Here is a 72,089-nt window from a genome sequence, read left to right on the forward strand (position 1 = left end):
GGGGGATGGGAGGATAGAGAGAGAGGGAAGCTGGCAAAATTGTTACGAAAGGAGAGACTGAAAGGGCTGACTCAAGAGGGGGAGAGCAAGTGGGAGTAGGGAGTGAGATGTATGTAAACTTATATGTGACAGACTGATTGGATTTGTAAATGTTCACTTGAAGCTTAATAAAAGTTAATAAAAAAAAAAGTTAATGGCCAAAATATTCTAAAGGAACCAAGGAATGCAGTGCTCTCAGAATAAGTTTGTACATGACAGTGAGAAGTCAAGCCACAAAATACCTCATGGAAATCTGATCTTTTCAAAGCTTCATTTTCATCAAAACCCACAGTTCATGAAAAAAAAAAGTTTTCAAAAGCACATTACACGATGAAACCTGTCTAATATTCTGGTTAGTATAACAATCAAATACATTGATAAAAATGAGAAAAGCACCTAGCAAAAGGGATAGCAGAACTTTTTCCTCGTAAGCTTACCTTAGCACTTATCTATCTTCTCAGAGTTTCATTAATTGGAATGTATACCCTGATGGAATCGGGCCACTATCCAGCCCCATCTCTCCTTGAGAGGGGAGGATTCTTTTCTTGTTGAGGGAACGACATTGATACTGTTTGTCTGCATTTCGAGCGTGCCTGTTGTCTGTCTGAACATTACCCAGCATATGAAATGGGGGGATGTTAGAAGTTTTTTTTTTTTAAACCCTAGTGAAAACAAAATTCAGCACAATAAACTCTGTTTTTCTCTGCATTTATTTCCCAAGAAGTAACGATCTTGGAGTATTGGTAAGTTTTCTGAAAATGAGGCAGTAAGGATTCCTGGCTGACATCTTCAGGCATGAAGGAAGCAAGCCACAAAGGGAATGTTTTCTTGAAGTGGGGGACATTTTTCTGGTGAAGGGGATTAGAGGGTTAAGTTATTGCTAAAAAAAATCCAAAACACACAAAAAATGTGTACCAATTCTGATATTGAAAGGAAGAGCAGTAGCGGTCTGCATAATTTTGAACTATAAATTATTTTGAAGGAAAAGCATTAAAAAAAAGTTTTGTTACTTTCAGGTACTATAACTGCCCACAAGGTAGGCTGTTTTGGGGCCTTTTTAATGAATAGCTAACTTGTATTTACTTAATAACATTTGAATATATGCAAGCAACATGGCCTGGATGGAATGATTCAGTACTTTTTGTTTGCACTTGTAAATCTTTTTGTCAGAGATGGGGTGAGAATACCAAGAAAAAACACATCAGATTTGAGATGAATAGTTTTTGAATCCTGAGTAGGCATGCTAGGGTAATTGGCTATTAGGTTACACCATTTTGCATCACTAGGCTAGCGTTCATAATCACTTGAATCATTTTCTAGGTGGTTCTTATCTTGTTAGCATTAATTTTCTTGCCCCTCAATAATATGATGACTGTTGAATAGTCACGACTACTTTTTTTTAAAAAAACCAGTTTAAATTAGGACATAATGCAACTGAGGCCGAGAAAAACCTCAATGTGGCATTTGGAGAGGGTGTTGCTAACCAGCGAACAATATAGTGGTGGTTTCAGAAATTTAGTTATGGAGACGAGAGCTTTCAAGATGAGCCTCAAGAAAAACTAAAATCTGTCAAATGAAGACCAGTTGAAAGAATTGGTAGGAAGCAACCCTCAAACACTAGTTTGAAATCTTGCAGCAGACTTGGGAATATGTCCTGTTACTGTTTCCTGTCATCTGAGTGCCACTGGAAAAGTGAAAAAGTTGGACAGATGGGTTCCGCACGAATTGACGGAAAATCTGAAATCGTGATGTCTAGAGGTGTGCTCAGCGCTGCTAGCCTGCAACAAAAATGAGCTTTTTTGCAACGTATTATTTGTGATGAGAAGTGGATACTTTTTGACCATTACTTGTGATGAGAAATGGTTAGATGCAGAGCAATCTCTAAGACATTATCCAAAACAACCACGGCACCCAAAATGGTTATGGTGACTGTATGATGGTTTACAAAAGACATAATCCACTGTCCTTTTTTTGCAACAAGGGCGGTCAATCAGTGCAAACTCATTCTGTCAGAAAATTGACTGTATGCATGAAAAATTGAGATAAAAACAGCCAAGACCGGTCAACAGAGATGGACTAATTCCGCTGCATGACAATGTGGGACCACACGCTTCTCAAACCATTTTTTGAAAATTAACAGAGCTAGGTTATGAGATTTTGCTGCACTCACCTTACTCACCTGACATCTTCCCAAGGGATTACCACCTTTTCAAACACTTGGAACTCTTCATATGTAATAAAAGATTCACAAAACAATAGGCTGTAGTTGAAGCATTTGAGCAGTTTATAGTCCTCAAAAGATGAAGAGTTTTTTAAAAGAGGAGTATATAACTTAACATCATGTTGGCACAAGATAATTGAACATAATGGAGCATATTTTGATTAAATAAATTTGTTTCATCTCAATTTATAATGTTTTTACTTTTCCTTCAAAACAACTGACATTTCATGTGGTATACCCTAATATAACAATATGTTTATCTCATTATGAGTTGTTGGTGGATAAATAACCCCAATTCCTCACCACTCAGCTGGGTTAACTCTGAGATGTGTTCTACATAGTCTCCTGGAGTTCCCCAGAGGGATTGTGCTTCAGTTGCCCCAAGTGGAAAATTGATTGACAATGCACCTTTATTAGGTACTTTCCCTAACCTGCCGCATTTCCTCATTCCCTTACTGAGATTTCCTGGGATCACCTCTCAAAGGAGCCACTTGTACTTGAATCTTCATTTCAGAGTCTGCTTCTTGGAGAACCCAACCAAGATACATTTAAAGGAAAAATAAATTGCACTGGGAAGGAGAGTGAGGAATATTGTTTAGGATGAAAGACCTGGAGGTTTTATTTTACCATAAACTCAATATAAATCAAGACTGTGATGTGGGAGAGGAAATTACTCCCATCTCAGATCCCAAAAATGGAAAACTAATGTCCAGATCAAGTGAGGCTTTGGATCCATTATCATTTGGACTGTATGTTTGAGTGAGTAAGACCAGACTCCTCACTTTAAAAAAAAAAGGCATCACCAAGGGAGATGAAAAGATATGGACACCATGTCACCTGAGGAAGCCTTAAAGGAATTGGGGCATTCACTTTGTAAACTAAAAGAAAATGTAATGAAGACATCAGAGCTATCCTTAAATTGTAAAAGAGAGGGAGGTGGGCTCACTTTTGAATTGTTTAGCCCAAATAGGACTGATTGAGAGGGCCAGAGAAGGGAATTTGCACTCACAGTATAGTTGGAATGAGACAAACTTGACTTGGAATCTCACATAGATAATTTACTATGTAAACTTTCTGAGCCTGGGTTTCCTCATCTGGAAAAATGAAATAACACTTCTTTCTCAGGCTAGACATATATGTACAGAGCCTTATTTTTCTCCTCAAATTATGTAACAACTAAAGTTTGTAAACAATGGCATTGGGAGCCTTGTGAAGGGGGGGAGATGATGAGTGTTTAAATAGGGGCTAAATGTGTAATGTATATTGCATATCAGACTCCTTTGATCAAGAGAATCCACTTCCAGGATAGGACTCTCTTAGCCTTAGGAGCTGGATATACTAAAAAGAGTTCGTATATTCACATTAGGATGTAGCAATCATTTCATGGTGTCTTTATTCCCTGTTTGACCAGGTAGATGCTGCTCCATCTTTCCTTCAGTAAGACTTTCTGTGGGATTATCACTCCCCCTGGTCAGATCACTCTAGCTTAGAATCTGGAAAAGAGGACAGTATAAATAAATCACTTTTTTAGCATTGCCCCTCCCCTAGCTTCTCTCATTCCTCCAGTTGCTCAGGCCAGCAGCTTTGGAGTCTTCCATGACTGCTCTCTTCCTCTCACACTCTACATATGATCAATCAACAAATCCTGTTAGCAACCCCTTTAATTATATCCCTGATTCAAGATATTGGACTGTGATGCTAGCCTCCAGCAGGTCTCCCTACTTCTGCCCTCACCTGCTTCCTCTATTTTCCATAAAGCAGTATAAATAAGATCATATTGTTCATCCACAGAAAAACCTCCAGTGGCTTTGTTTATCATTCCAAGTAAAAGCCAGAATGCTAAGAAGGAAAGTAAAGCCCAGTGAGGGGGTTAGGAAGAGGTGGAGGTAGGTGGCACTATTTTAGATAAGAGAGTTGGGAAGACCTATCTGTGGACCTAGTATTTCCTCTGGCCTCCAGGTACCTCTTAACTATGTCTCCTGCCTCTGTCCCTGTAGCTCACTTCACTCCAGTCTCATTGGCCTTCTTGTGTCCTCAACCAGGCATGCTGATGCCTCAGGCCTTTGTACTCACTGTTCCCTCTACTCAGAAGGCTCTTCTATCAGATAGTCTCATGAATGAAGATAACTTCATGAATGAAGCTCAGTGTGTCTTTCTGGCCTTGGTCCTATGTCTGTCGTATCTGGTATTTTGCCAGTAGTTTGAGGAGGAAGGGAGGGAAGGAAACTGGGTTCTCACCTTTCTGGCTCATCTTTCTCCAGGCCAAGTCACACGAACCAGTTTAAGGTGGAGAGCTAGACCCTACCCCTTGATGGTCAAAGCTGTAAAGGCACATTGATTGCAAAGATGTGGTGACAGGGTTGGGCCATTTTTGCAATGTAACCAAGCCATTTGTTCTTCCTTGCCTAACTGGCTGGTCTTGCCTTTATTGAGTCATATACTTATTTCTAAAACAGCCAGTAAACTGTCTTCATCTGAATATTATCTAGTTAAAACTTTTTATATTATCCTCTGAAAGTTCATGTCTCTTTATAAAACTGCTGGACACCCCCAATTGCTCTGATATCGTTTTATCCTGCCCCCCCTTTTTTAAAGATTTTGAAACACGTAAGATATTTTAAATCTAGATAATTGTCACTTCTAGGTGACTCTGGCATGTGTTTTTCTTCATAATTTTCACGGTTGGAATGAACTAATGCTATTTCTGTCGACTGGAGAAGCATTTTATCATTGTGGCATTTTTAAGCCAACATCTGGCGTACATTCTGTACAGTTTAGTCACTCTGTTTTTCTTTTCAATAGATTTTTTCCCTTGCCATTTGGAGAGTCTTTTTCATTTTACTGTTGGCCTTCTCCTTTTTCTGTAGTACAGACTGTCATGTGCTACATTTATACAAGCATTTCTCCCACATAACTTCATACTAAAATGCTCATGCTAAAACATACTAAAATACATACAGAAGCAAACACCTGCCACAGCAGATACCATTTGTGTTCCTTACCCTCAGATCTTACTGCTTCATGTACTCTGCCTGACTGCTAATGGCCAGCACCTGCATTGATTGGTCGGGGTTGGGGGGAGAGTCTCTCTAGCTTCCAGAATCTTCTTTGCCCACCTGCAACAGGTCCTAAAGAACAACATGGAATTACCCAGTCCTCACCCCCACCCTTAATGAACTACTGAAGGACTTTGGTGTATAAATACCCCTTCTCCTTCACACCTGGGTTAAAGAGGACAATTCTGAGTTTCGGGTCCTACACAAAGTCCCAGATTTCCCCAGCGGCTTAAGCTCCAATTTCTCACAGCTCCAGTTTCTCACTCATGCACCCTTTATTGACTGCCTTCTCTTCCTGTCTCATTTCCTGTTCTCTCCCAAATATACTGCCTGCTCTCAAATCCTTGTCTCAGGTTCTGCCCAACCTAAAACATATGCACATATCTAATTTTTACAGTAAAATTTTCTTAACTCGAAATATTCCTTTACTTACTATTAGATCATATTTTCTTTCTGATACTCCTTAGAACTCAAATCTTAGAAAGGCCAGATTCTGTCAGGTGAAATGCTGCTTCTCTGAAAGTTTCTATCTCTGCCTCCAAGTGTGTGTGTGTGTGTGTGTGTGTGTTTCGGGGGTAGGTGTAAGTTTATGTGTGGCTGTGAGTTTGTGTGTTTGTGTGTGTGCTCAAGGGGACTGGGAAGGGTGAGTATATGTGTGTGTGTGTATGTGTTTACATGTGTCAGATGTCAATAATACAGTAAAGGGAAAATGATGACAAAGTCATATTTTAGAAAAGATTTGAAAATTTTAAATGTATATTGTATTCACTGTTAACAGTTTTAAAATTCTGAGAGATGTGAGTACTGCTTTTAATGCTTTTAAGTTGCCTGATGCTAAAGATGATGAGTAGTGAAAAGGAAAGCACAGTAGCAAGTAATCTTGTTTGTATTATTACATTATACATGGAAGCATCCATAGGAATGGAGTTGAAGCTTTGGCCCTATAATATCTCTAAGTGTTGCTGTCAGTGCAGCTAGGTAAAGGCAGAGAAAATCTTCTTGTGCTCTGGGCACTCCTGTGGGGAGGTAGGATTATGCCTCAGACAGGTGTTTGCTCTGTGTGTGTGTGTGTGTGTGTGTGTGTGTGTAGGGACTGTGTATGCACCACAAAGCCAAGTCATCTTGCTTTCATGTTCAAATGCTCATTTGATTCCCTACTACTCTCCTCAGCCCCCAAATCTAATGATGGCTTATTTTGAGTGTTGCTGTTTTCCCCCAGTGTCCTGAGAGGAATGAATTGCTTTCATCTTTTTAGAGGAGCCTACAGGGGACCGGAAGACATATGGAATAGGCGAGTGTTAGCAGAATATGCTCCTACAGATCTTTGCATATAATAGAATATCATCATCCCAAATTGAATAATTGATTGCCATCATAGACATCATCTTTTTGCAAATTGGTTGCATTTACAGTTGCAAGTATTCTATCAGGATTTTAGTAAACTGATGTTATCAGTTTAAAAAAAAAAGAAAAAAAAGGTTGCAATTGAATAATAAGACGAAAGAGGAATGGAAGAGAAGCTTCAAGTAAATTCTCGTCTGATAATTCAGATTGCAGTCCTGAGAAGTACTTGGGCTCTTCATTCAACCTTTAGGTGGAATTTCCATTTGTATGTCATTCTTTTTAATGGACAGTGGTACCAAGTCTGATTTATTGGTCAACCCCAGAGATGGGAAACTAAAATGGTACCATTGGAATGGTTTTTTTTAATGGGTAATTTCAAAACATGTCCGGCATCAACTTTGTATGATGGGGAAATCCTGGCAGCAGCAAATCTGGCCAAGACCTTATCAGCAAGCCTCAAGACCATGCCGTTGGCTTGTCCAGAGGGCCTGTCTTGGGGTTTATGGTGTGGTGGGTCAGCAGCTAAAAATTCAAAGTAAGAATGTGTCATTTGTCTGCCAGCAGCTGCCAGAGCCTTATAGATGCCACCTAGTCACTGTCGCTAAAACGAGAATGTGATTGGAAATGGGGTGGCAAAAAGGATTTTAACATGAGGAGTTGTAAGCTTTGCATTTGTTCCTACCAGCGGATTATGCTGCTCATACAGATATTGTGCCCCAGTTTCAAAAAGCGCCCTGGTAGTGCTGTGGTTAAGCACTGGGCTGCTAGTTGAAAGGTCAGCAGTTTGGACCCACCAGTTGCTCTATGGGAGAAAAGACCTGGTGATCTGCTCCCAAAAAGATTACAGCCTTGGAAACGCTATGGAGCAGCTCTACTCTATCCTATAGGGTCGATATGAGTTGGAATTGTCTCAATGGCAATGGGTTTTTTCAATGGATAATTTCAAAACATGTCCAGGGTCAACTTCGGATGTTTAGTTAAAATCACTAATAATAGAAGAGCTATCAGAAAATGGAAAACACAGCAACTCTGGTTATTACACTTCATTATGTGGGTGACAGCCCTGCAGTCCAATTCATGAGAAAATGTTTTTCCTTTGTTCTTCTGGAGATTTACCTCTTTGTCTAGACACACCTGTAGCAGCTACCTGCTTTACCCTTCCTGTAGTTAGCTGCATTAATTTCTCAGGTACTAGCAGGCCGCCATATTTTAATGTCCTGAGAACACTACCTGTCTGGTTAGGAAGAAATAATCTAAAAGTTAAACCCAATTTCATACATCAGTGGAGCTCAGCTGTGGGGCTTCTTCGGTCTTCAGTAGTGCATGGACTTCTGGAAGGACGGAAAGAGCAGGGGCCTTGTGAGCCCAGAGATGGGGAACCGATAATTTCTAAAGAACATATCCCCAGGGGAGTTAACATCATCTCTACCTACAGTGTCTAAAAAGGGGCTTAGCGTAGGAGAGATTAGCAGTTTAGAGCATAACTGGGGCTTCGGAAGATCTGGGTCCCAGCCTCAGTTAATCCTTCTATGAGCTGTGTCACTTTAACTGCTTCAATCCATAATGCCTCTTCTATAAAATGAGGCTAGTAAGAGTACTTTCCTCATAAGGTGAAGATTAAATGAGATTGTGTGTAACACAGTCCATGGCACATAGTAGAGTGAATAAATGTCAGTTGCTATTATTTTATTCTCACCAATGCTGATATCCCAATATGCCCAGACTCTCAGACACGGCACAGGAGCAGGAACACAGGCAGTGTTTGGCACTTAGAGTCATCCAAGTGTGGGAGAAGATGATTAATTAGGATAGAATTCAGCTGGCATGAGGTTGTGGAGGATGGAGAAGAGGATATGTGACAAAATGATGTGTCCTTCCAGGGAAGAAGGATGCACTTAGGTCTCTGAAAAAGAATCAGGGTCCTAGTCTCATGGGGTGATGTTTAGGGAAGTCCTCAAGCCCAGTATGAAACTAGGACAAAAACTCAATCCTATAAGATGAACAAACATAGAAAGAGTGAGGGCAAGGTGGTGGATGCCCAGGACTCACCTCATGCATGCCTGATAAGGATCTACAGCAGGAACTCATTTCGGGTCCAAGTGACAGGGCTGACGTTCTTGCCACAGTTGGTATCTGTTTGGAACTAGAAGGGGAGTGGTTTCCTGGAGAAAAACATTAATGAAGACTGGTGACGACAGTGGCCAAGTTTCCAGCCAAGTGTCAGACTCACTCCTACCCTTATCAGTGTTGCTGTTGTCTAACTTTACCTGAGCTCTTTCCTTGGACACTGAGACTTGTCAGCCTTTTCATATGCCTGAGTTAGATTTCTAGTTTCCAAACCCCTGATCTGATTTGGCAATAATGGGTACTGCAATTCCTCATTTTCCGTGTTGTATCTGAACTTTATGACTATTTTACTCTGAGCTCCTTGAGGGTAGGCCAACATCTTCCTGACCTTTGAAGCATGAGCATATACTCAGTGCCAGACACATCATAAAGGTTCAGCAAATGTCTTTTGGATGAAGGAATAACCAAATCTTCTCCCAGGATCACAGCTCAAGAAATATTGACCCTGTTGCTCCTTATGTCTTAATATGACTATATAGATGGCTATATGAAGAGGCAACATGGTTAAAACTATGTCCTAACCAAATATAAATCCGTACTTAAAGTAACACAAAAACAACAAAGGTTTATGCATCATAACTTGGCAGGCATCTAAGAGGAGGTTGCAGTAGCCTTTGTAATTTATTCAGTGGTGACTAATTTTAGCTTATTAAAGAAGGTGAAATAAATTCAACTTTTTTTGTGTGACAAACTCTTTCTGACAGTCCCTAAATCCCTCATATACTAAGTGTTTTTTTCCATTACCTAACTGTCTGAGGAGGCAAACGCTGACATAAGTCAGTCCCCTCACCTTCTGTGCTCTACAGGCCTCCTTAGTTCTTACTCCTGTTTTCTCCTGGATGTGTCAAGTCCTTACTAAAACAGAGATCACAAAGTGTCCAGAATGCCTTTTGGAAACTCCAGGACATATAGAAAATGCTATTCTTTTGAAACCTACAAATCCCCCACTTAACTCTAGCCTTAAATAAAGAATTGGTCTCAATATCCATGTGAAGTTAATGAACCAGTATGCCTTGAGAACTCTTCATAAACTGGCATGGCAGATGTTGTTGGTGCCTCACCCATATGCCCCCAGCACTCATCATTGCAGGGGATTCAGACACATATGGTTGCATCGCTCTGCTTGAGGACTTTATCTGTTTGTACAAGCAGTCTTCACAGTGTTAGGAGCGGACCAATAGTGCCGGGAAGTTAACATACCTGAGAGCAGTCCTCCACCAATGATGGATGGAGAGTTGATGGGTAAATATCAGGTATTTCCTTGAAGTCTCCAGCAGTCACCTGTTGAGCTCAGTTGCCCACACACTGCAGTTGCAACTTTCCCATTCCTGGCTTACTTCACCACTCACCTCCCAATGTTTCCTGGGCTCACCTCCCAAATAAACTACTTATATTCAAATTCTTGCCTCAGGATCTGCTTCTGGAGAACTCAGACTAAGACGCTGGCTAGAAACAGACATGCGTAGTCAATATAATTTCTTATTGGATATTAAGATGAGCCCGTGGAGGTAGAACTTACATGCATAACAAGTGGCTGATAAGTTGGGGCAGGATATAGAGGTCTAGTGGATCACCAACACCCACACTCATTTCTAAAATTTTAATTAATGTCCTTCTCTCTGAGGTTATATCTTTTATGAAATGTTGGTAATAGTAGATGACATTTGTTTTTTTCTTCTTTGTTTACTCAGCCAAATGATAGGTTGGTAACTATGTTATATATCCAACTACGGGCATATAACATAGTTTTCTTGTTTAGCAATTGTACCAGTCCATAAAAATCCCAGAGTCCTAGGAACACAGTTGTTGTAGAAGATGCAAGGACATAGAAAGTGTGCTCTTAATTCCATCACTGCTGGGTACGTATCTGTGAGCAGCTCCATTAAACCCTATAGTCCTGGGTATCTTTTTGGAGCGAAGCAAGGGTGTCCACGACCACAGAAGCTTCTTCGAAGGTCCAGCAATCTTTGACTGCTCTGGCTGCAGAATCTTCTAGGACAATAAAACTGCAAATGTTTTCTTTGTTTCTTCATGGCCTCTCATCTCGTTTTTTCACATTTTTCTGCTTCCCTAAGGCCTCCCCTAACCCTGTTTAGGCAGTTTTACCTAATAAACATATCTGTTCTGAGGGCATGAAGCATCTCTTCATCATCCTTGCATCTGTGGTATGGGGGAGGTCATTTATATATATATAAAAGGAGCACGGGTGGCACAGTGGTTAAAGCGATTGACTGCTAACCAAAAGGTCAATGGTTTGAAACTGCCAGTGGCTCTGCAGGTGAAAGACATAGCAGTCTGCTTCTGTAAAGATTTACAGCCTTGGAAACCCCGTGGGATCACTAAGAGTTGGAATCAACTCGATGGTAGTGGGCGGGTAGGATATATATATATAGCAGATATAAGGAGCCCTGGTGACACAATGATTAAGTGCTCTGCTGCTAACCCCAAAATTGATAGTTTGAACCCACCCTGTGGCTCCAGGGAAGAAAGACCTGGCAATCTGTTTCCGTAAAGATTACAGCCAAGAAAATCCTATGGGACAGTTCTGCTCTGTCTCGATGGGTCACTGTGAGTTGCAAATCAACTCAACGGCATCTAACAACAACAACATTGTGGGTATAAATATACTGTGGAATAAAATGTGGCCTTTTCAGATCATGTATCTGAGTCATTTGGTAGAGACCGGCTGAGTTGATTAATTACAAAGAACTGGGTCTGACATAGGGTCTGAGGAGAGCTAGCGCTCAGAAGCTGGCACCAAAAAGAAGAAAAATTGACGCAGGGAAAATCTCAGCAGAAGTCTATTGCCCTGGAGATAAGAAGCAGGCAGACTATGTGGATTCAGGAAAGGCAGCAAACTAGAGATATTCTGAGGCTTGGCTGCTTTTCCTCACATGGTAAATTGAGCTTCAGAAATCTGAAATGAAGAGGCCAAAGAAATGTATCTGTAGATTTGTAGGTGAGCAGGTAACAGCGCCCTGTTAGTCTACAGGAACACAAAAGCACTAAACCACTGCCTCACATATGTGTGTAGGAAAATGCTGGCTGTGACCTGCCTGCCCTCTTAGAATAGAGAAGAAAGGACCTTTCAGATGAAAACTTGGCCTCAGGCCATTGGCCCTAAAGAAGGGAGAAAAGGAGAGCACATGTCAATGCTAGCAGACAGGAGGCACAGCGTGGTGGACCGAAGATCAGCTTCAGGTCCTTGTGTGTCAGACCCTTGAGGTATTTCACCTTGGTATAGCTCCACTGGAGAAAGATGTGGCAGTCTGCTTCCGCAAAAATTAAACTAAATCATACCCAAACCCACTGCCATCGAGTTGATTCCAACTCGTAGCAACCCTATAGGACAGAGTAAAACTGCCCCACAGGCTTTCTAAGGCTGTAAATCTTTACGAAACCAGACTGCCACATCTTTCTCCCACGGAGCGGCTGGTGGGTTCGAACCGCCGACCTGTTGGTTAGCAGTGACCACTTAACGATTGGGCCACCAGGGCTCCTGGTAAAGATTACCCAACCCAAAGTAGAACCTGTTGCCGTTGAGTTGATTCTGTCTCATAGCAACCCCGTAGGACAGAGTAGAACTGCTCCATAGGGTTTCCAAGGAGCAGCTGGTGGATTCGAACTGCCGACCTTTTGATTAGCAGCTGAGCTCTTAACCACCAGGGGCAATTCTGCTCCATCCTATAGGGTTCCTATAAGTTGGAATCGACTTGATGGCATACAACAACAGTATAGTAATTCTTTTCTATTGTTTGTGTTTTTATGAGTCTTTCAAACTTTTACACTTTCATTTTTTTCTTACTATTTTTAAAAGTAATACTATTAATTATTTAAAATTTGGAAAATACGGGAAGATAAGAACAAGTAAGCAAATCACCAATAATTTCCATTTTTTTATTTTTCCTGTCCCTCCTTTAATATTTGCATATATTTTTATGGATTTTATAACAGTAGTGTCATAGTATATATATGTGTGTGTGTGTTTATATATATAGTTGCATACCCTAGTTTATGTTTCACTTAATTTTGTGTTATAAGCATTTCCCTAAATCATTGGTTTTCAAAAATCAATTTATTTCAATGACAAAGTGTCATTTCACTTAGCCAATTCCTGTTATATGTCTGGCATTTTACTAGATGCCGAGGTTACAGATGTAAACAAGACAGTGCCAATTCCAGTTTTCTTGATACTTATGACATTAGGGTACAATTTCATACATATTTTGGAAATAGAGCTTGTGTCCAAGAGTGTCTCATTGCGCATACCTTCATGACTGACAAGCAGTGTTGTGATATATATATATTTATATAAACACTAATGGCATCAGAAAGGTGTATCAGAGATGTTCTGGCCTGTTTTTATTAAACTCCTGTGTAAAATGGAATAACCCAAAAAGAGGCACACTATCTTCCTGATGAAGACAAGTAGATAGAAAAGACCCAGCGTAGGGGAATAATGAGATCCTCTTTAAACAAATCTTCAAGCGGTGGTGGGAATACAGCACCTCCTTCCAGGATTATTGTGAGTATAAAGAAGGGCCCCTTTGGCCCTAGCCTTCCTCAGTCATAAGGTGGCATATGGGCTTGGGGCATGGAATCCTTACATGTGTCCTTCACATCACTATGTCAGAAGGTGTCTACGTGAGGGCTCTGTGGTTGTATAGATAAATCACTGTTAATGGAATGACCTGATATTTCCAGGAGTATCTATTCTCACCACATCACTAGTAGCAATATCTACTAACTGTATTTTCTAGGATTTTAAAGTTGATTCAGATTGATTACATCTTCTCTGTCTTAGTCTGGATTCTCTAGAGAAGCACACTAGTAAAGTGTATAAATATGTACGTAGAGAGATTTATATAAAGGAAATGGCTCACACGTTTGTAGAGGCTGTAACATCCCAAATCCGTGGGTCATGGAAGTGATCACATCATCATATGACTGCCAAACTGCATCATAACTGCCAAACCACTGAGAATCATGGCCCAGCCAAGTTGACACACGACCCTAATGATCACGTTCGCTAAAGTAACAAAGTGCTTCTCAGACAAGTCCTGAGTGCACAAATCCTAAGTGTACAGATGAATATTCACAAATTGAACATACCATGTAACCAGTACCCAGGTGATGAAACAGAACATCATAAGCACCCCAGAAGCCTCCATTGTGCCCCCTTAAAGTCACTGATCCCCTCACCTGTTGTTATTGTTAGATGCTGTCGAGTTGGTTCTGACTCATAGTGACCCTATGTACCCCCCACCTAGGTAAGCACTGTTGGAAGTTTAGCAGCATAGATTGGTTTTATTTTATATATGTTCTCTTTTGTATCTGGATTGTTTTGCTCAAAATTATGTTTGTGAGATTCATTCATATTATTGAGTGTAGTTTTCTTATTGTTATGTATATTCCACTGTAAGGAGTGTACCACAATTTATTTTCCCATTCTACTGTTGAACATTCAGGTTGTTTCTAGTTTTGAGTTAAGAAAAATGCTGCAATAAAAACTTATAGGAATCTTTTGATATTCAAATGCTTGCATTTCTTTTAAGAATGTACAAAGAACAGAGTTATTGCAACATAGGAAATGCATAGGCTAATCTTTGGTAGTTGCTGACAAACTGGTTTTCAAAGTGGTTGTACCAACTTACACACCTGAGAGCAGTGCAGGAGGATTCCAGTTGCTCCATATCCTTACCAACATTTGTTGTTAAGCGTATGCTTCTTTTATTTTGTTTTTGTTGTTGTTTTTTAATCACAGTGTTTATAAGATATAAGATTCAAAATTTTGGGCAGCATATTCAGAGAGCCTTTATTCATCTTTTCATCAATAATTTTTAATCAGAGGATATAAAATTAAATACTTTTTATTAAATATGAAAAGGAATTGTTTCAATAGATAAGTGTTTATATGAATTTGTCTTTTTTCCTGCCCTTCAAACAAAATTTAGGTTCATATATTAATTTTCCCCTAATACTCACTTCACAAATAACTAATAAGAACAAATAAATAGCTGCAGTCCCTTTTTACTCTTTGGCAAGGCGGTTCACCTCAGCTCTGCTAAGAAAGTACAATGACCAAAGGTAATTGAGAGATGAGCTTATGTAGCATCCCTATCATTTAGCTTTGCCGCAACAATAAACCGATGAGAGAAAATCACCAATCACATTAAACTAGTTTCTGTGGCTACTTTTATTTTCCTGCTGCAATATATTTTTCTCTTTGACTCACACTTCTCAGGAAATTTAAAGAACCTAGTCTCTCAGAATAGCTAGAAGTCTCTACTGGGGAGCTTGTCAGAAATGCAGAACCTGTGCCTGGGTTTTTGGGTGGGCATGCAAGAGCTGCTGAATCAGAATCTGCATTTTATCAATATCCCCAGGTGATTCCTGTGCATATCAAAGTTCAGAAAAATGACTAGAACTCCAGTTAGTAAAAGAATAAAGGCTCATTCCTCATATGTTTTCAATTAAAATAGATACCTCTAGGGCAAGGCTGGTCAAGCTTTTTCTGTAAAGGGCCAGAAAATAAATATTGTCCCTGTAGCAACTACTTAACTCTGTCTTTTGCAGGGTGAAAGCAGCCACAGACAATATGTAAAAGGGTGCGGCTGTGTCCCAATAAAACTTTATTTATGGACACTGGAATTTGAATTTCATATAATTTTCAAATGCTGTGAAATATTTATTCTTTTGATTTTTTTCCCAGTCGTTTAACCATGTAAAAGCCATTCTTAGTTCATGGTCTGTACACAAACAGATGGTGTACTGCATTTGGCTTCTGTGCCATAGTTTGCAGTCTCCTGCTCTAGGTGGCATGAACTGGTAAGCACTCGAATACTAGCCAAAAGATTAACTGTTCAAACCCTCCCAGAGGCACCTTGAAAGACAGGCCTGGCAATCTGCTTGTGAAAGATCATAGCCTTGAAAACCCTGTGGAGCAGTTCTACTCTGCACGCGTGGGGTCGCCATGAGTCGGAATGGACTTGATGGCAGCTAACAACAACGAGCTCAGTGAGGACAGAGACCTTGTCTGCTTTGTTTTCACTGTTGGTTCTCTAACCCTGGCATCACACCTCACAGAGTCTAAGCTCAAAAATATTTGTGGAATGAAGTACTACTGGCACTTTTTAAATTATGCAGCCTGGCACAAACCCAGAGTTGCAATTTAGAGGGCTCTATTTCTTTGATTCAGCTTCAACGCGTTACATGCCTACTATGCGTTCCAGATTGTGCAAAAAAAAAAATTGTTTACTGGTCTGGATGCCAGGTACTCAGAAGAAAAACTCATTAACTTGTCATTCATTTTATACCACAAGTGTCCTACATTCAGGACACTGGATATTAGTATAGTAAATTCATATGTCTATGAATAGCCACAGTTATTATTTGTCAGGCATTCTGATGAGAAAATCAGGAGCATAACTTAACAATGAAGTGGGAGATATTTTTTTCCCTCTTTCCATGGGCAACCAAGAGAACTGCTAGCATTTCTTTAGGTAATACACAATAAATTCTGCGTAAGTGTGGATTTATAAACAGGCCAAATCTCAGTCTGCAACATGAGTTGATATAGTACAAGCTGGTAACACTTGAGTTTTCTTTTGTCGTTCTCATTATTAAAGTGAATAATAATCAGATAAAAAATTTTAGACATTCACAAAAGAATAAAGTAAATAACCAGAAAAATTACTGCCAAGGTTACCAGTGTTGACGTTTTGTTGCATTTTTCCTCTCTTTATCATCTCTCTCTCCAGTCAGGGCACAACAAAACTGCAAACTTTGGAGCCAAACCAACTGGTTTTATGTCCTCTTTTTGTTATTTAATAACTGTGTGACTTTGGGCAATTACTTAATATCTCCATGAGACATTTTTCTCATCTGCAAAAGGATACTAGCAGTATGTACTAATAGGGTATTGTAAAGATTAAATGAGTTAATAGCGCAGTAAAAGTTAGCTATTGTTATTATTGAAATTTATAAAACAGGCATCACACTAATGATTCTATTTTGTCTCCTCCACTTTTCTCTTCTCCTCCCCTCCCCTCCTCTCCTCTCTCTCTCTTCCCTTTTTTCTCTCCCTCTCCCTTCTCCATGATCTTTAACGGTTTCACAATGTTCCATCTTATAAAAATAGTTATACTTAATTTATTGTTGAACAGTTAGAATTAGTTTCCACTTTTCACTACTTTAATATTACAGCAAATGCCCTTACAGAGCCATGTACGTTCGTTTATTACTGTATCTCTGATTATTTCCATAGTATATTTCCTAGAATGTACTTACTTACTGTGTTAAAAAGTAAATACATTTTAAAAAATATATTGCAAACTTGCATTTAATAAAGCTTGGACCATATAATAGTCCCAAAGGCAGTATGTGGGAGTAACTATCTTACTGCACCTGTGTTTCACCACTGGCTGTTACCTGATTCATGCCAGATACATTGGCTTTGTTCCAGAGATGACTGTTTCTCTCCTAGTGGCTGTTCTTCATTCCTCCTTTGTATTAAAATCTCTACTTTTTAGCTGGAAGCATAGCTACAGGGAATGAAGTCTGTATTTCCCAACTTCCCATGCTGTTTAGTATAGTCATATGATGCAAGCAAATATGGTGGGTGTAAATTCCAAGGAATGACCTTTAAAGAAAGGCTGCATGGGATCCTTTGCCCTTTTATCATTCCTGCTGGTTAGAGCTGTAGCTGTTGTGCACCACGAGGTTACCTTGGGAAAGGTCCACAGTGAAGCAGAAAAATAGAAACACCCTGCATTCCTGACACCGTAAGGCCACCAAAGCAGCTGGGGCTTCCAGCTGCTAAGCTTTTACAAAACAGAGAAACAAATTTCCATCTTTTTAAGCCATCATTTTCTGGAGGTTATTGTTGATGCAGAGTATAAAAGCTTCTCTTAGTGACTTGCAAAAGCTCTTTAAAAATTAAAAATACTAACCTATTATCTGATATATTTCATAATTTATTTAATTCCCTTTAATTTTTTCTATTTTTTTCCCATGGTCCTTGTGATATATGGATGTTTATGATTTTTGTCTGTATTTAGAACAATGTCTGTAGTACTTGCTAGGTGCTAAGTATTGCTCTAAACAAATCAATTATTACAGTTAATCTTCATGACAAATCTGTGAAGACTGTTATTAAATCCCAATTGACAGATAAGACAATTGAGGTATAGAGAGGTTCTATGACTTGCTCAAGGTCACACAGGAAGTAAGATACTGAGCCAGGATATGAGGGGGTCTGGATTCAGAACCCACGCTCTTAACCACTGTGATGTGCTACCTCTCATGATTGTGTCCTCACAGTCATCGGTGTTTGCATTTGTGACTACTCTAGTTGTTTGGGGCTTAATACTACATTCTCATATATTTTAGGGTCAATTTCAAGACTATTTCTTCAGTTATATTGATTCGTGTTCTATTTGTTAAAAACAAATATTTACAATAGTTATAGGCTGTTATGACCTTAATAGTCTATATAAATAAATAAATAATAGCCTATATAAATAAAAAAATTATTTTTATTTATATAGGCTATTATGACCTTAGGAAACCCTGGTGGCATAGTGGTTAAGTGCTATGGGTGCTAACCAAAAGGTCGGCAGTTCGAATCCACCAGGAGCTCCTTGGGAACTCGATGGGGCAGTTCTACTGTATCCTATAGAGGCACTATGAGTCAGAATCGACTCGACGGCAGTGAGTTTGAGGTTTGGGTTATTATGAGCTTGACACACTGTTTTAATTATTGCAGTTTTATAATATGTTTTAACGTAGAACAAGTTCCCGTTCTTTGAAATCGTTATCCTTTTTCAAAAAAATTAGTTAACAGTTTGTTCTTCCATTTGAGATTTTTTTTTTATAATAAAATCTGTATTGGGATTAATTAAATTTATAAATTGCTGTTGTTGTTGGGTGTTGTCAAGTTGATTCTGACCCATAGCAACCCCATGTGTAATCTTTACAGAAACAGATTGCCAGGTCTTTCTCCTGTGGAGTGACTGGGTGGGTTTGAACTTTCAGCTGGCATCTGAGTGCTTGAGCATTGTGCCACCAGGGCTCCTTAAATTTATAAATTAATTTGAAATGATTGGCTTATTTACTCTTTACTGGTTGATCATAGTATGTACCTCCATTTAGGCAGATGATCTTTTCTAGCTCTCCAGAGTATGTGTATTCCAACATTATCTGAAGTTTCTTTTAGATTTTGTTGTTATTGATTATCATTTAGTTCTTTTTGATAAATTGTTGTTGTCATATGCTGTTGATTCTGACTATATCGATCCTATAGAACACATTACCATACCTGTTTTGTATTTTGTGACTTTACTAAATTTTGATCGATTTTAATAATTTTTCATTTGATTACCTTGAGTTTTATAAGGAAATTTTTGTCTCCTTTTTTCTATGTAATTGTTATTACTGGTTCCACTTTGTGCTCTTGTCCAACACTTCCAGACCACTGATGAAGGTAAGAATATGATTAAAAGGGACATTCTTGTTTTATTTAGAATTTAGTGGAGCCATTTTTGTGTTTATTGATAATTTAGTGTTTTTTGTTTTAACTAAGGTGAGGTCAAAGTCTTACCATTTTTGTTTTACAAAAATATATCAGAACTAGATCCTGAATTTTATTAAATATATCTTTGACATATATAGTTTTTTTCCCGTTGATTTCCTGATATGGATGTATTTAATATTTATCTTAAGTCATAAGTGCATTTTAGTGAAAAATTCTACTTGTCATTTTGTATAATTTTTTACATTTTTATTGAACTTTTTGCTAGTCCTTTAAGGTAAAATCTTATAATTTTCACTAGTGAGATGGGCTCTAATTTTCTTTCTTATACTATCTTTGTCAGGTTTAAGTATGAGAGTTATTTAGCGTTAAATGAACTGGGTAGCTTTCCATTTGGAATAGTTTACATAGCTTGGTAATTTATATTTTGACTGTTACAAAGAATTCACTAGTGAATTTGAACTGACCTCTCATTTAAAACAATTAAAAATGACATGATATTTTATAAAAATTATTAAAAGTATTAAATATCTGTCAAAGACTAGGATATGGTCATGTAAAAAATTGAGTGAAGGAAGGAACACAGAGACATAAGTAAAACACTGGAGCCTCTTTCACCCCACTCCCTGCATCTGAGCCTCCACCCACTTATCCCTCAGCCTCATCTTGGTCCTGGGTGTCTGACTTCTGCTTTCCCTGTATAATTTACCAATTGGCTCAATGTTCCAAATGTGGAGATGGTGATACCAGGAAGGAGTTGTAAGGATCGGGGTTCCTAGAAAAGTGTCTCCAAAGGGCTTCTGAGTATCCCACCGATCAGTTAGTGATGCATGAAGATAGAATCCAGAGGTAGATTCAAGTGTTCACACATTTATCCTCTCATATGCAAGCACGATGATGCAGTGTTTTTGTAACTAGTCATTTGATGTAAACTCTCTCCACAAATCCTTAGAATAGCCTTCAGATATTAAACTAATAATTTCCTGGAGAGAAAGAGTATGGGTACAGGGACCTAATGTTCTCTATCTTCCCTAGCACTTCCCAGATTCTTACATGCAGTGGGGGATCAGTACATTTGAAACTGGGTTTATTGCCTGGCAAGGTATTGGGGCCAAGAAATTACACTCTATTCTCTTGCATTTATTGTTCTGCATTTCCCCAGTGTCATTTCCTACCTAGGGAGGGAATCTTCCTTATAAACAGAACTCTTGCTTTCTGATAGGGGCCTATCCTATACAATCACAGGGAGAAAGGTTTCACAGTGGGGCCTCAAGGATGACTCTCTAGATAACGACGATGACTCATCCTTCCAGGGTCTTCTTGCTGAAACTGTGCAAATAATGTATTCTGCAGAGGACACAAAGTACTGTGGTGCGAAGAAGAGAAAGTCTTGTTCCTGCTGGACAAGGAGAATCTGCAGTCACAAAGCTGTCAGCTGCAGCTGAGAAACCCCTTCGGAAGTAAGAATCAGTAGGTTAAGTAGTGCCCCTGGGTGTTTTGCCACTTTAAAATGGTGCAAGATTATTTGCTTAAAATCCTAAGAATTTGCTTAATTATGGAGCCTGGAAGGTAACGTTGAAATGCAGAGATAATAAGAAAATGCCAGGGCTAGTAAGCTAAGTATCTTGGTGAAACATCAACAGTGCTGAACCACACTAGCTGTTTGGCTATGTTTATGCAAATAGCTTGGCTTCTGATAATCCTTGTCATTACACAACAATTAGTGGGAAATACAGGAAAAAATACACTACTGGTGAAAATGCACTCTGGAAAACACTTTGGTGGTATGTTAAAAAGTTAAACGTGTACCTACAATATGACACAGCAGTTTCACTCCCAGGTATTTAGTCCAGTGAAATCAAAGCAGATGACACTAAAAGACTTGTACGTGAACTTTCATAGCAGCATTATACATAATAGCCATAAGCTGGAAAGCATACAAATGTCTGTCAACAAGTAAATGGATACACAAACTGTGGTGTATGTATATATATGTACACACACATATACATATATATACACACACAGTGGAATGCATGCAATAATACAGATAAATCTCATGATACTTATGCCAAGTGAAAAAAGCACAAGAAAAGCAAGTTTATAGTATGATTCCATTTATATAAAATTCTAGAAAATGCAAATTGATCTGTAGTGAAAAAACACAGATTAATGGCTGCTTGGGGATACGGATTACAGAGGGGCAGGAGGGTGGGATTACAAAGGAATATGAGGAAACTTTGAGGGTATAATAGATATGTTCACTATCTTGTTTTTAGTGATAGTTTCAAGAGTGTGTACATATGTCAAATTCTGTCAAAACACATACTTTAATATGTGCAGTTTATTGTATGTTAATTATCGCTCATTAAAGCTATAAATTTTTTTTTCCTTTGAGCGAGTCAGGGCTCACTGTTGATAAATCACAGAAATTGACTTCGTCTAAATTAAGAGGAACTTAAAATTAGGAATTTTAGAAAATTAGGAAAATTAGAGTCAGACCTGGAATTAAGCAGGACAAAAGAAACTTGAAAGGCCCAGGAGGCAGGAAGGCCTCATAACTGACACGTTCGGGTGCCTCCAGGAGGGATGCTAAACCCGCTACTGTCAAGTCAATTCTGACTCATAGCAACCCTATAGGACAGAGTAGAGCTGCCCATAGACTTTCCAAGGAGCATCTGGTGTATTCGAACTGCTGACCTTTTGGTTAGCAGCTGTAGCACTTAACCACTACGCCACTAGGGTTGCTAGGTGGCCAGAAAACAACAAATGTCCACTACTCTTGAGGAAGGTTTGCACTCTGTTCCAGTTGCTATTGCCGTATAGCAAATCACCCCTAAATGTGGTGACTTAACGCAACAACAAGTCATTTTATTATTTCTCACATGGGTCAGGATCGTAGGAAAGGCTGGTTTGGGTGATTCTGGCTCCAGGTCTCTCTCTCATGTATTTGCAGTCAGATGGAGCTGGCTCAGTGAGGGGCTGGAGCAGCTCAGAGCTGCCCAGGAATCTCTCTCTTTTCATGTAGTCTCAGGCCTCTCTTTTCTGTGTTCTCTCTTCATGGGCTAGTTTGGGCTTCCTTAGAGCATGGCAGCCTCATGATGGTTGAAGGGTTCAAAAAAAGAGTATTCTAGTTGACAAATCAGAAGCTGCATTGCCTCCTATGACCTATCCTTGATGTCACTTTCACCTCATTTAATTGATTATAAGCAAATCACAAGCCAACTCAGATTCAAGGGGAAGGAACATATATACCACCACTTCATGGGAATAGCATCAAGATCACATTGGAGAAAAGCATGTGGAATGGGAGATGTTGTGGCCATCTTTGGAATATACATACTGTGATACTTTCCACAGTTAGGAAGTTGTAAAATGTTAGGAGTAATAGCGTCACAACCTGTCTAACTTCATGGGAGATAATAACCAGGATCAGCCCAAGGTTGATCCCTGTGAGGTAGAGGTCTCCAACCTTTTTACCAATTCTGACACCAACTGGGAAACCCTGCTGGTATAGTGGTTAAATGCTACGGCTGTTAACCAAAAGGTCAGCAGTTCGAATCCACCAGGCGCTCCTTGGAAACTCTGTGGGGCAGTTCTACTGTGTCCTATAGGGTCGCTATTAGTCGGAATCGACTGGACGGCAACGGGTTTGGTTTTTGGGTTTGGACACCATTTGTCCCTCCTCAGCACTCACTACTTCTAAGTTTGATAATCCATTGCAATGGCCACACAGAACTCACAGACCATACTCACAGTTAAGTGGTTTATTAAGGAAGTAACAGGGAACAGCTGGGGATTAGGATCAACAGGGTACAACTCAGGATGAGGATGAGGATCAGGAAGCATGCAGGCAAAGTCTCCCTTCTTCAGTACAGGACAGCTCTCTTAGCTCCTCTCAGCCCTGCAGGCCTCCTCTTGGACCCCTGAGGACAGGCTTCCCCTTGCTCTCCTCAGGACAGGCTCCTCTTGGCCCTGTTCTCTCTGCTGCAGGGCCCCTTTTGGGAAAAATCTCTCAAACTGTTTTTCCAAAGAACCAAGGCAAAAGGCCACATAAAAGAACTCATTTCACCACAGAAGTTTAAACTCTTCTGGGCTCAGAGGGGAGCCCTAGTGGCACAGCAGTTAAGAGCTCAGCTACTAATCAAAAGGTTGGCAGTTTCAGTCCATCAGCTGCTCCTTGGAAACCCTATGGAGCAGTTCTACTCTGCCTTGTAGGGCCGCTATGAGTCAGAATCGACTCAATGGTGTTGGGTTTGGTTTCGGTTTGGGGGCTCAAAGGATATAACTCAGCACACTAAATTCCAAACCTCTGATGAAAAAAAAAAAAAAAACCAAAACCAAACCCGTTGCTGTCAAGCCAATTCCAACTCATAGTGACCCCATAAGACAGGGTAGAACTGCCCCATAGAGTTTCCAAGGAGCACCTGGTGGATTTGAACCACTGACCCTTCCGTCAGCAGCCGTAGCAGTTAACCACTACGCCACCAGGGTTTCCCTGTGATAGAAAGGTACCTTTAAAAAGAAAATCAGTGTCTCTTCTGCTTTCACAAAGGAAAAATAGCTTTCTTTATAGTCATTCAAAGTCTTCTGAAAATTAAGCTCCAAACTTTCTCTTGGCACTGCCTAGAGGATAGATGTTGCTATAAAGAAAGAGCATGATAATGATATTCGTAAGTTCAGGATTCTACCCTGGCTTTTCTACTGTTTTTGGCTACTAAATCTCAGTTTAACTCTCTGTACAATGGAAATACTATTTCTTCTGTGCACCCCAGAGCTTTATGGTGACAAACAAAAGAGGTTGTTAGTAGGAAAACACTATAAGTGAGAAAATGTGCCATAAAAGTAAGAGATTGTTGTTGTTCTTCTAAGGCACATTAACGTTTCACAGCCCATAGAGGCAGGAATCTCTTCTTAGTATCTGACCTAAATGTATTCATCTGCCGCAGCTCTCTGTAATGAGCCAACTTAAAATTGGTTGTGCATAGTTCCTTCTAGTGAAATGGAGACAGAGCCACGTGCTGAAGTTTAGGTATGTTATGGCTGTCATTGTCACAGTAATTTGATTCTGTGTATCACGTAAGCCTTCTACTCAGCTAGCAAACAGTTCCAAGCTTCTAGCTTCTAGCATTACCACTTGAGAACCCCGAAGTCATTTTCCTGATCAGTACATTGCATTGCTACCACTTCATATGGGCTCTGTTTTGATTCATTGTTTCTAGACTTACTATTTTACTTTTGTCTACATTGAACTGCATCCTCAGTTTATTGGCCCAGTCACCGTGACGTACCAATCCATCTGAATCATGCCATTGTATATTTTCCTACATTTTTTATGAGTACTATACTCGGAAATGCTTGGTAAACCAGGATAAAAATAACTACAACACACCCAAATACAGGACGATAGTTTGTGTAACCAAGTGGAATGTCATAGATTGAATTGTGTCCAGCAAAAATGTGTGTATCAATTTGGCTGGGCCATGATTCCTGGCATTCTGTGATTGTCCACCATTTTGTCATCTGATGTGATTTTCCTATGTGTTGTAAATCCTGCCTCTATGATGTTAATGAGGGGTGATGGGTGGCAGTTGTGTTGATGAGGGAGGACTGAATCTATTGGATTGGATTGTGTCTTGAGCTGGTTTCTTTTGGGATATAAAAGAGAGAAGCAAGCAGAGAAACAGGGAGACCCCATACCACCAAGGAAGCAGTCAGTGTCAGAAGCAGAGCACATCCTTTGGACTGGGAGTTCCTGCATGGAGAAGCTCCTAGTCCAGGGGAAGATTGATGAGAAAGACCTTCCTCCAGAGCCGACAGAGAGAGAAAGCCTTGCCCTGGAGCTGATGCCCTGAATTTGGACTTCTAGCCTGCTTTACTGTGAGGAAATAAATTTGTCTTTATTAAAGCCATCCACTTGTGGTATTTCTGTTATAGCAGCACTAGATAACTAAGATACCATATAAAACTAATAAAAATCTATGTATCTTAGAGGAGGTTGTGAATATTTTATTGGCTATACTTCAGGGTCAGGCTAACAACTCAAAACAGGTCAAGTCAGTGTTCAACATAGCAGGCCACTAAGCAGAGCTTCCGGGAGAGAAGAAAGCCAGTATTTTCCAAGGGAAGTATTTTCCAAGGGAAAGCTTTGATAGAACTTGGTTCACTCTCTAAAGTTGTGCCATATTCACTGGTGGCCTAAGGCTCATAATTTTAGAACTCTCATTTTATCTTTGTTTAAATACCCATGTCACAGTCTCATTTAAAGGTACTTTCCTGTAAAGGAATATGATCTATTCAAATGGCTTACCTGTGTCAGAAAACCAATCAACTCGGACCACTGTTAAGAAAGTTGCTTTAAAACTTAGAAGCATTTCATGAAAATTAAATTCAAATGAACTCTAGCTTCACTCATGCAAAACACTTTTGGGGCCCAATATGTGTCAGGCAGTTAGCTGAAATAAAAAGGAAACTGCAAGAGATCTGCTTTCAGGAAGTTACAGATTAATAAGAGAAAAACTCAGTGACAAATCGTTAAGTTCATTTCTATGAGAAACACCTTTAGAAGGTGTTTGTGCAGAGGGCTGTGGCTGTATGTAGGGGGAGGGTGACTAATTCTGCCTGGAAAGTTTTGGGAAGGTGAAAAAGAACAAGAAACTGGGTTTAGGAGATAGTCAAATATTAAGCAGTGTTCCTGTTTGGCATTGAGACATTGTGGAGTATGGAGGAATGACACATGCACGGGGAATTCTGTCTCCCTGGTCCTTCTGTGTCTGTCACAGCTTCCAGAAATGACAGGAAAATGTACAGGATTCCAGGGGAATTACAGAGATGATCAGGGATGCTGAGGATAGTGAGATGTTCCTATTGAAAGATCAAGTAGAACAACAATCTGCAGGAGAACTTGAGGTCATGGTTTGAAAGAGTGATGTATTAGCTATGTAGACAAAAGCAGTCAGTCACTGTGCTCTTTTCAGAGATACTTAAACGTGTAAGGTGTGTCTGTGTGTGGTGTGTGCATGGGGAATCACAGGAAAAATCTCTGTGGTGGTGATTTGAGAGAGGATTAAGAATACAGCCGTGTGTCCCTGATACATTCTGGGAAATAGGACATTAGGTGATTTGGACTTTGTGCAAACACCTTATTATATACTTAGCAAACTGACTTGCCTAAATTGTGAGCAATAGCATTCACTGATTTTCCACCTTCATGTTGTTTAATAACTTCATTACTTCTCCTTTGCCTCTTCCCACTGCTATCACTAGAACTGGTTTTGTTGCATTTGGGAGCTATGATGTACTTCACGGTAATATTTTTGAGAGAAAATTAAACAGATAATACTACAACACTCGAGACACACAATACGCAAGATTGGACGTTGCTGCCTACAAGTTGAAGCATACACTGTTATACTGTAAACTTTTTATTTGTAAGTAGGGGGGAAAAAAGACCCGTTGCCGTCGAGTTGATTCAGACTCATAGCGACCCTATCTGACAGAGTAGAACTGCCCCACAGGGTTTCCGAGGAGCACCTGGTGGAATCGAACTCCTGACCTTTAGGTTAGCAGCCAAGCTCTTAACCACTACACCACCAGGGTTTAGTTCACGTTAAAATAACGATAGAAACTACAGTACAGTAAGTACATAAGCCAGTAACAGGCATTTGTTATGATTATCAGCATATGCATTATAGATTATATATGTGCTGTACCGTTATACGCCTGGCAACACAGTCACTTTGTATACAAGAGATATGAGATGCATGTGTTGCGTGTGGGAAGCTGCTGTGTTCCCTATGTCTGGTCATGTCCGCTAAGTCCCGTTCTTCCATTGAGATTTCTTAACCCTGTTATAACCTTATGAGACCCTGAACGTATATGTGGTCAGATGTTGCCCGAATGATGTTATACAGTGCATGACAATACTTGAATACAATATTAATGCTACATTTTATTTATTACTTTTGATAAAATCTTAACGTCATTGAATAGAATATTGTGATTTCAGAAGGGTTCCTTTCAGAAGCACGAGTGATACATAAGACAGTTTTCTTCAACTGATAGCTAATTATCTATGGCAAGGGAAATAGGAAAGCACAAGAAAAAAGGCCCTTTCCCGAAGAAGCTGGACCTGACATGAGAGATAGTCGTAAACACAAGGAGAATTCCAAGAGAAGTCACGGAGGCAGTAAGTGATCAATCTGAGCTCATTTGGTAATTTATCTCTCCTTTCACTTTGAACAGCAATAGCATTTATCGTCTGTTCTGCCTAATTTAGCACTTAATAACATACTTTCTCATTGTCCTCTAATTGTTTGATATATGAAAGTCTTGTTTCCTCAACCAGACTGCGTTCTTCCTGAGGGTAGGGGTTTTGTTCTCTTCTTGTCTCCTCTCTTCTCGTCTTCCATTGCCCAGTGGAGTGAGTAATAGGCATCTAATAGGTGTCCAGTGAATACATACTTGTTCATGGTCTAAGTGGCCACGCAATTGGGGTCAGTTATTTTACTTCTTCAGCCCCAGTTTCCTTTTCTGGGAAATAACAAAGTGGAACTTGATGATTTCTAAGGCTTTTGACATCCCTAAAAAAAAAAAAGAAAAACCTAACCTGGTGCTGTCGAGTCAATTCTGACTCATAGCAACCTTAGAGGACAGGGTAGAACTACCCCATAGGGTGTCCAAGGATCAGCTGCTGACCTTTTGGTTAGCAGCCAAGCCCTTAACCACTGTACCACCAGGCCTCTTTACCATCCCTAAAGATCTATAATTAAGATTTTAGTTTACTTATATTTTACTGGGTAAAATAAACCTACCATTAACACCCATAATCATACATTAAAATAGTACACAGATATTTGATATTTTTCTTAATTATGAAGCCAGCATATTTATTTTATCATCTATTAAATTATTTCAACAGATACATGATACGTACCTACTATGTGCCAGATATTTTAGTAGATGCTAGAGTTTATTGGTGAACGATGTAAACATAGTTCTCACCCTCACAAAAACTATAGACAATACGGGAGTTAAACAGACAATTAACAAACAATAGCCAGTAGTGGGAGGAAGGCTATGCTGGGAGGAAGGGCACATGTATGAGTACTTAGTCCAGACTCTTGGGCTTCTGAAAATCTTAGTTGAGAAAGATATTCGGTCTAAGATGACTTGAAGGATGAGGATGGGTCCATCAGGTGAAGCTGGGGAGCAGATGAAGTTGGAGAACAGAAGGACAATATGTGGAAAGGTCCTGAGGTGTATGAGAGTGACTTATTGAAGGAATTTCAGTTAGGGTTGGAGTAGATTTTGAAGGAGAGATGAGGTGATAGATATGGGCCAAGAGTCAGGCCTTTGAAGAACATTAGAACTTAAGTTCTGTTAAGTTCTAACTGTAGTGAGGGCTGGGGGTAGGAAATGACCTGACCAGATTAGTATTTCAGGAAAAAAAAAAAAAAAAAACCTTCAATAGCCCTGTCATGTTTATGTTCCAGCCATTGAAATCCAGTGCACACATAATATCATCTGTGTCAGACTTCAGCATAAAATGTTATAGATAGCAGGGAGTCCTTGGGTTGCACAAATGGTTACACGCTTAGCTACTAGTCAAAAGGTTGGTGGTTTGAACCCACCCAGAGCCCCTGGGAGAACAGGCCTGGCGATCTGCTTCCAAAAGGTAACAGCCTTGAAACCCTACGGAGCAGTTCTACTCTGTACACGCAGGGTCGCCAGGAGTCAGAATTGACAGCAACTAACAACAACAACAACATAGATAGCTGATGCTCTTAACCAACTCCATGACACATCTCAGTATTTTTCAACAGAGATGAACCATAACTGTTTTAAGTAGAAAAAAAAAAAGTAGGGCCAATACAAATTAAAAATTATTGCCACTAATTATTTTTGTAATTAACTTGTTGATACCATCAATAATGTTTTTTCATTTAATCAGCTGATGACCAGTTCAAGTGTCCAGTACTGAGTTGATAGGAGGACACAACCAGATTCATGGTGGAAAGAGCATGAACTTTGGAGTTGGATACATACTAGCTCTTTAATTGTTAACAGTGAGGGCTTGAGCAAGTCACATGACCTCTCTCAGCTTCCATTTCCCTTCTGCAAAACAGGAACAATGAATCAGGATTTTTGTAAGGATTAAAACATTTGTAACTTATTTAGGAAATGGTCTGATCCACAGTTGTTATTGTTAGTTAGAGGCAAATCAGCTCTGACTCATGATGGCCTTACGTATAGCAGAACGAAATGTTGCCCAGTCCTGCGGCATCTCCTTGTCTGTTGATATGTTTGAGTCCACACAGTAGGGGCTCAGTAAGTATAAGTTCCTTTTCTCACCCCAAAGGCTCTTTACTCTTCTGTGGGAAATAGAATCTATTTGGGGTTTCTCTTTATTTTACATAAAAAACTTAATAACTGTTGTTGTTGTTTGGTGCTGTCAAGTTGATTCTGACTCATAGAACTACCATATGCCAGACATCATGTTAGAGCGTAAGGATGAAAATATGAATTAGCACCTGCCATAAAACTCAGTCTGGTGGGGGAGAAAGGCCCATATATAAACATCATAAAAAGTGAGTGAGCCCTTTTCTTCTCCAATCTCCAACCTTCCCTCACAGGACAAAGAATTGCTTCACTTTTTAGCTCAGTCTTTGCAGGAAGATTTTCATCATGTCCTATATTAGCCAGACAAGTAAGAGATTTGAAAAGAGCCATAGACATGCCCCATGAGAATGTTTTTATAGTTTCGTTGGACCTTTTATTCGGGTCATGGTCATAGAAGTCACAGTTCAATCCAAATAAAGTTACTTACTACCAATTCCACATAAGGTACTTTGGGGACAGTGTGTAATTTTGTATGAAAAATAAAATCAGCATAAGTAGCTAATACCAGGTAGAAATTGAAAAGTATGCACCAACAAATATTTACTGAGAACCTACTATATTATGCTAATAACAGTAAGAGTAATATTTGCATTTTACACTCACATAAACAGCCTAATATTTACTGAATGCATATATGATAGGCTCTTTATTTACATTTCGTATCTGCTAAGCCCTTTTTGAGTAATAGTCATATGAACTGGTCTTCCTTGTAGGTATATGGATATTATGCTACCACTAGCAGCGTTGTACTTCAGGATAGATCTTGAAATGTTCTTTAATGCCATTCCTCTTCAAGTTGTCATTCCCGGCATAGTAGACCATATGATAGTCCGATTCAAAATGGCCGATACTAGTCCATTTCAGCTCACTAATGCCTAGGATATTAATGTTTATGTGTTCAATTTTATTTTTGACGATTTCCAATTTTCCTTGATTCATATTTTGTACATTTCACGTTCTGATTATTAATGGATGTTTGCAGCTGTTTCTTCTCATTTTGAGTCGTGCCACATCAGCAAAAGAAGGTCCCGAAAGCTTGACTCCATCCATGTGATTAAGGTCAGCTCTATTTTGAGGAGGCAGCTCTCCCCAGTCCTATTTTGAGTGCCTTTCTACCTGAGGGGCTCATCTTTTGGCACTATATCAATGTTTTCCTGCAACCGACTGGAAGAGATCCATATTTATGCCTATCCCCGAGAAGGGTGATCCAACTGAATTATGATGTTATCGAACAATATCATTAATATCACAGGCAAGTAAAACTTTGCTGAAGATTATTCAAAAGCGGCTGTAGCAGTATATCAACAGGGACCTGTCAGAAATTCAAGCCAGATTCAGAAGAGGACATAGAATGAGGAATATCACTGTCAATGTCAGATGGATCCTGGCTGAAAGCAGAGAATACCAGAAGGATGTTTACCTGTGTTTTATTGACTACGCAAAGGCATTCGACTGTGTGGGTCATAACAAATTATGGATAACATTGAGAAGAGTGGGAATTCCAGAGCACATAAGTGTGCTCATAAGGAACCTGTACATAGATCAAGAGGCAGTTGTTCGGACAGAGCAAGGGGATTCTGAGTGGTTTAAAGTCAGGAAAGGTGTGCATCAAGGTTGTATCCTTTCACCATACCTGTTCAGTCAGTATGCTGAGCAAATAATCTGAGAAGCTGGACTATGTGAAGAAGAACGGGGCATCAGGTTTGGGGGAAGACTCATTAACAACCTGCGTTATGCAGATGACACAACCTTGCTTGCTGGAAGTGAAGAGGACTTGAAGCACTTACTAATGAAGATCAAAGAAGACAGCCTTCAGTATGGTTTACACCTCAACATAAAGAAAACAAAAATCCTCACAACTGGACCAATAAGCAATATCATGATAAACAGAAAAGATTGAAGTTGTCAAGGATTTCATTTTACTTGGATCCACAATCAACACCTGTGGAAGCAGCAGTCAAGAAATCAAAAGATACATTGTATTGGGCAAATCTGCTGCAAAATACCTCTTTAAAATGTTGAAAATTAAAGATGTCACCTTGAAAACTAAGGTGCTCCTGACCCAAGCCATGGTGTTTTCAGTCGCCTCATATGCATATAAAAGCTGGACAATGAGTAAGGAAGACCAAAGAAGAATTGATGTCTTTGAATTGTGGTGTTGGTGAAGAATATTGAATATACCATGGACTGCCAGAACAAATAAATCTGCCTTGGAAGAAGACCAACCAGAATGTGCCTTAGAAGCAAGGATTGCAAGACAATATCTCACATATTTGGACATGTCATCAGGAAGGATCAGTCCCTGGAAAAGGACATCATGCTTGGTAAAGTAGAGAGTTGGTGAAAAAGAGGAAGACCCTCAATGAAATAGATTGATAACAGTGGCTGCAACAATGGTTTCGGGTGTAACAACAATCGTGGGGAAGGCGCAGGACCAGACAATGTTTCGTTCTGTTGTACATAGGGTCACTCTGAGTCGTAACCGATTCATTGGCACCTAACAACAACAAGGCCTTTTTAGCTCATTTAATCCATATATCAATCCTTGGATGTAAGTAGTACTATGATTTTTAAGGAAACTGAGCCACAGAGAGATAAAGTGACTTATCCACGGACATTCAGCTGATCATATAGTAGCTGGAATTCAAGCCCAGGCAATTTGGTCCTGAAGCCCACACTCATTATCTCTATGCTACACTGCCTCTATGTGCAGCACTAAATGCTGTGTGCAGCTCTAAGTGCCAGATGCTATCTACCAGGTACTCTGTGCACCAGGAAAACAAAGAAGAAAATATATCAACCATGACCTCTGAGAGCTCATGATCTAATTGAGACAAACCTTCTGACAACCAACCTGATAATTGCTACTATGTTTATTTCCCTAGGTCCTAGGGGTGGGGAAGTGGGAGATAGTCATATGAAACAAAGCAGTATACTCTTTATTTTCTAAGGCAGAGTTTGCAAACTGGCAGCCCCAGATTTGTTTGGCCTACAGTGTTTCTGTTTTGTTGTTTTTTAATTGAATTAGTTGTCAGCATTTAAAAATCAGGAGATTTTACATAATAATACAGATTTTATCAGGGTGTATGGTACCCTCAGGGGCCCTGGCAGCATAGTGGTTAAGAGCTGTGGCTGCTAACCAAAAAAATCCACAGTTTGAATCTACATGCCTCTCCTTGAAAACCCTATAGGGCAGTTCTACTCTGTATTATAGGGTTGCTATGAGTGGGAATCACCTTGATGGCCATGGGCTTGGTTTTCTGGGATGGTACCCTCACTGGCACCTAATAGGAGTAGCTCAGTCACGCTCCCTGAGAACCAAAGACGGATTTACCATGGTGCTGATGGAACTGAAGTTTTCAGGCTCATCTGTTGAGTGAGTGCCTTCCAAGGCCCTGGAAGAAGCTCTAGCAATGTGTTCACCCAGTTATATATTTTTTGAAAAATTTGCAGAAGTCAGATATTGGAACAGTAATTGGTTAATGCTGCCATGTTTTTCCTCTCTGAGATCCTTTCCTACACATTGCCTCGTGTCAGGGGCATTAGAGTGGCTGTGGACATTCCAAGTAAATCTCTTCTCGATGAATTCACTCTGAATAAGCATTCATTTTTACATCCATTAATGTATTCTTTTTTTTTTCCTTAAAGACAGCCCCTCCATTGTATGAATTTCAATCTCTCTCTGCTCAGAATTCTTCTGTCTTACCTTCAGAGGCAGTGGTGTGTAGGGGTCAGTTTGTACTAGCTCGCAAGAGCCAATGTTACATTTTCAGAAATTTTGTGAGCAGGTTAAACATAACCAATAAGAATGAAATTATATAAACTTAAAATTAATAAACTATACTTAAAGAGCATAACAAATACTCAAAATTCATCATTTCCTGATTATTTTTTACTACATTTTACTACTGTCTATGCTCTTGAGGTTATTTACATCTATTGTACATGTAGGGTGGAATTATTATCGGATGGTATGCTACCGGAGCCCTGGTGACCCAGTGATTAAGAGCTATGGCTGCTAGCCAAAAGGTTGGCAGTTCAAATCCACCAGCTGCTCCTTGGAAACCCTACGGGACAGTTCTACTCTGTCCTATAGGGCCGCTATAAGTTGGAATCAACTGGACGGCAGCAGGTTTGGTTTTTTGGTTTGGTATGCTACTGCATATCTGGCACTAACTGCATTCAGTGATGTCATGTTGGTAACTTGAAATAGACCATGGTGGGAATATTTACAACACAGAAATTAGCAAACTCTACAAATCAGGGCTTTTCTTCCCAGGAGTGTCTATTGGTACATGTTTACCAACACACCACTACCCAATGATATTGTTGCATGTTGGCTTTGAGACTAAAGTGTTGCTGCCGCCATCTCCCTTGGGGCAAGCAGCCTGAGTTCCAGCGACATGGACCAAGGTATTGAAATGGCTCAGGAATCCCTCATTATACACTTTGGCATCTTTTCAGAAATGTTGTTCTCCTTTCCTTTTGCCATCCATAAGTGGAGACTCCAAGGGCGACTTCCCATCTGTTCCTGTTCAGAAATTATCTGTTTCTGAATAGAGGTATTCTCTGAGTGCAGCGAGAGCATAGGAAAAGGCGTGCCTAACTCAGCTTAAGAGGGAGGTAGTGTATTTCAGAGCAGTGCTCTGAGAAAGAGGGTAAACCTCTAGAATTTCCAAATGAGATCAGAGAATTCTGCAATGAAAGAGAGAAACTAATAACAATAAGGTTGACCACCAATGGCAGATAACAGCTAACTTTTATTGAGCCTTGAGTGCACTAGGCATTTTGCTAAGCACATTACACATATTTGATCTCATTTGATCTTCAAAGTAAATAGCCTTTTGAGGTTGATATTACAATGCTCATTTTACAAAAGAGGAACCTGAGGCTCAGAGAGGTTAAGCAACTGGCCCAGATCACTAGCTAGTAAAATGGTAAAGCTAGGATTAGAGCCTGGGTCTGTCCAAGTGTAGCACCTCAGCCAGCTCTTAAACATCCTGCTATATTGCCTTGCAGAGTTAAGTGTAGTGGGGATGACACAAGAGCAGTTCTCAAATAAATAGAATGCTTTGCAACTCTGTCTTAGTCACCTAGTGCTGCTATAACAGAAATACCACAAGTGGATGGTTTAAACAAACAGAAACTCATCTTTCACAGTCTAGTAGGCTAGAAGTCTGAATTCAAGGTGCCAGCTCCAGGAGAAGGCTTTCTCTCTCTGTCAGCTCTGGGGAAGGTCCTTGTCACCAATCTTCCCCTGGTCTAGGAGCTTCTTAGTGCAGGGACTCAGGGTCCAAAGGCTGTGCTCCCCTCCTGGTTCTTCATTCTTGGTAGTGGGAAGTCTCCATTTCTCTGCTCACTTTTCTCTCCTTTTATCTCTTGTAAGGTAAAAGATGATGCAGGCCACACCCCAAGGAAACTCTCCTTACATCAGATTAGGGCTCTGACCTAAGTAAGGGTGTTGCATCCCACCCTAATCCTCTTGAACATATCCTAATCTTGCCTCATTAACCACAGGCAGAGATTAGTATTTACAACACATAGGAAAATTACATCAGATCACAAAATGGAAGACAATCATGCAATACTGGGAATCGTGGCCTAGCCAAGTTAACACCTATTTTGGGGGGGCACAATTCAATCCATGACAGACTCATAGGTTGTAAACTATGATGTAATTAATTATCACGTGTTCAGGGCCTTGTAGAAAACTGTATGTTATCAAGTTGGGAGTTAGGCAGATTTCCATTCAGATCCTCATTTTACCACATAATAATTTTGTGATCTTGGGCAAACTGATCAATCTCTCTTAGCCTCGGTTTTCTGATCTTTAAAAAATAATTATTCTTCCCATTGTTGTGAAAACTAAATTATATAATAAAGTGCTTTGCATAGTATCTGTTACATTATAAAGTTATAATAGTATAGCTAATAGGTACTGAATGCTTACTAGGTTTCAGGCACTGTCCTAATCACTTTCCATATACTAATTCATTTAATATTATCAGGCAGATACTATTTTTACCTCTATTTTATAAATGAGAAAACTGAGAAACAGAATAAATAAGATGCCAAAGGTCATAACCCTTAGTCAGTGGTAGAGCTGGAATTCGATGTCTAGCCGTCTGATTCTTAATGTTTATTAATTTCATTGTTATTATTCTAAAAGAGCACTAAATGTAGGGTTAGAAGGCTTTTCATTCAGCTGTCCTGCTTGGGGTCATATAGTTGACTAGAACATGGTCAATGCCCTCGGGCTGATAGGCTAGTGGGTATATTACACCTGCAAACATGCAATTATGATACTGTGATATATATTATAATAGATAAGAAAATACCTAACATTGTTTGGAGATGTTCAGTATGACCTTCACAAGAGATGACAGTTGAGGTAATTTATCTTATCTGATAGAAAAGTGAAAGAAAGGGCATTAAAGGGAGAATACGTAAGAAGAGAAAAAAACACAGAGATATTCCTTTACTACTTTAACAAATATTTGTCGAGCTCCTACTGTATGCCAGGCACATCCTGAGTGCTAGGGATATAGTGGGAAACAAAATAGAAGCCTTCCCTGAGCCCATGTAGCAGGAAATAGGATAGCCAAGGAAGGACATACATAATGCAAGCTGACTGGGCCCTGGAGCACTTAAGAGGGAGTGGTGGTAGGAGGCAATGCTAGAAAGGTAGGCAGGAGCCAGATCATGAAGAACAATTAGGTAGAAATACACCTTGGCTCTGGGTACAATCTGACCCTTCCTTTCCACACATCTGTTTTCCAGAAGCTCAAGGTTGGCATTAATCAGAAATGAGGGTGTCTTTCCACAGAGTGGATACAACTTTTGTAGGCTGGTATGTGCCTTCCACTGCTCCCCATTACCATTGGTGCCATTCTTCTTGTATCTCTTTATAACCCTACAACCCCAAGAAAATGCTTGAGCAGAAAGTGGGAAGGGGAGTCTCTGGGTGGCACAAATGGTTAAGCACTGGACTACTAACCAAAACATTAGTGGTTCGAACCCACCCAGAGACACCTCAGAAGAGAGGTATGGCAATGAGCTTGTGAAAGGTCACAGCCTTGAAAACCCTGTGGAGCAGTCCTACTTTACACACATGGGGTTGCCGTGAGTTGGAATTGACTTGAAGGCAACTTACAACAACAACAAGGGAGGAGGTAGCAGTGTCAAACACATCCTTGAAAATATAGACTACATAGAGAAGCAAAATGGAGCTCCATGACAGTATATACAGGAGCTCCACGGCGACAGCGCCTGGTGGATTCGAACTGCGGAGCTTTTGGTTAGCAGCCATAGTACTTAAACACTACACCACCAGGGTTTCCAGATTAATGATCATAGTTTATTATTATTAACTTATTATTTATTTCTTCTCCTTAAGACACAATGGGGGAAGAGCATCTTGTTTCAGTATGTAGAGAAAAAAAAAAAAAGAAGCACAGGAAAAATCCGCTAGATGAAGGACTAAGCATCACCAACTTGCCTTCCAGCTATAGAGATGAGTTAGACTAGCACCCAGGTGGACAGATGGTATGGCCAAAAAGCCACGTAGCTTGCAAATACCTGAATAAATGGGAAAAAATAAATTAAACGGGTGGGGCTTACAAATGAAAGTCAATATCCTCCTTCAGAGGAAGAGTGAACCTCTGAAAATCATTTTATTGCAGGAATTAACAGACTATTCAAGAAAAAGCATTTGGAATGCTTTAATCTAGCATTTTTCATACTCTGTTCTTGGAGTTCGAGGATTTTGCAGGCATTCTTTAATGCTTTAGCAAAAATAACTTAAACATAAAGGTGAAAATACATGTATAACATCATTCCAAGAAAGTTATGGCATCAAATATAAAAGAGAAGTTCAGATTCTTTCTGAAAAGCTCATGAATGCCTGTGATATTGCCGTTGTTGTTGAAGCCATTTGTTAGATGAGCAATCTGATCCAGAAGTGGAATTAGAACCAATGTCTGATAATAAGGCCCAGAGAAGAATACTAACAACGTAACTTGAATTAGTTTGAATGCTGAGATGATGTGAAATCTTTGCAGTTCAACTAAGAGTATGATCCCTATGGATCACTCCATTTTACATGTTTTTGTAAAATATCATTTCTACAGGAAATTTTATTATTTTGTAAAACATTTGATTTTTACTCAATATAACAAAAATTTTAATGTGTTTGGATGTGTTTTTACCTACTACCAAGTAAGGTGGAATATGTTTTGTGGTAGCCTGAACTGGTAGCCTGAACAGTTATGGGAAAAACAGTGGCAAGAAAAGTGGTAGGAAGAATGGCTCTTATAAAAGTAGTTAATAAAGTGTTCAAATATTTGAGGTATGTAGTGAAGACAAGAACTAAGGTGCCAGCTTCTTTCAAAATAATGTTGGTTAGTGCTGTAAATATTGCCGTTTTATTCTGTCTCTCTCTTTCTGTTGTGTTTTTCAAAATAGAAACAGGTTTACTCTTTGAGTACATGAGTGGTTGTTGTTGTTGTGAGATCGACATACAGCGACCCTGTAGGACTGAGTAGAACTGCCGATAGGGTTTCCTAGGCTTTAATCTTTTCGGGAGCAGATCTCCAGGTCTTTCTCCCACAGAGCTGCTGGGTGGTTCCAGACTGCCAAACAGCCAAGTACTTAACCATTGTGCAACCAGGGCTCCTCGAGTACATTAGTCACGCATGCTTATTGTAAAAAAAGAAAGAAAATGGAGAAGAAATTTAAAGAAAACCCAACTACCACCTAGACAATACCTCTGCTGTTTTAGCATTTGTAATCCCAGACTTTTTCCCAAGCACACATTCACAAATACTGAAAAACACACTATATAATAGTGTTGCTGTTGTTGTTAGTTGCAATGACATCAGTCAGTTCCAACTCATGGTGATCTTAACGTGTGCAGTGTAGAAACTCTTGGCGTGGGCCCAGCAGTTGGTGCTTTCCGCCTTCCAGGTGATTCTGATTTACGCTGAAGCTTGAGAACCATTGTTTTAGGGACACAAGTTAGCACATACATGGTGGTGATGTTGAGCACACAAACATGTGCTTATTGTAAAAAAAATTGTTTTTACAATAATTATTATTGCTCTTAGTTGCTCTCGGATCTGTTCTGACTCATGGCAACCCCATGTGTGCAGAGTAGAACTGGGCTTTCAAGGCTGTGACCTTTCAGAAGCAGATCGCCAGGCCTATCTTCTGAGGTGCCTCTGGGTGGGTTTGAACCACCAACTGTTCGGCAAGTAGTCAAGCACTTAACCGTTTGTGCCACCCAGGAGCTCCTTATTATCTTATGTTATTCTTTCATTATCTTATGATGTCAGTATATATGATTAGATAGTCATTTTAAATGACTGGATAATATTCTATTGATTGTTGTAAGGTGCTGTTGAGTCAATTTTTGACTCATAGTGATTCATCAATCCTCTATTATGATTATGTAAGTTTTTTCCTCAATTTTTTAATAACATAAAAATCAATTGCCACAAATATACTTGTGTACACATTCCTTCGCAGTTTTTTTTATTATCCTTTAGGATAAATTCCTAAGTGAAATTGCCAGCTGAGAGAGTATTTACAGGTTTCTCATTTTAATGATAATGATTTCAATATTTAATTCAATATATGCATAATCATTTTAAGAGAAAAAAAGTAAAAGCAGCAAATTAATAAAAATCCCAATACCCACTGGGGGGAAAAAGTTTAACACTTGGTGAGCTTCACTCCTAACTCCTAATATTCTTCTGTCTTCATAGATTAGATGGATAGATAAATGTACATTGAGAGGCAGAAATAAAGTAGGTAGGTAGGTAGGTGGGTAGGCAGATAGGTAGATAAGAAGGAAGGATGGAAGGGAGGGAGAAAGGAAGGAAGGGTTTAATCACAATGGAATTAATTGTACACATTGTTTTAAATTAAAAATAACTTGCCTGGATTAAACAACAGATAGAGACACTGAAGTCAGCCTGAAGAAAAGCTGATCCTCAGAATTAAAAAAAAAAATTGTAACAGGGGAGATACTAGATCTTATAAGAACACTCTAAGTTTAAGGAAAAATAAAAGAGAGAGATTAGTCTTCTGATTCAATATGGTGACCTAAGCACGTACATTCACATCCTGTTTCTCTTGAGATTCCACTAAAATAAAACATCCTGAAAGTAAAGACTGCGTAACAGTAAGGATAAGAGGGTCACAATAACAGATGATAAATTTCAACAAATATCTGAGAATCAGAAAGCAGATGGGAGTAGGTTGAAAGATGAAATAAGCACGGAACATCATAGTGTATAATATGCTACAAGGAGCTTGAGAGGATTAGCAGACAAGCCCTGGACTTGCATCAGCAGACAGAGTAGAGGGCGGGAATGAAAAGTAGGCATAAAAATGGAGTTAATTGAAGAACAACTGAAGCTTCCTTATCCACTGTCTCTCCCCAACACACAAACACACACGTACACACATGTGCACACGCACATACATGGAATGAAGAAAAATTAAGGCACCCTTTAAGTTTTTTTCAAGTTACCAAAGTAACATATAGGATATATTTAGGGGATAGTGGGTGAACATAGTCACTGTCGCAAGGACTTGTATTTGATGTAATGAAAGATGGTTGCTGGAAAAGGGAGTTAGAGTTCAAATGTTGGAAGCCTTATATTCTAAACAGACCAGTGTATATGTTGCTGCCCTGAGTAAAGTCCTTCTCAGTTCTCACATGTGGAGGTTCCCAAACCTGACATTGGCTTCTTTCTCGTGCCTTAAAGTGATGGTAGCTAGTTCATAATGCCCTCTCAAGGACACATACAGAGCTGAGTCAGAACTTCCAGTAAACGTTCATGACATGTATGACGCTATTATAAATTGTACACCTTATCATCATACAGTTTCTTTTTTTTTAATTTGGTGTGTTTTGCTTTGGATAGTGTTTTATGTGAAAACGAAGTTGCAAATTATTTTGAATTCTAACTTTTCTAGTAGTTACCTTTAATCATCTCAAAAGTGCTCCTTAACCTTTTTCTTTCTGTGTATCAGTTCTGGTGAAGTGTGATCTTTTGCATTTCCCTCCTCTGCCTTTGAGGCAAGCCTTTAAATATGTTTCACTTTCCCTCCTCATCTATCTCTTTACTTCTTGGTCTTGGTTAAAATAATTTTCAGTGTTAGAGTATTGTTAGTATAATAACATTCATTTTCTTTCAAGAGTTATTTTTGACTTTTGAGTTCTAATTTGTAACTCTGTCATAAATGATTATTTATAAATGTATATATCGACTGGCTTTCGTGCTCATTGCCAAACATTTTATTCCATGTTCTTCTCAATCTTGAACTTTCATTTTTTTATTTAACTTTAAGCAGGTTGGAAAAATATCAAAAAAATTTTTTCCAAAAATGGGAAAGTAATAACCAAATGTTGTCTGCCTTTGAATACCTGCAAACATCTTTCTGATGCTCTAACCAAAATTCATCACTTAGTTGGCCATAAAACTGTAAATCATATTTTTTTCATAAAATTTACTGGAAATGGCTTATTTGTCTCTTACTGTTTGGTGTTAAAGATAAGTCTGATGTCAGCCTAATTTTTTTTTCTTTATATGCAGTCATTTAAAAAAAAATTGTTAAGATATTTCAAAATATTACTGTAGCGAAAAAAAAAAATACTCAACCTTGAAAAATAATTGAAGGCAAATTTTTGACCTTCTAAGAGGAATGCAGACTAGAAACTGTATTTGAAAGTATCAGAGTCCATATCAGTAGGATTTGGTTTTAGAATTGGGATTGCTGCCCTAAACAACAGTTTCAGCCTACAGTCTGTTATATAATTACACTATTAACATGATGGATGGAGTTAAAAAAAAAAAAAAAAAAAGACCTTTCACTGGTCCGTTACGTTTCCCTGTACTGGTAAATTCTGTATGTGTGGGGGTGTGGGTGTGATTTTAAACATTTCCTTGTTCTTCAGAAATTGGTTCAGAGAGTCAAAAATATTTTGATAACCTTTTTTTACCTTAGCAATCATTCTTATCTTACTTAAAAGACCAGTTAAAGTGGTAACGAGCTTTATGTAAGGATTCCCACACCAGTTTACTTCCTAAATCAAGGTGGCTTTTGATCTAAATTCTTTACATTCCTGGCTCATCTATAATTCTCTCTTCTAAAGTAAATAAATTAATTAAAAAAAAAAGCAAAAGCAGCACGTTTCTAAATTTTACTGCCGTCCTTTTCTTAATTTAAATATATTTCTTTTACTCTTCTAAAACAGGAGAGGAGAAAACCCTTGTTTTATCTTTCCATTCCACGTGCAATCCTTTGAAAAGTATATCTGGACTCTGGTATTGCCCTGCAGCCAAGTTCTCCACTCCCACATCCCGTAAGTCTGAGGTGCTCTCCTTCCTTCTTGGCTACTGCTTGATTCCCAGGGATCTGTGGTCACTTCCTACTAGGCTTTAGAGCTTCACCGAGTCCAGTTTGGCTAGTGAAGAGTCTGGATGGGCATCAACAAGGGTGTGGAGTTCAGAATATTGTCACTACTCAAAACCCAGATAGAAGTGTCTAGTTAAGCTGATAGTCCTCCTGGCTGACATCACTGGCCTTTTCTGCCATTTCACCTTCTTTCTGAGAGAGTAGGCTTTTTGGTAATTGCTTCCAAGGTAGCACAAATTATCTACCAGTAATAATTCAAAATTAGATTTCATCAATGTTTCTTTGTTTCTCATATAACAGCTACAATATGGCAATGCTATCTTTGGAATGGTTCATGAGGCCATTATAACACCTTGACTTGCTGAAGAGCAAATCATTTTTTTCTGTGGCTCAGACTCTATTTAAATTTCCTCTGTATCTGACTATGCAAGGCTCAGGAAGGAAATTAGTCTAGAATGTACTCTATCAGCCTAAAGGTTTTTAACGGACAGCTCTGTGGAGTCTGTGCAGTACCTTTTATGTCAGAACATCTAAAAACCTTAATTAAAAATGACTACTTTAATTACTACTCCCAATCCCTTTGAAATGATGGGCTTGGGCTCGTTGTAAAACAAGAGAACGTATGTGAAATTGCTTTGTAAATGGAAGTGGTGAGGACACATGTGGACTTTGATATCTGAGGATTCAGATTTGTAACCCAGGTTTAGAAAATAGCCACTTGCAAGCTGAAAACTTTGTCGCGTTGTGTTTTTAAAAAACAGGGACAACGACAGAGCCTACTTGATAGAATTGTTGTGATAAAGAGATGAAAAGGTGTGTTAAGTACCTAGCACAGTGCCTGGCACAAAGTAGCTTTTGATAGAAGTTCATTCTCTCTCGTAAGAGGACACTCTGTTAGCTGCCATTGTGCTAGAAAGATGAGTAAATAGGTGGATAAAGAATAGCATTTTCCATTGAAACCGATATCCATCCTAGCATTCCTCCTATAAAAGTGATGATTATTAGTGGATGATCCACACCCTTGTTGATGCCCATCTGGACTCCTCACTAGCCAAACTGGACTCGGTGAAGTCTAAAGCCTGGTAGGAAGTGACCACAGATCCCTGGGAGTCAGGTAGTAACTAGGAAGGAGGAAGAGCACCTCAGACTTATGGGATGTGAAAGTGGAGAGCGTGGTTACAGGACAGTACAAGCGTCAAGGTGGACTTCTAAATGGATTGCAAAGTTGGATGGAAGGCTATATCAGGGTCTTTCTTCTTATCTTCTCTTAATAGCTTGGATTGGCAAAGAAGAAAACCTGTCTTCTCATTATTTAATTAGATGACCATATGTATTTATCGTCTCAGTCCAGGCTGCAAATCGGTTATTGATAATTTCATGTCTCGTATCAAGCAGTTTCTCAGTCTTCTGAAAATGTCTGAGGCATGAAAGAAAATTATTGACTCTAAAATACGAAAAGAAAAACTGCAAAGTCAAAAGTCATATTTTATTGAATGTCTACAAAACATTCTATATAATGTCAACTCTGTTAATTGTTAAATTTGGTATTCTTTTGAAATTTTCATTACATCTGAAAACAATTTAAGTTTGGATTTTCTCAATTAGTTAGAGTTCTTAAGTATACAAATGTAATTGCTGAGATGTGGCCAATTATAAATTAATTATGCAAAGACACATAATTTCAAAACCAAAATTATAAAAAAAAATGCTTTAAATAAAATGTAGCAAAACATTCATATTAACTGTGAGATTTGAGTGCATTCTAACACATTTAATATGAAAGGATGGAATCTCTAAATTAAGATGGCTTAGATTTAAAATAATTCTATTACCAAGTGATTTATATGTCCATTGTAATTGACAACTCTAAAAGCTTAAAATGGTTTCCTGTTTCTTTGTGCTGAATAACCTCTCTAAGTCAGAAGCCTGAATATGATGGAGCTGATGTGTTTCCCTAAGTGAGTACATTAAGGAAAACTTGAGTATATCCCCTCAGCTCTCAAGGCCCATGTTCAGCAACGTTTGTAGCATCTAAAAATAGTGGGCATTCCCTGAAATCTGAGAGGCTCATTAAATCCTTGAAATGAAATAATCACAAGGGAGTCATCAGTTTACATGGCCACCGGAGTCTTTCATTATAGGGATAAGCCTAACTTTTGGCAGTGATTTAGGCTGTTAAGCTCAACATTTGCCTAATTTATCATCTTGTTTGTGATCGCATTAATGTGATGGGGGTCTGACATGTTGTCCAGGTTTTTAGAATATTTATGATGATCCATTTTTTATAAGTTGAAGAGTTCCACTAATTACATTGCAGAATCTGTCTATTCGTGTCTGTTTTGTCTTGGCAGCAAGGAAGAGGTTCAGCAGAGTTTACTCAGCTGTTCCATTACTAAGCCAATGCTTCTAAATCTCAATATTTAATCCAATTGTCAAAATTCAGCTTTGACTATAAATCACTGCTGTCAGGACTCGCTTTAAAAGCTCCTTGTGGATATGCTTACCCACCTTTATTTCCTGTCCCTGACTGTGTCTCTTAGATCACAAGCTAAGACTTGGTCAGGAAAGCAGAAGACACCCTAGGTATTTCCAGTAGGAAAACATTTAATATTGGGTATTAGAGGCTCACACAGCCACTGAAGCCTAGGGGAGCAAAGATCAGGACGGTGGATTTCAGGAAATCTAAAATCTGTTGATGTCCATGTTCTTGGATGTAGTTGCCAGGAGAATGTTCCCTTTGTCTTGTGCCATCCAAATCTCCTTGCCTCTCACTGGAAGAATCCAGTTGAAGCTTGACTGGCAAGGGAGTCTGAGAAGTGTAGTTCCCAGACTTTACGTCCCTATGCTACAGGGGAGAGGTCAGAAGGGTGAAGAGGGCTCCTAGAATCAACAGACCATATTTGCTCATAAATGTATATAAAATTTTTTTCAATCATTCAAAATATATTTGGGAAGCAACTAAGTAAGCCAATGTTTCTCAAACTGGCCATCATCAGAAATATGGCCTGGAAGATAGTAAGTAGCTACTACAACAGAAAGATGGTTCTCTGATAAAAATTAGCTTGGAAATAACTGTCTACTTTGTCTCCCTGTTGGTGATATTAAAAACAGATTAGTTCATGAAACTCTTTAAATTGCCCACATTAAAGTAACATGTTTTATGTTTTTTTAACCCAGGGTTTCCCAAAACTTTTTTCTCTCTTCACATGCAGTAATGTGTTCATGTTAAAACAATCAATGAACTTTTATTAAGCACTTATTGAAAGACCAAATTGGATTTTTGCCAAAATATGGAAAAGTCTTGAATTTCAGATTTTTAATAGTACATATTTATGTAAATGGTTTATGGGATGACGTCAAAGACATCATACATAAAGAAAGCAAAAAGACAGGAAAGAAAGAAAAGACGAAAATGGACATCAGAAGAGACTATGAAACTTGCTCTTATTTTTTTGTTCTTCTTTTTCTTGTCTTCTTGTTCTTGCATTGTTGTTATTGTTGTTGTTACGTGCTGTTGAGTCAGTTCCAACTCATAGCAACCCTATGCACAACAGAAAGAAACACTGCCTGATCCTGTGCCATCCTCATGATCATTGTTATGCTTGAGCTCATTGTTGCAGCCACTGTGTCAGTCCATCTTGTTGAGGGTCTTCCTCTTTTCCTCTGACCCTCTGTTTTACCGAGTGTGATGTAATTCTCCAGGGACTGATACCTCCTGATAACATATCCAAAGTGTGAGAGATGAAGTCTCGCCATCCTCACATCTAAGGAGCATTTTGGCTATACTTCTTCCAAGACAGATTTGTTCATTCTTCTGGCAGTCCATGGTATATTTAATATTCTTCACCAACACCATCAATCCTCCTTCAGAGCAACTAAAGTAAATGGAAGAAGTGATGAGATAAAAGAACTGATTTCAAAGGGCAGCTCGAAAGACAAAGTAAAGTATTATAATGAAATTTGCAAAGACCTAGAGTTAGAAAACCAAAAGGGAAGAACACGTTCAGCATTTCTCAAGCCGAAAGAACTAAAGAAAAGTTCAAGCCTTGATTTGCAATATTGAAGGATTCTATGGGGAAAATATCGAATGACCCAGGAAGCATCAAAAGAAGATGGAAGGAATACACAGTCACTATACCAAAAACAATTGGTTGACATTCAGCCATTTCAGGAGGTAGCATATGATCAAGAGCCAATGGAAGTAAAGGAAGAAATCCAAGCTGTACTGAAGACACTGGTGAAAAACAAGGCTTCAGGAATTGACGGAATACCAATTGAGATGTTTCTGCAAACTGATGCAACACTGGAGGTGCTCACTGGTCTATGCCAAGAAATTTGGAAGATAGCTACCTTACCAACCAACTGGAAGAGATCCCTATTTGTACCCATTCCAAAGAAAGGTGATCCAACAGAATGCAGAAATTATCGAACAATATCATTAATATCACACACAAGTAAAATTTTGCTGAAAATATTTCAAAAACGGTTACAGCAGTACATCAGCAGGGAACTGCCAAGAATTCAAGCCAGATTCAGAAGAGGGCATGGAACCAGAGATATCATTGCTGATGTCAGATGGGTCCTGGCTGAAAGCAGAGAATACCAGAAAGATGTTTACCTTTTTATTGACTATGAAAAGGAGTTCGACTGTGTGGGTCATGACAAATTATGGATAACATCATGAAGAATGGGAATTCCAGAACACTTAAGTGTTTTTGTTTTTTTTTAAGTGTGCTCATGCACACCCTGTACGTAGATTAAGAGGCAGTGGTTCAGAAAGAACAGAGGGATGCTGTGTGGTTTAAAGTCAGGAAAGGTGTACATCAGGTTTGTATCATTTGGCCATATTTATTCAGTGTGTATGCTGAGCAAATAATCTGAGAAACTAGACCATATGAAGAAGAATGGGGCACCCTGATTGGAGGAAAACTCACTGACAACCTACGTTATGTAGATGACACAACCTTGCTTGCTGAATGAGAAGACTTGAAGCACTTACTGAAATTGATCAAAGACTACAGCCTTCAGTATGGATTACACCCCAACATAAAGAAAACAAAAATCTTCACAACTGGATCAATAAGCAGCGTAATGAGAAATGGATAAAATATGGACGTGGTCAAGGGTATCATTTTACTTGGATCCACAACTAGCATCCATGGAAGCAGCAGTCAAGTAATCAAACAATGAATTGCATTGGGCAAATCTGCTGCAAAAGACTTCTTTATAGTGTTAAAAACCAAAGATGTCACTTTGAGAACTGAGGTACACCTGATCCAAGCCACGATATTTTCAATTACCTCATATGCGAAAGTTGGACAATGAATAAGGAAGACCAAAGAAGAATTGATGTCTTTGAATTATGGCATTGATGAAGAATATTGAATATACCATGGACTGCCAGGAGAACGGACAAATCTGTCTTGGAAGAAGTACAGCCAGAATGCTCCTTAGAAGCAACTCGTGTACTTTGGACATGTTATCAGGAGGGATCAGTCCCTGGAGAAGGGCATCATGCTTGGTAAAATAGAGGGTCAGCACAAAAAGAGGAAGATCTCCAACAAGGGACTCAAATACAGCAACATCTGTGGAGATGGTGCAGGTCTGGGTGGTGTTTCATTCTGTTGTACATAGGGTCGCTGTGAGTTGGAACTGACTTGACAGTACCTAACAACAATAACAACGAAAAACATTGAACTGAATACTCTCTGAAATGCTCTTTTACAGGGAATATTGTTACAAAATGAATTTTCTGGGAAAGTGCCCTAAGGTGATCAGAATTTGGTTGTCACATCATGATGCCATTCTGAAGAAATGGCTTTACTTGAATAGAATCTCAAACTTAGAAGGGACCCTAGAGGTTATCTAGTAGAACCAACCAGATGATGCCTGAATTCCTTCTACAAAACTCCTAATTAGAGCTCTGTGGGCCTAGTTTGAAAACCCCTGAGGTAATCCATTCTAACTTTGAATAATTCTCACTTAGAAATTTGCAAACTTAAGAAACTGTAATGTTTTATAAACATATTTGTTGTATTGTTGTTAGGCGCCATCGAGTTGGTTCTGACTCATAGCGACCCTATATACAGCAGAAAGAAACACTGCCCAGTCCTGCCCCATCCTCACACTTGTTGTTATGCTTGAGCGCATTGTTGCAGCCACTGTGCCAACCCATCTCATTGGGATTTGGGCATATGTTAGGTGATTTGGGAGTAGGTTCAAGTAAGCAGGGCTTTGCTCTGAATTGGATATTGTCAGAAAGCAGTGCCAATCCTATGGTTGGAAACAAAAAAATATTTTATCTAGAAGGCAAGAGGAAAGGAGCTAGGCTAAAACTATAATTGGTAAAAAAAAACAAAAACAAAAACAACAATCACTCATATTAGACAAGATGGGTAAATATTTGGTCATGTTTGTGATCTGGACAAGGTTCATGTTTTGTCTATGTTCAGACGTGATTACAGAGTGGTCTTACTCTTGGTTGGATCCATCCTGGTCAGAGAGTGGCCTTGTCTGATGTTGGTGTTTTGTGATACTGTTTATGTTCAGTAGAACATCATGGCATGTTGATTGGGGTGTGTTAATTTATTTCTTGGTAACCTGATGGAATCTATGCTTTATCATTTACTTCATGTCAGATTGTTTTCTCTTCCTGAAGAGAAAATATTTTGGAATCATTATCGTGATTTAATGTTCAAGTTAGTTAAAGGCATTGCCCTGCCTCTAATTTCCCTGCTTCCCAATGAGCCATCCTCAGTACTTCCAGGATTGTTTTCTTTAAGTAAAATCCTATTACTTCCTCCCTTTAGAGCCCTTGTTAGATCTGTAATTCTTTGTAGGAGAAAACCCATATTTTTTACCCTAGTTTACAAGGCCCTTTTAAGATCACTTCCCAATGCCCTTCTTCAGCCCCATCTTTTCCCTCCTTGACATTTATTCTAAGCTCTGCTTGGATTAAACTTTGACTTTTTCCTAATTATACTTTGCTCTTTTAACACCATGACTTTGTACATACTGTTCTCTCTGCCTGGTAAGCCATTTCTGAGCTTTGTTACTTGGAATAATCCTCATAGTTGTCCAAGTTTCCCTTCAGATACCTCCTCAATAATATTTTACAGAATCTGTACCTTCTACACAGAATTAATTTCCTCTCTTCAGCTAACCCCCCACAGCACTTTCTGTCCATACCACTTGTTGCAAAGGCTGCGCTTTTTGCTCAAACTCTGTTTTAGGACTGAAAGACTTACTCCCCCAGCTGCTGGGAGTGCTGCCAGCTGCCAGTCCACAGATGTCAGTCCTCTTTGGAAATTTTCCTTGGCTGCAAAGAAGCTACCTTGCCCAAACTCAGGCAGGCCTCCCTTCTCAGGGGCAGTCTGCATCTAATGATTTGTTGATGTGGAAGTTATAAGGGTCCGACCTTGTTTCCCAACTTAGGACAACTCTGAAGGACCGTCTCAGCTTCAGAACTCCCTATGAGGTCAGCTTAGGCCATTATTGAGACTACATAGCAGACCACCTCTCTCTGTGCCAAATCTGGCTTCCTTTCCTTCCTTCATAGATATTGATCCATAAAGTACTCCCTAATAAACCTCCTGCATAATCTAGCTTCTCAGTCTGCATTACATGGAAGCCATTTGGAAAACACCACTGTTACGGTTTATCAAATTGAAGTTTCATTTTTCCCCATTTAACTGTGAACTTATTTGGGGGTGGTGCCATGATGTTCATTTTTATTTTTTCCACATTTACCCTACACCCTGACACACAGAAGATGGTCAATAAATGCTTTCCAAATGAATGGATGGATGGATACTCTTGTATTTTCACTAGTTGGGCAAGAAAATAAATTGTGCCTGCTTTTCTCCTTATCATTTCTCTTGGCTTATATGCTATCATTAACTTGCAAAGTTTTTGTATGAGTTTTGTAGCAGTGTCTACAATATATCACACTGATTCTGCTTTTTCCTAAAATATAACTGGATAACACTGAATTTATTCACCCATGATTAAAATAAATGGTCCACATAGGACTGAAATTTCAAAATCCATATGAACAAAGAAGTCAGTTTTTTTCCTCCAGAATAAAATCTGCAAGTGATTAAGTGATTTCTTTCTGAAGTTAGGCTTATTACTTTTTTAAAGAATAAAAGGTATTTGCTGGTATAAGTTAATAATACAGATAACTTGAATCACTTAGAATGGCTTATTCTTTATATAAGTTACAGATTTCCTTAGAACTTTCTGAAGGGTTATAGTCAGATTTATTCTGCACTTGAACGTCCTCTACATTTACATAAACCCAGTGTCTATGAGAGTGTATGCATTCATCTATATCGATAAATATATATATTTTAAAGAAGTAATTTTATACAAAGATACAGAATTCTGAATTAGATGGCATAGATTTGATCATTTCTTTCCTCTTAGCTTCAGTTTTCTTTTCTGAAAAATAAGTACAGTCCATGTCAGACTTACTCACTCTACACTAGAGTTTGTCAACCTCAGCACTGTTTGCATTTTGGGCTGGATAATTAGTTATTGTGGGGGGCTGTCCTGTGCGTTGTAGGATGTTTAGCAGCATCTCTGGTCTCTACCCAGTAGAGGCCAGTAGTACTCCCCTAGTTATGACAGCCAAAAATATCTCCAGACTTTGCCAAATGCCCCCTGGGGAACAAAATTTTACCCGATTGAGAACCACTGCCACTTTATCCAGGTGATCTATCTTTTATTCCCAAGTCAACCAGAGCTATTCTCTCTAAAGTCATCAGTAAAAATTCAGTTGACATATAAATGACTCTTTCTCATCATACCTTTTTTACCTTGCCTCTGATTTATCACAAAGGATATTACTAAAAGTTTCAAGTTGTGGTAATCACCTAGGGCATTGTGATTTTAAATGTTAAGTTTGAGTTAGCCTCTGAATTGGGAATTAAACAGTAAGAAATAGCAAGGGTCATGTTATATTCAGGATTGAAAATTTGAGTGCTTTGGGGCTTAACGTGTGCCCTAGATCACAAATAACTTTATACAGATCAGCTAAATATGGTTATAGAAATGGTTTCTCTCTCTCGGTAAATAAGCTAAACACTATCTTCTTAACCAAGTTGACATAGGCAATCCAACAGTTATTAAATAGCCTGTATTAGTTTCCTATTGCTGTCGTACCAAATTACCACACACTTACTGAACCAAAACAATACAAATTTATCACCACGTAGTTCCGAAGATCAGAAGTCCAAAATCAGTCTCACTGGGCTAAAGTGAAGGTGTCTGCAGGCTGGTTCCTTCTGGAGGCCCTAGGAAAAAATATGTTTCCTTGCTTTTTCCAGTTTCTAAAAACTGCCTGCATTCATTGGCTCATGGCCCCTTCCTTGCAGTGACATCACTCCAAACTCCACTTCCATCATTCATATTTCTCCTCACTCTAGCTCTACCATCTTCCTCTTATAAAGACCCTTGTGATTACACTGAGCCTACAGGGGTAATCCAGGATAATCTCCCCATCTCAAAATCCTTGACTTAATCACATCTGCAAAGTCCTTTTTGCCATGGAAGGTAATATATTCTCAGGTTCTAGGTATTAGGACATAGACATCTTCGGAAGACCATTATTCACCTACCATTATTCACCATAAAGACTCTTCTGACTGGTCTTTATAAGCCAAGGGCAAATGAGACCCATTTCTGATGAATTAGCTTTGGGAAGTATGAACTATTTATAAACAAGTCATCTTTTGATGGACAGTAGTGGTCATAACAAAGATGTTGTGAAGAATGGGGTACCCTAGTTGGTGTAGAGCTACTGTGTAGAACACATCTTGCTTCAAGTGATACTTTGAGTCTCAACTTAATCCTAGCATTTTCCCCATTAAAACAAGCCAAGGAAGCAATATATTGAGGCCCTGGCACAGAAAAATCATGGTCCAAAAGGCATCAATAACATAAAATGTGTCACTCTACACATTTGTCATACTTTGCGACCAGAGGTGGGATAACAGGTGAGGAACCATTGGTACGACTTCTGTGATTTTGTTAGTCATTTTTCCAATCAAGTACAGGAAAAACTTATGAAAGCCAGAACCTGTGTAAGGCAGAAACCTGTCAGAGAAGGAAAACGTCAAATATTTTCCACTAAAATGAGCGATAGAAAAGTGGTAAGACTGCACCCTGTCAAAGACGAAAAAGTTGTGCAACCCGAAAAAACAAGGCAGTCCGGTCCAGCTTCACTCATACAGGTTTCACTGTATGAGTTCTCTCTATATCCTGTTCAGTCTCAGAGAACTGGGTAATTATCTTGGTAACTGGTTGACACCATGAATTCTACTGTATGTCTGTATGTATATACTCCAAGCATCAATTATGTGTGTGTGTTCCACCAGTTCCACTGATTCATTGACTCATCTTATGTCAAACCAACTCTGTCCTTATCCGTTTCTGTCTCAGATAATACCATTCAACTAGGCTTAAAAACTGGGACTTACTTTTAGCTCCTTATTTTCTATTAACCAATCAATCTCTAAGGACTATTTTTCGTTTATAGTATCTCAGACATTTGTCCAATCCTTTACAGTCTCCTCATCACTTTTACCTAAATTATCACAGCCATCTATAAAATATTTCACCCTAAGTCACCTTTCTTTCCTTTCTTGTTCTCCTTCATTTTGTTTTATTGGATTAACATACTTTATCCTATTTCATCTACCACTGTCATTCCCTGGTTATGGAAAAAAATCCAAATTCCTAAGTCTTGAAGTTAAGACTCTTCTAAATTTAATTCCTTCTCCCTTTTCCAGAAGCGACCATTCATTATATCAACTACAAGTCTTTGCCTCAGTGAATGTGTTCTACCCACTGTCTCCTAAATGAATCATATATGGTACTACCAAAAACAAAACAAAACCCAAACCCATTGCCATCGAGTTGATTCCAACTCATAGCAATTCTATAGGACAGAGTAGAGCTGCCCCACAGGGTTTCCAAGGAGTGGCTGGTGGATTCAAACTGCCAACCTGAGCTTTTGGTTAGCAGCCTGAGCTCTTAACCATAAGGTAACTTAAAAGGTAAGATTTTCAAATCAGACTCTTCATACCTACAGATTTTATGTAGTATCAAACTTTACTAATAAATAAGAGGATCCAGACAACTGCTGGACACAGAGGAAGCATGGAGAAGTCTGAGACTGCCAATGTGGCTCCCAGATCCATCCTTTCTATGTTAATATTGCCCTAGCCCAGATTTAACATAGAAGATTTCTAAGTGATGTACACAGGGCCTAGGTTACACAAAAGGGGTTCTTTCTGTCATAAAACAACTCCATTATATATTTTGATAATCACATAGCTAAAACTAACGTTTTCTGGTGGGCCATGCCTCATAAATCCAGTATTTCCAGATTTGTTTACTATAAGCAACCTGTAAAAACCAGGTATATCCTGATATAATTCTCCCATTATATTCTCCAGTAGTAAATCCCAGCATGGGGTCTGATTAGCATGTTATGAGGAGATCTGACACGGTCCTTTCTTTTCCTTTTCTCAGGGCATCCCTAGACCAGCTCCTCACCATCTACTTCCTAGTTACCATCTCCAAAACTTACTCCTTCTGTCTATAAAGTCTGCCTATTCTCCTACCTTTAAAACCCCAGCTTCAGTTCCACTAGTTCTATGATGGCCCCAGTTTATTCCAACTCATGGTAGCATCTTGATGCTTTGAATTACTATTGCATTTGCTATCTTCACTCTGTCAGTTAGCATTCATACTGGAAACATTAAAACAAATTACATAAAATTAATTTAATCATCGTAAAAACCCTTTTGGTGTGGTATTTTCATCTTTATCATACAAAATCATTGAGGCACTGAAAGTCCAAGCATTCAAATCTAAGCCCGAGTTACACTGGGCATTACATTTCCCTTAAGATGAAAGTATGAAATAGGTGAAATTTGTCTCTGGAGCCTACCCCTGTTCCTGCCACCATTCCTGGTAATAACTGTAGAGGTATTAACAGATAAGTGCTTAAAACATGGCCTTACCAAGGGATGTTTTCCTTACTGGACAACAGGGAGTAAAATGCTAAGAAGAACACTCAGTGTATGTCTTCTTTCCTCATCCTCCTTAATCCTCTCCACTTTCTCCCCATAATGCCAACATGAAATGGTGAACAAAATGAGTCTTGCTGTAACACTTTGGTTTTTCAAAACCTTGTCTATGGTATTTTTTTTTCCTTCCTGTATTTAAGTTATAAAACACGACCACCATGCTGGATATGGTTGATTGGCATTCCATATTCATTCCTACTTATTTTCTGTATGCCGTTCTTTTCTGCATTGCATTCAGTAAATCTGCTGCCCAGTCCTCTTTAAAGTGTTAAAAAGCAAAGATGTCACCTTGAGGTGCACCTGACCCAAGCCGTGGTATTTTCAATTGCCTCATATGCATGCAAAAGCTGGACAGTGGGTAAGGAAGACCGAAGAAGAGTGGATACATTTGAATTATGGTGTTGGTGAAGAATATTGAATATACTGTGGACTTCCAGAAGAATGAACAAATCTGTGTTAGAAGAAGTACAGCCAGAATGCTCCTTAGAAGCAAGAACGGCGAGACTTTGTCTGACTTACTTTGGACATGTTATCAGGAGGGTCCAGTTCCTTGAGAAGGACGTCATGCTTGGTAAAGGAGAGGGTCAGTGAAAAAGAGGAAGACCCTCAGTGGCTGCAATAGTGGGTTCAAACATAGCAGTGATGGTGAGGATGGCATAGAACTGGGCAGTGTTTAATTCTGTTGTACGTAGGGTCGCTATGTACAACCTAGCATTATGAGTAGGAACCAACTCGATTTCTATTCTGCAAAGGCTAGGAACTAAAAAATACACTTCCCAGACTCCCTTGCAACTGGGATTCTAAATATAAATTCACTCGCTTCAACTCAATTCACTTACAAGAGATTTAGAAGGTGAAGTTCAAGCAGAGGCCAAATATCAGATGGTGTTTTTACTGGCCCGCAGAGATTGTGAGTCAAGAAAGTGTCTGGAGAAAGCCGCGACAATCCTAACCTGGATTTCAGAATGAAGTACCCAACTTTGTGGGTGTCCAGAGGCAGCTTCTTAATCTTTGGATTACATCTATGGCAGTGTGTTCTTCAACCCCAGAGTTTCAGTGATAGCCTCTGATTCCTGTTCCTCCAGGAGTTTCAAAGATTTTATAACATGTAAGTCCCTGCTTTAAATCTCTTACTCTGTATGTGTGTGCTTTAAATACCTAGAATGATTTGTGTTCCCTGCAAGGAATCCTGACTTATACAAACAAAAACTATAAATACTTCATGCCAGCTGTTTTTTTCCCAGCTGTCCCTGAAATTTAGAGGGTAAATCTCACACCAGTGAATTATTTACATTGAATAACAGCAACTACCTAGTTATAAATTGTTGATATTGCCAAAGATGGTATTAAATAGAGCCTTTCTCTAAATCATACACTAAAAAGTGCTTTTACCATCTAGGTTTCAGTGCTAAAGCCTGTACTGAGAATTTCCTCTGATTTGTTATCTTCATTTCCTCTCTTGACATCATTTTTTTTGGCAACATCAAACAGGTGAGTGGGGACACAGGCTTAAGGGGCAGAGAACAAACGTCAGAAGACTGGCCTGAGGTCCACAGTTCAGCTCTTAACCACTTGTGTGACCTCAGACCAGTCAGTTTCTCACTCTGAGGCTGTTTTTGTATCTGACAAATGAGGACACTAATGATCTCTGAACGTGAGACACAGAATCCTACGTGAAGTTAATGGCGTGGTCACTGGTTAAGCTAGCATATGAATTCTGGCCACTAGAGTCCTCCATGCAGTTGCACTGGTTGATTTTTAGGTAGTTTCATGCGGCCACAGGTATGTGGATAAACCATTGTTTCCATTCAGCCTTTAAGACACTGCTTTTGAGTCCCATTCTTCCATGATTCGCATAGGTGACAGATCAAAGTGTGCTTTACAGCCTCTACTAAGAAAACCCATAAAAACCACATGTGAATCAAGTTTGCCTGTGATTTGGAAGTCAGTTATGCTCCCAAATGTCAGCATAATTCAGAAACTCCACTGTGTTTACAAAGAGGAAGCTTCGAGTAATTAAGCATAATTGTTGATGAAAGCATGGCTTTTGCCAAGAACGTCTGTATAGATACGTCTTAACTTGCTCTAGAACAAGAATCATCAGTATGGAGTCGGGTATTGGTGAAACTTGCCCTAGAATCACAATAGCCGTTTTAGAATTAGTTCTCAAAGAGGCTGAGTAATATATTGGTTTAGGACACAGGCTCTGGAATCAGGATGCCTGGGTTCAAACTTCGGTACAACATATTAACTATGAAACATTGGGCCAGCCACTTAACTTCTCTGTAACTCAGTTTCTTCACCTGTAAAATGGGGATAAAAAAGGTACCCATTTCACAGGGTTCTTTTGGGGATCTATTGACTAAATATTTATAAAAAATAAGGAGTAAGTGTGAAGAAACTTTAAATTAAAACACTTTTTTGTTGTTGTTAAGAGACGCTTCTATCTTTTCTGTGTCATAGTCTCTCCAGTGGCTAGAGTGAGTCCTGTATAGTCTTTTACTTGAACTTTTCTTGAGCTTGCTAAAATATTTTCAGCTAACAGCTCTTCTATGATTAATGAATTCTGTGCATTCGCTACCCACATGTTCTCTTTTCCTCTTGTCCAGTTGCTAGATCAGTTGTGTCAATTCTTTGTAAAATAACTGCTAAACTTAAGGTAACACTTACCTCTAGTATTTTTAAATTAGATGCTCAATGAAACATTTTAATAATTTTATAAATGTATACTTACAAAATAATCATATATGTCAACCTCCTTTTCATTGCACCTTCAAGCTCAGTTGAACAAAATAATCTCCTAGAAATCTGCCGGCTTCCTCTACTTGACCTTGAAATCAGTGCAGTTCATACTGGCACAACATTAGGTAATTCTTCCAAATACCTGGTGGGAGGGCAGTAAGAAGGCTCAGAAAGGTGCTCAGCAATCCTGGGAATTGAAGTAACTGGAAAGCAATCAACCCTAGGCATTCTCAACACCTTGGTAATGTTTTTGGAATCTAATCCCTTTGATTTTCTACTGAAAAACTAGGGGCCTGTGTATCTATCTGCCTGGGTTTCTCAGGTTTATAGAGGCTGGAAGGGGCACAACCCTCCATCCTGGATTATCTATCAAGGCCTGGTTTTCTGCCTTTACAAAACTAGCTTTATTTCCCAGAACTGGGTCCTTGGCTCCACATCTTCCTACCTTAGATAAGTTTCCCTAGATGCAACTCTACTCCTCAATATATAAAACCCATTGCAGTCGAGTCGATTCCGACTCATAGTGACTCTATAGGACAGAGTAGAACTGCTCCATGGGGTTTCCAAGGCTGTTATCCTTACAGAAGCAGACTGCCACATTTTTCTCCCATGGAGTGACTGATGGGTTGGAACCAGTGACCCTGACCTTTTGGTTAGCAGTCAGGCACTTAATGACTGTGCCACCAGGGCTCTTTTCTCAAATTATCCTACCCTCATATTCATGCCACTAGCTCATTCTCCCAGATTATACCACCTGTTTGATTTTATCATCTGTCCAAAATTAAGCTAGATTCTGAATCCAATGAATGGTATTGAAAGTTGGGTCTTACATTTTGTTTTAGGCTTACATTTTGATTAAGACTTGGTTTATATTTTGGTTCAGATTGTGATTATCCATTTCTTTCTGGGCTACCATTTTTATCAAGAACTTTCCTATGTGCCAGCTAACTTACTTCCCCCAGTTCAGTACTTCATCCCTTCTAGCATGCCATGTGCCTGGTGAAGTATCCTAGAACCCTCCTGTAAAACTTTCACAAGCACTATTTCTTAGTGCTTTCATCTACTCTTTGGTTTTGTTTGTGGAGATGTGGCTGAGTTCGACAAAACTTAACATTGAGGGGACCTGGTTCACCAAGTCTTGTCGCAATGGCCTCTGGAGAAGTGGATCAACTGAATGTTTGCACAATTGCTGTTTGCTCACATCTGTATGAAAGACTTTCCTATTGGTATGACTGAGATGAAAATATAATTTACCTAATTTCAGATACAGTATCTTGTCCTGTTTACAAAGGATCACTTTAAAATTTAGTCATTATCATAACCTGGAAATTTGAATCACTCTTATCTATTAAACTGTATTATTATGTAGTATTTGATATTTTCCAAGTACTTCATAATAATTTCTTTGAATAGTTATTCTTCACAATGGTCCTATGATATAGAACATTACTATAATATCATCTTCCCTCTGTTTTCTTTTGGGAGAAGTAAAAAACAGGCAGTTTTATAACTTGTCAAATGTTACCAAATGAGTCAGTGGCAAAATGGGATTTGAAACCCCAGTGTCTGTGTCCCTGATCAGCTGTTATTTCTATTCTATCCAGATAATAGTACCGTTTCTCTATTTATTGTTTAACCTGTCATTTCTTACTTCAGCAAAATCCAGTTAAATTCTCCGGTATTATATCTCCCTTCTCCCATACTAATTATTTCTTTTTTGTTTACATAAATTTATCATGGCCATTAAGTGAAGACTTGTCTAATAGCAGAAGGATGAGTTAAATTATTTCTTTGTATCTTTTCTAACTCTTTACCCTTTGATTTTACCTGGTAAGAATAGATTTGAGAATACAGAATCTTTGACGGTCACAAGTTAAATGATTTACTCTCTACAATTATATATTTAATTTTGTAAATATTAAGTAATATTTCATATGGCATGGTCTGTCTGTAAATTTGCTGAAGTCAAGGATCATGGCTTCTAATCAGGAAAGGAGTATGATACAAGAGTAAGAGACCTTTGGATTAAAGTTCTGCCTCTGTCTGGAAAATATAGTTTACAGGGTCTTAGACCTAGCATCATAGAATACAGAAGGGTAGATTTGAAGCTCAGAGACAAAACAGATAAATAAATGGCATGCGTAAGTATAACTAAAAAAAAAAAAACAATAGCCACAAAAATTCCTTTGACTTTCAGTAACATTTCTGAAGTCCATCCAGATACATCAGTATATCGTTATTAAGTTGTATTCCTTTCGTGAATTGTGGCTTATAACAATGGCGGAAAATGAGTTGTTACATCATTCTTATAACCCCCATAAAAGCACGACCATTTCCAGTGGTCACTCCCCTTCTACTTCCTGCAGTATGCTCCAGTATTACTCAGCACCCGAATGAGCAGATTGGTTTTTCTTTGTGAAGCGTTGTGTTTCACAAAGCCCAGTAAAAAGTAGAACAGCTGCAGATGGGTGTCTTGGAACTCCCAGAGAGACTGCTCAATAAGCAAGCCTCTGTGTGAGCAGAAAGTTCTCAGATTGCTAGAACTCTTATTTATTTACTGAATTAGAGTGATGTTGAGGCATTTAAATACTTCCTTGGAGAACTGAGTAATGGAATCATATGATGTTTACCTGATGTCTACTCCACGGATTAATCTAGTGTTTTTTGGCCAGCGAGACTGGATGGAGTGTAAAATTACTTCTAGTATGTCAACCTGACCAGTAATACTTTTAATAATTTAATTATTCTAGGGAATATGTATTTGGATTTCAATAAAAATTAGACCTGGAAGAGTTTAGTACCCTCCAAAGAATTTTTGGTTTTTCTAAGTTGGCAAAACAAAGATTGAGACTACATAAGGGAGCTTTCGAAAAAGGAATGTAACCTGAAGTAGCTCTAAAGTGCTTGGCCAAAACCCATTAGTTGATATTTTAGCAACTGCACATATACATGGAGGAAGTTCGTGGAGAGATATCCTTTCTGTTATTTCTGTAGGGGAAAGCCAAGATTCTTTATCTCTTTGCCTTGGTGAACAAGAGGATAATATAAGAGCTGGATAATTGTATACTTAAGTAGATTTGCAGGTGTTTTAACGGCTATATCCAAAGTGCATTGAATAATGGACCATAACAATATTGGTGGGATGGGAGCAGATTTACACATCCTGCAGTATTCTTCCCTTCTGTTCTAACCTGGTAAATATAAAAATATTCAGAAGGCAGCATAAAAGATAGGATTATGAATTCTCAGATGTTAAAACACTGGGACAGATAGTGAACACTGGATGGCAAACCAGTGTTTAAAACAACCTTCTTAGTTTGAAATAAGATTTCATTAGAATAAATTTTAAATGGGATAAATTCAAAGAAAGAAATATTTGAGATGTGGGCGATATGATTTAACAATGAAACATATGCAAAAGAACTGACCCCAAGAACAAAATGATCCAATGATGGGATAAAAAACCAGAAAACCAAACCCATTGCCTTTGAGCTGATTCTGAGTCATAGTGACCCTATAGGACAGAGTAGAACTGCCCCATAAGGTTTCCAAGGAGCGGCTGGTGAATTCGAGCTGCTGACCTTTTCTGGTTAGCAGCTGTAGCTCTTAACCACTGTGCCACCGGGGCTCCAATGATGGGATGTGTCTGCTAATAAAGTCAATTCTGCTTAGGCTACACTGTGCCGGTGTCCAAATAAAGGGAGAAAAGAGTCCCACAGTTCTTCATGTTTGAGGTCACAGATGAGAGGTAGTCTCTATTTCTGGTGATCAGCCATACTCTAATCAATCCGTGTATAACTGATTTCTGCTGTACCTCCCAGAGGTGCTATTCTGAAGCATCTTGACAGCCATAGCTAATTATGTAACTGTTGGTAAATGAGTTTTCCTTATTCCCCAAATCTCTAAGAAAGGAAGAGACCTAATGCAGTTAGAGTAAGTCTTATGAGGAGGGAGCATGCTATTCTATGATACTCAATGCTACAAGGAAGATTAAGAAGACCAGTGACTAAGGAACATGTTTGTCAATCTTTACTTTCTCCTCATCAAAGTTTTGATTCATGGATTTTAGGGAAAACTGTAGAGTGAGGTGGAAGGCTGCCATACAGTAAGTGCTAACCTCCATTATAACATCCCTAAGAGTTTCTTAAAATGCCCATTGCCTCATATTTATAGGAATGTATGCAGTGGCATCACATCTGAGTTTCTTCCTTCTGTCAATAACAGCAGCAACAACTATCATTTTTCTGAGTGTTGACTATGAGCCAGGTACTAGGCTAAGTATTTTACCTGCTTTATCCCAGTCAATTATCACAATAACTCATTATGAAGGTAAGTAAACTGAGGCTTAGAGACATTAGTAATTTGCCTAAACTCATTAGCTAGTCAGTGATGGGGCCAGGGCTTGAACTCAGGCCACTCCACAGAACCAGCTCTGCCTATATATAGTTTGGGAAGAGCCATACAGTGGATTTGGAGGGAGTTGGGTCCTAGGGCCAGGCCCTCCTGACCTTACATTGTGATGAAACACTTCACTCTTCTGGGCCTCTGCTTTCACATCTGTAAATTGGGTTGCCTGGATGGAATGATAAATAAGGTATCTTACAGGCGTAATCCTCTAAATCTGCAATTACTTGAGCGTTTGGATGTCTTTTCTTTTTACCTCAGTGGAAGTGAAGAGTAGATAAGGACATGTCTCTTTGAAAATAATTACTTCTAGAGGAAAATTTCAGGCTAATTTCCCCAGTTTTCAAGTCAAGGGGTAATAAGAACAGGTGAAATCAATTCCCTGATATGGAAGCTATCAAATAGTGAATGTATAAAGTAGAGTTATTTCTCCTTTGGGTAGATGTCAGAATTACTCTAAAAGATTTGGTCTTTTAATCTTATAGTGATGTCAGAGAATGTTAAATGGGATTGCTCTTGGTTTCTCCAAATTCCGGCTAAAGTTGAAAAACCAGGACAGTAATAGGTGAAAAGTGCCCCAACATTCTATAGAGGGCAGCTAGTTAAAAATATGTCAGAAAACTAATCTGTGATGTGAAAAGTCAGTGACTGGAAGTGGGCACACGAAGAGTTTCTGTGAGGCTGCTAGTGTTTTGCGTGCTGGTTGTATGAGTATGTTAACTTTGTGAAAATTCAATGAGCTGTACATTTATGAGTTCAGCACTTTTCTGTATTTATGCTTGTGATGATTAAGGTTGTGTTCGACTTGGCTGGACCATGATCCTCAGTTATATAATGATTAGTTATCTTCCATTTTGTGCTATAATCACCTCCATGAAATGGTCTGATGTGATCAGCTTATCAGTCGTAAGGGAAGTTTCCTTGGGAGTGTGGCCTGCATCCAATATATATGTGGATGTTCTGGCAAAGCTCACTGGCTTTTGTTCACTCTGCATCCAGCATCTGGCTCATCATCATCTGACCTCTGGTTCTTGGGACTTGAGCCAGTGACCCGCTGATCTTGGGAATTCGTCGGCCTCCGCAGCCCGTGAACTAACAGCCTACCATCTTACCTGCCAATCTCGGATTCGCCACCCTTTGCAGCCCATGAGCTAGCAGCCTACCATCTGACCTGCTGATCTTGGGTTTGTCAGCCCCTGCAGCTACATGAGTCAGGAGAAGACTCCAGCCTGATGCCTGACCCACAGACTTGGGACTTGCCTGCCTCTACAACCATGTGAGACATTTCCTTGAGATAAATCTCTCTCTTTCTCTCTCTCTGCGTGTATATATATATATATATATATATATATATATATATATATATACATATATATATATATATATATGTATATATTTCACTGGTTTTGCTTCTCCATAGGACCCTGCCTAAGACAATGCTGTGTATCAATAAAATTTTTACTAAAAAATATATCAGAAAGCTTCCGCTGCTAGCAATGCCAATCAATCACCTCCAGGCTATGTAAGCTTACCCAAAAAAACCCAGTTTTTTTTTAAAAAAAAAGATTAAATATTTTAAAGTGTTACTGAATAAAATCATTAGAGAGTTGTCAACCTAACGGGAAGTGCCAAGACACCCCCCCCCCACCTCCTCTTCTGGTGCTTTCTTTTCCTCAAACTGATTGAGAAATAGCCGCCAGAGGACAATTTATGGAGGCTGGAGTTGTCCTCCAGTTAGGGAGAAGGTCTCTCATTCTCTCACTAAATGCATGCTGAATACCATGGGAGGGTTCTTGGGATAACTTGATTTGTGTCTCCAGGAGTAGGTTTGGGGATATATGTGAACACAAAGTTGAGTGCCTGCTTGCTATGTGGAGATTTTTGTGAAGGTGGAAAATGGCCTGGAGTGTTCTGTAATCACAGGAAGAAGAAAGAGAAAAGCAAGAGGAGTCCTGGACACTCATGGTTTGTCCTGGAAAATAATATGTGAATATCCTCTGGGACAAATGGATGCCCAGAGAATATCTTAGTATGAGCTCTCTTGAAGGGCTCTTGCCCAAGAGAGTGGTCTGCTAGGGTGAGAGGACATACAGCCCAGAGGCAGAGCTGATGGGAGGTCTCAAGAGGCCAACATGTTTCAGAGAACTATATGGTAAAGAGATGAGTACAGATTGTGGTGGGCCTTTGAAAAACCCATAAATGTACCTCATGAAATATTGACAGCATGTGAGCTCCCAACATACAGAGGGAACAAATGGCCGAATTTTATAGCACCAGAGATGTAAAGCTTTTTGCCCCTTTTTATTGAGTTTTTTTTCCACCCGCAACTTTCTACTGAAAGGACGACCAGTAGATGAAAATAAGGTGGAGGAAAACGAAAAAGCAGACCATGCTTCTTTCCCTACTGCAAGTCCCCAGGCTTTGAGATAAGCCTGAGCTGAGGAAAGGGGAGAAGTTATAAACTGGATATGAGATTGAAATTTTATTGGATTGAACTGGATTTTTTAATACTTGTTAAGTGACCAGAAAGCTACGTAATCTACTGAGATATCATCAGTGACAGGGAGGGGAGATCCAGAAGAGTATATTGGAATGAAGTACTTGAAGAAAAATTCTTTTTTTGGTATTTTCCAGTTTAATAAACTGATTACAGACAAATAGTTGTCAACCCTCTCCTTGAGGTTCTGAGACGGTCCTTAGGGAGTTCATCACCTTGTCCATGAAACCTTTGATGATCGTCCCCTCCAGTATATTTAAGCCCTCCATCCTCTATATCTCGTACATATTTTCATTGTACACTTAAAAGACTGAATAATTGCACCAAAAATCATTTCACTGGAGAGTTTTTGCCAGAAAAACCAATTGGAAAAGTGAAACGACAAAATTAATTCACACGAATGTATTCTGAACATCTTACCACCCCAGAGAATCTATTTTCTGAAGTAAGGCCATTCAAAAAAAGAAATGGAGAGAAAGAAATTTTTAAATAATGGAATATGAGGCACCGGGGAGGGAAGTATTTGAGGGCTGTCTTAGTTATCACATGCTGCTGTAAGAAATACCATAAGTGGATGGCTTCAATAAAGAGAAACTTATTCTCTCACAGTCTAGGAAGCTGTAAGTCCAAATTTCAGGGAATCAACTCCAGAAGAATGCTTTTTCTCTCTGTTGGCTCTGGAGGAAGGTCCTTGTCATCAGTCTTTCCCTGGTCGAAAAGCTTCTCAGGCTCAGGGACCCCAAGTCCAAAGGGTACACTCTGCTCCGGCACTGCTTTCTTGGTAGTATGAGGTTCCCCTGTCTCTCTGCTCACTTCTCTCTTTTATATCTCAAAAAAGATTGGCTTAAGAAACAATCTAATTTTGTAGATCTCATCAACATAACTGCCGATAATCCATCTCATTTATATATATATATATATATATATATATATATATATATATATATATATATATATATATATATATTATTGTTGTTGTTAGGTGCCATCGAGTCGGTTCATCAACATAACTGCCGATAATCCGTCTCATTAATATATATATTGTTGTTGTTGTTAGGTGCCGTCAAGTCGGTTGCGATTCATAGCAACCCTATGTACAACAGAACGAAACACTGCCCAGTCCTGTGCCATCCTTACAATCATTGTTATGCTTGAGCTTATACTTGCAGCCACTGTGTCGATCCACCTCATTGAGGGTCTTCCTCTGTTCCACTGACCCTGTACTTTGCCAAGCATGATGTCCTTCTCCAGGGACTGATCCCTCCTGACAACATGTCCAAAGTATGTAAGACTCAGTCTCGCCATCCTTGCTTCTAAGGAGCGTTCCGGTTGTACTTCTTCTAAAACAGATTTGTTTGTTCTTTGGGCAGTCCATGGTCTATTCAATATTCTTCACCAACACCACGATTCAAAGGCATCAATTCTTCACTCTTCCTTATTCATTGTCCAGCTTTCATACGCATATGACGCGACCGAAAATACCGTGGCTTGGGTCAGGCGCACCTTAGTTTTCAAGGTGACGTCTTTGCTTTTCAACACTTTAAAGAGGTCCTTTGCAGCACATTTACCCAATGCAATGCATCCTTTGATTTCTTGAATGCTGCTTCCATGGCTGTTGATTGTGGATCCAAGTAAAATGAAATCCTTAACAACTTCAATCTTTTCTCCATTTATCATGATATTGCTTATTGGTCCAGTTGTGAGGATATTTGTTTTCTTTATGTTGAGGTGCAATCCATACTGAAGGCTGTGGTCTTTGATCTTCATTAGGAAGTGCTTCAAGTCCTCTTCACTTTCAGCAAGCAAGGTTGTGTCATCTGCGTAATGCAGATTGTTAATGAGTCTTCCTCCAATCCTGATGCCCCGTTCTTCTTCATATAGTCCAGCGTCTCAGATTATTTGCTCAGCATACAGATTGAACAGGTATGGTGAAAGAATACAACCCTGACGCACGCCTTTCCTGACTTTAAACCAATCAATATGCCCTTGTTCTGTCCGAACGACTGCCTCTTGATCTATGTACTGTGTGTGTGTGTGTGTGTATATATATATATATATATATAAACCAAAAAAAAACCCCAAACCCGTTCCCATCGAGTAGATTCTGACTCATAGGGACCCTATAGGACGGAGTAGAACTGCCTCATAAGAGTTTCCAAGGAGCGCCTGGTGGATTTGAGCTGCTGACCTTTTGGTTAGCAGCCATAGCACTTAACCACTACACCACCAGGGTTTCCATATATGTGTGTGTGTGTGTGTATGTATGTATATATATATATATATGCGTGTATGTATACACATATATATGTATACACATATATATATAACAAAAATTGTCATTTTAACCATTTTTAAATGTGCAATTCAGTGACATTAATTACATTCACCAGTGTCTAGACCAGAAGCCCCAACTTTAAAAAAACATTTATGTAGAAATTAATATAACCCAGTGCCATCGAGTCGATTCTGACTCATAGCGACTCTATAGGACAGAATAGAACTGCCCCACAGAGTTTCCAAGGAGCACCTGGCGGATTCGAACTGCGGACCCTTTGGTTAGCAGCCATAGCACTTAACCACTACACCACCAGGGTTTCCAGAAATTAATATATTTATGTATAAATAGGTGAGTAAATGAAATACAAATTATCATGTCATTGACAAAATTGTGTTGAATATACCCTAACTCATTCATTCATTCAACAAATTTCTTGTTGAGCAATTATAATGTCCTGGTCACTATGGACAGTGCCAGAAACAAAATGAGATGTGGACTCTTCTCTCAGGAAATTTTGGGTTTGGCAAGGGAGAAGAACATTTAAAAATTATCGCTGAAATAGTTATTTAATGTATAAGCCTAATGAGTGTTGTAAACAAAGTGCAGAGTACTTGATTTCCTTAAGGAAATGGTATTTAAAAAGGTACCTGACGTATATTTACACAAAGAAAAATGGCACACAAATAAGCTTTATTTATTATTACACTTAATGTTCTTTATGTGTCAAAGAGGTGCGTTAGTACTATCTAATAGCATAGTATATCTGTTACTGCATGTCTTAGCCATCTAGTGCTGCTCTAACAGAAATACCACAAGTGGATGGCTTTAACAAAGAGAAATTTATTTCCTCACAGTAAAGTAGGCTAGAAGTCCAAATTCAGGGCATCAGATCCGGAGGAAGGCTTTCTCTCTCTGTTGGCTCCGGAGGAAGGTCTTTCTTGTCAATCTTCCCCTGGAGTAGGAACTTCTCCACCCAGGAACCCCAGGTCCAAAGGATGTGCTCTGCTCTTGGTGCTTCTTTCTTGGTGGCATGAGGTGCCCAATTCTCTGCTTGCTTCCCTTTCCTTTTTATGTCTTGAGAGATAAAAGGTGATGCAGGCCACACCCCAGGAAAAGTTCCTTTACATTGGATCAAGGATGTGACCTGGGTAAGGGTGGTGTTACAGTCCCACCCTAATCCTCTTTAACGTACAATCACAAAGTGGAGGACAATCACACAATACTGGGAATCATGGCCTAACCAAGTTGACACATATTTTAGGGGGATACAATTCAATCCATGACACTGCATATCTGATATTATGAAGAAAATTCCTTCTCTTTTTTAAGTGTGTTTCTGTTTGTCTTTATATTCTTATTAAAGTTGTGTTGCCATAGCTACAAGACATTTATTTGGACCATTTGTCTTTGATAATGTTGCAATTCAGCAAGAATCAGTAGTTTTGCAATTCATTGACTTAATTTTTAAAAGAGACAATATTAATATTAGTATTGAATAATGAATTATTTTCTTGGCTCCATGTTTATTTTCTATGTAAATATAATTCATGGCTAAAAAAATACTTAGACACAAATGGAGAAGCTTTACATTGTTCTGCTTTCAAAATCAGGGAAAACTAAATACTAAAGGAAATGCTTTCGAATTGATGTATTTTCCAAATATTCCAGAAATCCACTTTGTAGGGCATCTGTCTAAACCAATTATAGATTTCTCAGAAGTAAAGAGAATTAAGGGATTAAGAATTGATGGAGATGGGCCCAAATACCAAAATTGCAAACCCAGAGTTGGGTGTTGATTTATCCTGACTTTACTCATTGAAACATAAGATTGTTGATCAAAATTCAAGTTCATTGGGCGTCTACTTTTGCTTTTCTTCCCTAATGGTCATCATTCTTGCTATCACTACAATGTGTAAATCTCAAGCAGTAAATATTATCCAATGATCACAAACGAATTTATTACAAAATATTTAATCAGTCCTTCATCATTTTTCTTTTTCTACTTACTACGTCAAATAATTTTCTGAGCAGCATTTGACATCTCTGAACTTCACAATGAGTTCTATATGGTTAAATTTGTCTCGTGCTAAAAAATGCATAATATTCTGTTACTCTTACTTTGTAATCTGTTTGATTTTTTTCTTCATTGGTTAGCATGACCAAATTCTTTGGAAAATTGGTTCATTTATAATCACACCTGAGCTTCCCTAAGTCTCACCAGTCTGCGATTGTAGGTGAATTTGTAATCGATTGTCAATGCCTTTTTCTATCAGTGATAACGTAGGAACTTTAGCCACAAGTCATCTCCTTCACCTCACTGCCTCATTTTCTTGCCCAGGTATTCTCTAGAAGTCCCCAAGACTGCTATGGCAGTTCAAGAACTATAGACCTGGGAATATGCCTTTCATTTCCTTCATCTTTCCACAGCTACCTTCTTTCCTATTTTTAGGTGTTGTCTATAAAGTCACTTGAAGGCAGCACTTTATCACTGCCATTCTTTTCAGTGCCATCCAAAAGAACCCTGGTATCTGGACCATGGGGACTGTCACCCAGGGTTTAATCAAGATGCCAAAGTGGTTTTATGTTCCTGAGAGTCCTCCAAAACTGAAATGGGAAGAATGATTACCACTCACTCTGCTTCACACTTTGTCACCTGGGGACTAAAGCAGCATTTCCTAGGGCACCATTGTCACTCAGAATCCTCATAAAAACATGTTAAACCACTTCCTGTCTCTCAACCTCACTCCCATTTGATCTGGCGCATTGCTATATGCCTTGACTTGGAATTAATAGCTTAGGCAGGATACCATCTGGCTTTCTCAATCTCAATTCTTATTCCCCCTCCACAGACGAGTACCTCACCCGACAACACACTCCATAATTTTAGCCAAAATATGCTATACAAATAAACTCAATTAATTATTGGTGGTTCTACCTACTGTTTTTAACGTTTCAAATCTAGTTTGATATCAAGTGAGGAGTTTCTCTTTACTCTCATACCCTCCTCTCATGCTCAATTCATGTTTGAAACCACATTGTACTTTGCTTTTTCTAAAGCCAGCTCTATCAGTTTACAACTCCAGTGTTTCAATATATGGACTTCATTTAAAACAATATTAAAACTTGATAAATATAGTGTAGCCAAGACAATCATAAAATTACTTAAAATATAGAAAGTCCAGAGACCACCAAGGCTGACAATTTCTTAGAAGATTTACTGAACCTATGGCCCAGTATCATGGAAGTAGGTATATATTTTTTTTCAACGGAGTCACTGCTCATGGAAGCTCATAGAGGTTAAGACTCTATGTTAGAACATTTTCTCCAGTCCTCCAAGTTTAACTCCCTCCAGTTACATACCCTCATTCCCAACATGATATGGGATTTCCCATGTGCATATTATAAACAAGCTTTTTATTTCCAGTACCTACCATGAGAAAAGGAAGAGTGGACCTATAAACCTCACCTCTAAAAAACAGAGGAGACACAGATGTCCTCTTAAAAGCACAGTGCTGATAGATAAAGTGAGTATCCAGATTTCAAGGAAATATGAGGAAGGTAAATAATTACAGCTAAATTATAACATAATCACAAGAGGAGATGACAAAGGGGATGTGGGATATGGCTATGGTGTTTACAATTCTACTCTATAAGGGAACAAAAGTTTAGAAGAAGTAGGCCAGAGTGAATTTGAAACAGTTGAGCATATATTGGTTCTGAATGAGTAATATCCTTTATAAATGTCCCCAAACAGTCCATTATGAGAAAAACACTAACACAGAAACTTAGGAGCAGACAGTACAAACTATATTATAGCGATTATTCTCGAGACACAAAGGTCCAAAGAGAAATGATTCTCAAAGTGTGGTCCCTGGACCCAGCAGCATCAGCATCACTTGAGAATTTGTTAGAAATGCAAATCCTCAGTCTCTTCCCAGACCTACTGGTTTAGAAACTCCTGGGTTGGGGCCCAAATAATCTGTGTTTAATCTGTGTTAATCATCCTCTACGTAATTTTGATGCACATTCAAGTTTGAGAACCAGTGGTTTAGAGACAACTTTTAAATAAATTTACTCATATGAACAAACATTGACTAATCATCTAAGTTCAAGAATCCACAGGGCTAAAACATGCATACAACAAAACTCCTGTCCTTCAGTGTCACAGCGTTTGGTTAGGAAAAGAAGAATAATTTACAGATACTTAAATAATCCAAGGCAACAATAGAGAAGATGTGGCATACATGAGACCAGAAGAAATGGATGGTGCCCATCTACCATTACTGAATGTTTTGTTTTGATCAAGGACCCCATAGATTGATCCTGATGAAAAAGAGGAAGACTGTAGAACAGAACTGCAAATTCATACGGAAACCAGATTTACTGGATCCATTGAAACTAGGTGTCATGGATTGGATTGTGTCCCCCCAAAATAAGTGTCAACTTGGTTAGGCCATGATTCCCAGTATTGTGTGGTTATCCCCCATTTTGTGATTGTAATTCTATGTTGTGAGGTTTAGGGTGGGATTGTAACACCACCCTTACTCAGGTCACCTCCCTAATCCAAGGTAAAGGGAGTTTCCCTGGGGTGTGGCCTGCACCACCTTTTATCTTTTAAGAGATAAAAGGAAAGAGAAGCAAGCAGAGAGTTGGGGACGTCATACCACCAAGAAAGCAGCACCAGGAGCAGAGCGCTTCCTTTGGGCACGGGGTCCCTGCGCCTGAGAAGCTCCTCGACCAGGAGAAGATTGAGGACAAAGACCTTCCTCCAGAGACGACAAAGAGAGAAAGCCTTCTCCTGGAGCTGACACCCTGAATTTGGACTTGTAACCTACTAGACTGTGAGAGAATAAATTTCTATTTGTTAAAGCCATCTACTTGTGGTATTTCTGTTATGGCATCACTAGATGACTAAGACACTGGGGGAACCCTTGAATCTATTGCCCAGAAATAATCCTTAAACTCTGAACCAAAACTATCTCACAAATCCACTGTTAAAGTAAACAAGTTTAGCTCAATTAACAAAGGGTGTTTGCCTTGAGCATTGCACTCTTATAAAGAAGTATCTATGTGAGTTCAAATTTACAACAGTTAATCTAAAGTGCAGATGAGAACTTTAAGGGATAAAAAAAAAAATAGAGAGTCTAAATTAATGATGATGAAACAGTATGGGTAGACATATTGAGAATGGTGACACAATGTGAAATATGTAACCAATGCCACTGAACTGTACATGTAGACATTGTAAATGAATATATATTTGGTTGTGTATATTACCACCAAAAATAAAGTAATTAAGAAAAAAGAAAATGTGGCATAAAGCAGTCAGGGTGCAATCAACTGCTAATTTAGTGGAATTGAATATTGCTAATGCAGTTTCAGGAGAAGGAAGTATCACTTATCCCTGGTGGGATTAAGGAAGGTTGTTAGGAGGTGACAATGTTTAGGATTGTTGGGAGGGCTTTGAATGGAAATTGGAAAGTCAGAGGGGACATTCCAGACTTAGAGAAAGTATAAACAGCATTCCATGTTTAATTGGAGCAGAAGGTTCATGTTGATTGAAGACATATGGGAAGGGGTTTGGCCTAGCCCTTAGATTTTAGCCTTGGAATTTATTGGTATCTTTTTAGCATTGGGAGCCCTGGTGGTGCAGTGGTTAAGAGCTCAGCTGTTAACCAAAAGTTTGACAGCTCAAATCCACCAGCCACTCCTTGGAAACCTTATGGGTAGTTCTACTCTGTCCTGTAGGGTCACTATGAGTGAACATTGACTCGATAGCAATGGGTTTGGTTTTTGGGTTTGGTTCTAGCATCGTGATGCTTTGAATACTTTTCTTTAGATATTTTATCTAACATTTCTGTTTAAGTGGGAGGATTGGTCTGAATAATCTCTCTTCCCATTACTGGAAATGGTGGGTGATTAACT

Source organism: Elephas maximus, chromosome X (assembly GCF_024166365.1).
Source record: "Elephas maximus indicus isolate mEleMax1 chromosome X, mEleMax1 primary haplotype, whole genome shotgun sequence".
Taxonomy (NCBI): Eukaryota; Metazoa; Chordata; class Mammalia; order Proboscidea; family Elephantidae; genus Elephas; species Elephas maximus.